This window comes from Natator depressus, chromosome 24 (genome assembly GCF_965152275.1).
Source record: "Natator depressus isolate rNatDep1 chromosome 24, rNatDep2.hap1, whole genome shotgun sequence".
Taxonomy (NCBI): domain Eukaryota; kingdom Metazoa; phylum Chordata; order Testudines; family Cheloniidae; genus Natator; species Natator depressus.
In genome coordinates this window covers 18,324,311-18,394,949 of record NC_134257.1, presented here as the reverse complement: position 1 = coordinate 18,394,949, position 70,639 = coordinate 18,324,311, and the positions used below count along the sequence as shown (strand labels likewise).

At 48.6% G+C, this 70,639-nt stretch overlaps 4 protein-coding genes and 2 pseudogenes across 5 annotated transcripts in view; all 6 read left to right on the top strand.

Annotated features, from left to right (window-relative positions):
* The window catches only part of LOC141977132 (chemerin-like receptor 1), a 4,392-nt gene extending 366 nt beyond the window's left edge, over window positions 1-4,026 (top strand). For both annotated transcript variants that reach the window (XM_074938457.1, XM_074938458.1), the window contains exon 2: window positions 2,297-4,026. In XM_074938457.1, the coding sequence (XP_074794558.1) occupies window positions 2,338-3,429 (1,092 nt within the window). In that variant the 5' untranslated portion in view covers window positions 2,297-2,337 and the 3' untranslated portion in view covers window positions 3,430-4,026. The remainder of the gene's footprint in view (window positions 1-2,296) is intronic.
* Window positions 4,027-25,461: 21,435 nt separating this feature from the next.
* On the top strand, window positions 25,462-26,565 carry LOC141977403 (chemerin-like receptor 1; annotated as a pseudogene).
* A 9,514-nt stretch (window positions 26,566-36,079) lies between these two features.
* On the top strand, window positions 36,080-42,486 carry LOC141976994 (chemerin-like receptor 1). Its single transcript, XM_074938187.1, has 2 exons — window positions 36,080-36,229; window positions 41,542-42,486. The coding sequence occupies exons 1-2, from the start codon at window positions 36,227-36,229 to the stop codon at window positions 42,484-42,486; spliced, it is 948 nt and encodes a 315-aa protein (XP_074794288.1). The 5' UTR covers window positions 36,080-36,226.
* A 5,639-nt stretch (window positions 42,487-48,125) lies between these two features.
* Window positions 48,126-49,122, top strand: LOC141977363 (N-formyl peptide receptor 3-like; annotated as a pseudogene).
* A 7,559-nt stretch (window positions 49,123-56,681) lies between these two features.
* Window positions 56,682-57,569, top strand: LOC141977559 (chemerin-like receptor 1). Its single transcript, XM_074939074.1, has one exon. It carries the CDS (start codon window positions 56,682-56,684, stop codon window positions 57,567-57,569), a length of 888 nt encoding a protein of 295 aa, XP_074795175.1.
* Window positions 57,570-68,796: 11,227 nt separating this feature from the next.
* Window positions 68,797-69,663, top strand: LOC141977413 (chemerin-like receptor 1). Its single transcript, XM_074938880.1, has one exon. The coding sequence runs from the start codon at window positions 68,797-68,799 to the stop codon at window positions 69,661-69,663; it is 867 nt and encodes a 288-aa protein (XP_074794981.1).
* Window positions 69,664-70,639: the final 976 nt, after the last annotated feature.

Here is a 70,639-nt window from a genome sequence, read left to right as displayed (position 1 = left end):
GGGGTGGAGGCTTGGAGCCAGGACTCCTGGGTCCTCTCCCCACCTGTGGGGGGGCTGGGAGCCAGGACTGCTGGGCTGTATTCTTGGTTCTGGAGGGGTAAAATCTAATAACTAAAGTAACTGGAGCTCCCATCCCGTTCAGAAGAGGAAGTGGTGCTGCGACAGGGGTGGCATGGAGTCTGCCTTTCCTCTTCCCCTCTTTAACAACCACCCCTGGGTTGGGACATCGGGGCGGGGGGGACGGATCCTGAGGCCTGCGTGTCGAGAAGCTGGTGTTTGAACAGGGTGTGCTGAAGAAATAGCTGCAGGAGTGGGCTGGCAGCCACGAGAGGCGGGCAGAGAGCCTTCCAGCTGCCCGGTTACTAGCCTTTACTGGAATCAGTTGCTACAGATTTTACAAATCTTTCCGTGCACTTCCCAGCCCTTCGTTTAACTCAAGGCCTCCAGGTCTTTGCCCCCCAAAATCTGGGGAGGCAGCCCCAACTCTCCCTGCACAGATCAGTTAACTGGGGGCAGAGTTTGGGGTAAGGGTGGTCTGACCGTGGGAAGTTTTTCCCACGTGGAGATGCTGCCTCTCAGAAGAAATGTGCCAGATTTATGGACTTGGCTAGCCGGGCTGTACCCACCACTGTAACCACTAGAGCCCAAAGCCAGGAATCCTAAAAGCCAGCCCTCCCTGCTATAAACCACTGGTCCCCACTCCCCTTCTCGTACCAGTAATAGAACCCAGGAGTCCTGACCCCAGCCACCCTGCTCTAACCCCCTGGTCCCCTCTCCCGACCCAGGGGTGGAGGTAGAACCCAGGCGTGCTGATCATCCCCAACTTTTGTCTGAAAGTTTGCAAAGCATATCCCGGGTGGGAGGGGAGCTATTAACGAACAGCCTGCTAATCACTGTGGGGCACAGAACACCTCCCTCCCCCAGGTTTCCCACAATTGGGTCATTCATCCCCTACTGCAAGGTCTGAAGGTCATGGCGGGGTAACTATGGGAGGGTCTAAGCTGAATAATAATTTAAACCCCACTGAAATAGCAATAAATAATTCACTGATCGTGCTGCAACACACAACTAACCACAAGCATTTTGTTTTTCCATCTGAATTTCTCAGTGTCCGGGGGCCCCCCAGTGGCAGCCTACAGATTTTTGAGTATCACCTGGTGAAACATTTTGATTGAATTGTTTTTTTTTTCAGTGAAAAATGCAGATTTGGTGACACTGAAACATTTAATGAATCCAGGACGGTTTCACTAAATCGCTCATTTCAGGATCCCGCCCCCCCTCGGCCTGCCAAAAAACAAAGCTCACCCCCCTCATTGAAATATTTCCACTGGGCATTTTTGGAAACCAAAAGTGTCTATTCTCAATGACTTCTCATTTTGAAATATCCTTGAATTTTATCCATGTTTAAATGATTTGAAGCCATGAAAAACACTCGAGATCCAAATGAAATGGTTCCGTTCGGGTAGAAGGAAATGCTTCCCCAAACTGATTTTTCCGAAAATTGTGAAAAAATTTCATTGTGGTTCGATCTGAAACAATTTTTCCTCCTCAATTGTTTGGAATCACCAGCAAACCAAAAAGTCCATTATTGGAGGGCCACCCAATGGCATCCAACAGAGATCATAGACCTCCCCCCAGTAATTCCTGCTTGAACTAAAGTCAAATCTTTTAGAAACACCTCCAGTCTTGATTTTGAAACTGCCAGTGATGGAGAATCCACTAGAGCTGTTAGGAAGTTATTCCGATGGTGAATTCTGTCACCGTTAAAAAGTTGCCCCTTATTTCCAGTCAAAATTTGTCTTGCTTCAACTTCCAGCCATTGGGTCTTGTTAGGCTTTTGGTTGCTAGACTGAAGAGTCCATGGTCAAATATTTGTTCTCCATGTAGGTATCTATAGACTGGGACCCCTTCAACTTCTTTTTGTTAAGCCAGATAGATGGATTTCCTGGAATTTCTCACTATAAAGCAGGAGTTCCAATATTTGAATCATTCCCATTGCTCTTCTCTGAGTCCTCTCCAATTTTTACCATCCTTGAGTTTGAAGACTTTGACCTAACACAGTGACCGGGAAATAAGTAAATTAATTTACCAGTTAGGGGCCAGGAGAGTATCTTGGTCCCCTTTCTCTATCATCTTTGTCCAAGTTTCTCACTGAGTGTAAATGTCGTGCAACAGAATACAGGAGTCCCACATTCCCTTGGTCCTTCTGAAGGGTGGTGTTCCCTCCAAGTCACTGGCTGGTTGGGAGGTTGCCAGGGGAGATAACTAATGGATGAGTTGTGTTGGTGTGTGACAGGTGGAGAAAGAAGTAAGGCAGAGAGAATTGAAGACATCCCCATGGCTGTGGAGGGCACCTCTCTTCCCACAACTCTGTTGGATGTCTCCTCCGCCTTCTATTATGATGACCCTATGTACAATGATGAAGATAGAGTCCGTAAGCAAGCGCTCTTCGATAGCATGCATGTGGTCACTATGGTAATCTATTCCATTGCCTTCGGACTGGGAGTGACGGGCAACGGGCTGGTCATCTTCATCACTGGCTTCCGGATGAAGAGGACAGTCAACACCATCTGGTTTCTCAACCTGGCCGTGGCCGACTTCATCTTCACCTTCTTCCTCCCCTTCAGTGTGGCCTACACAGCCCTGGGCTTCCACTGGCCATTTGGGAGGGCATTGTGTAAGATCAACAGCACTTTGGCCTTCCTCAATCTCTACGCCAGCGTCTACCTCCTCATGGTCATCAGCATAGACCGCTGCATCTCCGTAGTGCGCCCTGTGTGGGCCCAGAACCACCGCACACCCCGCCTGGCTTTCCTGGTAACCTTGGGTGTGTGGGTCGTGGCCTTGGCCTTGTGTTCGCCGAACCTATACTTCCGCCACACGGCACCCTCCCCATACAACAAGAATATCACCAACTGCTACAACAATTTCGACACGGCGGGGGAAGGGGCCACCGAGGAGCAGAGATACAGGAGGCAAAACACAAACCACCGGGCCATGATCATCAGCCGCTTTATCTTAGGCTTCCTTATCCCTTTCACTGTCATCGTGTGCTGCTACGGTGCCATCTTGGTCAAGCTAAGGAGGAACCAACTGGCCCGATCTGGGAAGCCCTTCAAGGTCATTGCTGCCGTGATCGTGGCTTTCTTCCTCTGCTGGCTCCCCTACCACATCTTCTCTTTCCTGGAGATGAACCGGACACCCAGCATGGACACCACTCTCATTGTCGGCCTCCCCTTGACCGCCAGCCTGGCCTTCATCAACAGCTGCCTCAATCCCATCCTCTACGTCTTCATGGGTCAGGACTTCAAGGAGAAGCTGCGCCGCTCCCTCTTCTCAGCCTTCGAAACTGCCTTCAGTGAGGAGGCTGCCAGCATCACTGCGAACACGAAGAGCAAGTCCACAGACATGGATTCCCAGGTCTTCTAGGCACCATGCATCTGCTGAGAGCTGGGAACCTCAGCTGTGTTCAGCCAGAACCTCTCCCCAACATCAACAGGGGCAAAACTGACCCAGTGAACTCCACCCTTCCACAGATATGATTACCTGCTTGGCTCTGCTTGTGTTGATATACCCCTGCCAGGGATGGTCTAGGTTCGCTTGGTCCTGTCTCACCATGGGAGAAGATGCTTGAAGGCCTCTTGAGGTTCCTTCTAACCCTACATTTCTGTGAACAGATGCTTCAGTGTAGATGGATAGAAGCCAACGAAGAACAAAATGCCATCACCTGGTGGTGGGATCCTTCACTGATTTCTCTGTAGTAAATGCATTCAGTGAGCATAACTTGAGCAGTGTTTTCTATACCCAAGAGTGATTGTGGGGGCATCCAACTGGAGAGATCTGGTGTTCAGAGGAACTTTGTTGAAATGACGTCTCCATTTGGTCTCTGAGAACAGACCCCAAAACCTTCGCTTTTCTCCTTTCCTCCTTAATAGCGGGTCGCTCGGTTTCTTAATGAGCAGAGTTCTATTGAAAGCTGAGGCTGTACGAAATGAAATGCGGGTGCCCTTGCAGATCCTGGGAGCTGGGAATTGGATCTGAACGGTGCACACAGCCAAGATAATAGAGACAATAGAGCTGCGTTGCAGAAAGATTCTGGTTTCTTCATTTAAAAAAGAAGAAAGACCCCTTCTCAATCAGGGGTGAATTGTTCACTGTAAGGGGGGATTCTCTGTAGGGGGGTTCAGTTCATTATGGGGGGGGTCACTCAAAGGGGTTGTGAGCTCATTATAAGAAGTTATCACTATGGTAAAAGATGACTTGTTTTGAACTAGAGCTCTGGGAGGGGAGTGGCGTCAAGGGTTACAGCAGGGCATGGGAGGGGGGGACGACTTGGAGGCAGGAGTCCTGTGTGTGATTACGGGGCAGGTCACTTTTTTGAGGGGGGCAGGGAGGGGGTGAAGGATCGCGAACAGCTGGGCACGGGACAGAAGGGACCCAGGGGAGGAAAAAACACCTGCGACACACGATGGTCCAAGGGCAGGGCCCTGGGGTTGGTCAGTGTCACCGTCCTGTCTGATGGCTCCAACTTGCTGCCACTTAGTGGCCAGATGCCAGGATAGGGTGAACCAGATCCCCCTCTGTCGCCTCTGGTCCACCAGATGCAGTGAGCCTTCATCATGGCGGGATTTAAAACCCGGGTGGGAGCGGGGATCTGACAAGCGCTAACTCCTGCACAAATGGAGTTAATGCTCAAGGGACACCCAGGTCTAACTCACTGGACCCCACTCCCCTCCCAGAGCTGGGGAGAGAACCCAGGAGTCCCGACTCCCAGTGATAGTCAGAAGGGCCAGTCTCTGGCTGCAAGAGAGCACAAGACCCATCCTCCTCCCGCTCGGGGCTGCACAGACTGACAGACCGCAGAGCAGCTGGATCAACGCCCCGACTCCTTCCCTGTCAATGTTCCCACCTTCCCATGGCAGCTCGACTCCCTGCCAGCTGCCTGCCCCTCCCTGTGTCAGCCTGGCCCAGACAGGGGCCAGGACACAGAACTACCATCACTGGATCCACCCTATGGGCCCATCTAGCCCGGTATCCCGACCCCTCCCTGCCTACCTAGATCAGGCCCATGGGCTCAGCCAACCTGATTTCCCGCCCCCTTATTTAATGCCCCTTTGTGCAGCCCTAGAGCTTGGTAACCAGATGCCAAAGCGGCCATCCCGGGTTCCTGAAGGCCTGGTAGGTTTCTCAGCACTGGACAGCTCCACCATCTCAGAGCACATGGCACTAAAAGTTACAGGAGGAGCAGAGAGACAGAGGGGCTGGTCCAGGTGGGGTGGGAGCAGCAGAGGGGGCTGGTTCTTGCCCCCAGGAGGATGATGAAGGCCACCTCTGTGGAGAGGAAGGAGGTGAAGATGAAGTCGGCCATGGCTGAGTTGAGGTTCCAGACAGCGGCCACCAGCTGGCGATGAAGATGACCGGGCTGTTGTCTGTCACGCTGAGTAGGAATCCAGACTGAAGAGGATGGCAAAGAGAACGCCTGTCCATTCACACTGGGCTCCATCCTCTTCTCCATGCTGGTAGGGATTCCCGAAGAAGGGGTGTAAGGTGCTGTTCACATATGGAAAGGCAGGGTGGGCCCAGGGGGGCTGGAAGGGCGTGATCTCCTCCGTCCTACGCCATCCAAACCCACATCCACCATCACCGTTAGCACCGGCGGGCCGAGGGTGCAGGGGGTTGGCAGAGCTGGGCAGAAAAGGGTTTCCCCATACCATAGGAAAAATGTTCCCATCCCAACCCGGAGCCAAACCTTGAAATTCCAACATTTTCATGAACCAAAAACCTTGTGGGGGGGGAAATCGATTCGGGACAATCAGAGATTCCAAGGCCAGAAGGGACCATTGTGACCATCTAGTCCACTGGTCCCCAAACTTTTTACCTCGTACCCCCTGCTTACCCCTGTCTGCATCCCTCCCACCACCCCCTGGCGCTAGGGGTGGGAGCAGAGCTCTAGGAGAGGGAGGGGTGTGGACAGAGGTAAGGGGGCCGAGGCTGAGGCCACAGCTGGGGGTGGACATGGAGCCTCGGGTGCGGGGATGGCAGCCAGGGCTGAGAACAGCCCCAGGGACAGGGCCAGCAGCTGGAACTGAGCCAGACGTGCCCCCCGAACCTTCCTCGCCGCCCACCTAGGGGGCGCCCCTCCCAGACTGGGGACCTCTGATCCAGTTTGACCACCTGGATAACACAACTCCTACCACTCCCATGACTTAATTCCTGTTTGAACAGGAGCAGATCTCTTAAAAAAATATCCCAACTTGCTTTAAAAAGTGCCAGTGGCAGAGACTCCACCCCCATCGAAACGCTCCGTTCCGACCGCTTCGAAATGGTGTGTTTCAATCCCACCCCTTTTTACATTTTTTTAGCTTATATTTGCCAGGAAAAAAAGGTTATTTTGGAAGAATCAGACTCTTTCATCTGGAATTTCAAAACTCCCCCCCCCAACACCCCTTTTTTGAGTCGGGAGATCTGCGGAATTCCCGTGAAAAGTTCCAACTTAGAGTAAATCGGCGTTTTTGGACAGGCCAAAAAGTCTTGCCGAAAATGTCGACTCTTCAGATAAGTAGAGAGATGGGCTGGAAACCCCACCCCCTTCCTCCCCGTGCAGAGTGGACAGAGCTTTCTCTTCCCTGGAGGCGGGGCTTCCCCACTTTTCTCTCAGAAGGGCGGGGCTTCTTCTTCCCCCTCCCCTCTCGCTCTGCCTGTTGACTGGCAGCTGCCTCCCCATGCCATGCCACGCACTGATTGGCCACAAGTCAGTGCCACTCAATAATTGGCTGCAGGATATTGAGAGATGAATGGGCAGGAGCTGGTCCAATCCAGTTCTGACTAGACCAGTGGGGGGGCAGAAGAGGGAGGAGCCAACCCAGGCCACACCCCAATAGGCCAAAGTGGGGTGCAGCTGTGTGAATAGGGATGGGGCGATGGGTTGTGTGGGAAATCTCCCTTCTAGGGCTGGGGCAGCTGGATGTGGGGTGGTGTCTTCACACTGGTGGGGACAGGATGGGGGTAGTAGTGGGGATAAGGGGCCATGAGGTTCCCTCTGCAGCTACTCCCCCATGCCCCATTGGTCCGTTCTGAATCTTCCCTGACTCAGCCCAGGTGCCACCCTGACCGTACCCTCTGCAGAGCCACAGCCCCATCAGCCACTGAGGGGATCCACCGGCTCCGTCGAGGGGCTTTAAGGGAAACATTCAAAATTTTGAGACTCAGTGAAATTGTCAGCGTTGGCCTCACACCACATGGGACATTTAGAAAAGCAGCCTAATTAGTGATCCAAAACATTGCATTTCCGTTAAAAGGCCATTACCCGATGGAAATCTCATTCATTCCAAAATGCCGATCAATCACCCAAACCCTCCATAGTGACTCCTGGGTTCTATCCCCAGCTCCGGAAGTGGAGTGGGGTATAGTGGTTAGAGTGGGTGAGGGGCTGGAAGCCAGGACTCCTGGGTTCTATCCCCAGCTCTGGGAGGGGCGTGGGGTCTAGTGGGTTAGAGCAGGAGGGGCTGGAAGCCAGGACTCCCGGTGTCTATCCCCAGCTCTGTGAGGAGAGTGTGGTCTAGTTGCCTTTCTTTGTGCCCTTCACTACTTTATGGAGCTGACCGCCCCCCGGTGGAATAAAAATAAAAATTCTACTTTCCAAATGGCTCTAGTGGAGACAAAAGACCAAAGAGAGACCAAAAAACTAAAGACAAAGATCCCTTGGTAAATCAGACATTCTGGTTTACAGTTTCCCTCCAAGTATTTGACAAGGGCAGTACAGCCAACACCAAATGTTCACAAGCCATGGGACAGGCCCCAAAAGGAATGGAATTTGCTTAAAAATCTTGAAGTTAAGAAAAATAGTAATAAATCAGAGCTCTTTTTATGTATCTTCTGTTCCTGCTCCGTTCTGGGTTACATTTTTGATCTTTTCTCCAAAAGGACTAGAAACGTCCTTATTTTCTTAATGAAAGCTGCTAAAATTCTCTTATAATATTTCTAGGAGCTGGGGCTCTAAGTCAAATACCATGAGAGTCACAAAAAAAATCATGAAAGCTTGCAACACCGCAAATGGTTAACGTAGGGGGAAAATGAACTTTTTCATTTCTGCAAAACGACCGTTTTCCTGCAGCAAATCCGGTCATACCAAAAGCGTCAAGCAACTAAACAAATTCTCCATTTCCCCCGGGAGTTCATTTGCTCCCCTATTGCACTGGTTCCAATTCTAATCCGACGTCCATTTGGTTGGGGCATCTCTGTTGTGCCCCGAATTCCTGGCCCAAGCAGAGGCCAAACAATGGATTCAGACAGGTCTTCAAAGAGACCAGGCTATAAGCAAAGACACTGCCTCTGGCTAAGGACCATTGGTTCTTTAGAGGTGATGCTTGAACAAAGAGCTGAAGGAAGTGGAAGACATGGCACAGGGTCCAGCTAAGGAAAAAAGTCAAGACCAAGGCAAGGTGGAGCTTGCTGGCATAAGCAAGCTGGCTTAATCCCCTCAATTTGGCAGCTAGAATGACATAGCCGGTGATGATGAAAGCTAATGGGACCAGGAACCCAACCAGGAATTGATAAATAACAGGGCTTGGCATCACCTTTCCCCCCACCAAGAGCCGGCTTTCATAATAGAAGTAACTAAATGAACCTGGGTTTACCACATCAGAGTAGTGCATCAGGGCATGCCAGAGATCTGGGTGTCTCAAGCTGTACCCCAAGGGAAGATGCCCAGAACAGGAAGCCAGGTGGGACGTGAGGTGATTTCTGGCCCACCTGGGGTAGGCCAGGGAGAGGCAGTGGTCGGAGTTGATGACTGTCAGGAGGAAGGTGCTGGAGAACATGTGGAGGGAGGTGACGATGTTTCTCAGCTCACATCGCCACCTGCTGAAGAGGTCGTGGGTGCCTGGCCACGTGCAGCCCAACCAGAAGGACAGGATGCAGGGGAAGATCACGTTAGTCATGGCCAGGTCGAGGAACCAGATGGCGTTGGCCTTCTTCTTCATGCGGATGCCGGCATGGAAGTTGATGTAGCCGTTCAACACCATGCCGAGGCGGATGGGCAGGCCAGTGATGAACACAATGGCGATCAGTGTCTTGAGGGCAGCTCCCAGTGCTGGGAAGACAGAGGAAAGAACTAATAGAGGCCGAAGCACAAAGGGAGAGAGAAACAGATAAAGCGCTAAATGGAGCAGGGGGAAGGGGCAGAGAGAAATCCTGCAGCTAGCTTGTGCTCCTCCGAAGCCATGAAGATGTTGATCCGTTCCACCTACATAGCTCAGACAGGATCCAGTCTTCACGGGCAAACAATGCCGCGGTTGATCCAATCCCAGGACCGGGCATTGGGCCAGTGGGTTCGCCAGCTCTTTCCTAGCAAGGTCAGGTCCACTGAGTGCAATTGTCTTATGGAGATCTCTAATCGCTTCCCCTACGGCTCGTCATAGAATCATAGAATCATAGAATATCAGGGTTGGAAGGGACCTCAGGAGGTCATCTAGTCCAACCCCCTGCTCAAAGCAGGACCAACAGCAACTAAATCATCCCAGCCAGGGCTTTGTCAAGCCTGACCTTAAAAACTTCTAAGGAAGGAGATTCCACCACCTCCCTTCGTCCCCCTGCCTTCTCTCACGTTCCCCAGAACTCAGAGGGAGTGAACAGCTGGAGCTGGTGAAACCACCCAATAAAGATCAACAAAATGCTGGAATCATTCTCCTCCCATCAGGGCTTGGTGAGGACCTGACCTTCCTTTTTGAACGGTTTCCCGATGGGTTTTCTGAAGGACGTTTTCCTCCAGTTCTGAAGTAACCCATTTGGAAAGTAGAAGGGCCTGGGAATCCAGCATCTTTTCATTGTGAAATTTGGGGACTGGAAAACTCCCACTAAGTTAAAATCACCAATGTGCTCCTCCCCCACTGAGAAGCAACCCCCTCCCGTTGTTCCCTAGGAATGGTGAGCCGACAGGCACAGAAGGAAGGAAGAAAGGGAAGAGGACACAAATACAGGAAGAGGAAGAAGAAGCAGTGCAAAAGGGAGCAACAAACCACAGGGATAACAGAGGCAAGATACAGTGACCGTCTGTTCTGTTGACAGGGACAGGGCTCTGGGAGCTGGGAGAGCTGGATTTTAATCGCCATTAGGTCACCAACCTGTTGGGTGACCTTGTGAACAGAACTTTCCTTCCATGTCCCCTTTGACTGTCTTGTCTCTTTAGGCTGACAGCTTCTTGGGGCGGCGACTGTCTCTCATGGTGCATTTGTGCAGCACCCATGACAGTGGGGCCTGATCTTGGCTGGGGTCTGTGCAGCGCCTGGCACAATGTGGGGCCCTGATCTCGGTTGGGGGTCTGTGCAGTGCTAGGCCAGATCTAGCCCAATTTTCATTGGCTTTCTGTTCTTTCTTGACTTGTGTCTCTCGGGGTTGTGGTGTCTCAGAGTCAGTCCCTGATGTGGCAGCTACAGCTCATGCAACCTGACCGTGTCTGGTGCTTGGAGGCTGCTCTTCTGTGGGTTTCGCTGTGGGGCTCAGCAGAGGGGAAGGTGCAGAGGGGGGCTGGGGCTAACAGCATCTGCAAACCTCAGAAGCATCCGGCTCTGGCTGCTACCTGCTGAATGTCACGTCGTCCCCCCTGGCACCCCAGCATTTCTCACTGCACGGAATCAGCCTCATGGTCTCAGAGGCAGATGTTCCCATCGGGGGCAGCCACAAGCTGAGAACAGGTGTGGAGACACAGCCACGTCCTGGCACGGCCCTGGGCCCGTTCGCACCACCAGAAGTGGAGGCCAGGTCATATCAGACCATCCATCTGAGAAATGACTTGTAAAGCCGGGGATGGAACCCAGAAGTCCTGAGGCCCAGCCCCACCACTCTAATCACTAGGCACCACCCCCCTCCCAGATCTGGAGATAGAACCCAGGAGTCCTGGCTCCCAGCCCCCACTGCGTGGTCCCCATTCCCCCCCCAGAGTTGGGGATAGAACCCAGGAATCCAGGTAAGGGTGAAGTAGATACTGAGGAAGTGGGGGACGCTGTGGGGAAGTGGCCCAGGGAATTGTACGTGTCCTGTTTCTGAAAGGTCAGCTACCATAGCTGATACTGTTAGGGTCCCTGGGCTGGAGCCCAGAGTAGAGGACAGGCCCGGCCTCCGCCCTTTACTCCCAGATTAATCTCTGAGACTGGGAGAGAACAGAGACTGTGCAAGGGAGGGTGGCTTCTCCTCACCTCCCTCACTGGCTGCTGATGAAAATGGCTCAGGAGGCTGCGACCCTTGTCTCTAGAGAGAGAAGGGCGACGTGGAGGGTCACAGTGAGCCTCTGAGGTGAGCGAAATCCGCCAGGAAACGCGGGACCCACGGAGACAAGGGCAGAGCTTTGTCCCATTATCTAAAACTACAATTTGTTAGCTAGCACACACGCCCATGCCGTAGGTTTGGGACATCGCAGATACAGTCACCCACAGGCTGGTTTTGAGTAATCACAAGCCGGGCTTCCAAGGGCCTGTTTCCATCCAGCTGGCGGGGAGTTTAGCTGTCAGCTCCTTGCCCCAAGAGAAGCTCCCTCGGGCTGCTCCAAGGCGTTCACTTTGACCCAATATTTTACACCTAACGCTAATGAAGCACATAACTTACAGCTCCCAGTGGGTCAGCTTAATCACCTCTACCAGGTCACCAGTTCTCCTAATATCAGCAACTACGCGTCTCAAAACATTTCTAGTATTTGCAGACATAACAACACTATGTCACGGGCACGTAAAACCCAGGCCGCTATCCACTCACTCTCCTCTCTTCCATCACTTTCTGTCCCACCCGCCCATTCTGATTCGCAAATTGCAAGCGAGCAGCTGCAATGGCTGACTGCCGTTCTGGCAAGCTCTGGGGTACATGCAGGAATGTGAAATTCCGGGGTAACAAAGGGTCCAGTCAATACCTGCCTTGTAATCTGGGGTGGTCTCAAAACTGCACAACTTTGATCCAGAGCTCAAACCCCAACCGCCTGCTTCCCCCAACTTGGGTACTCCTAGCAGGCCAACGTTAGTACCCTTCAAGCCCCGAATTTTCCCCACAAACCCTCCTTCTGCCGGGCCCAGTTCCTCTCACTGGACCGTCTCAGCAAAGGCGTTGGGTTTGCTGCCTCTCGTCAATGGACCAGAGACGCCCACGTTCCTGAGCTGACCCAGTTCTGATGCCGTACAAGTGTTTTAACCACCTGGCATATGTGGTGCCAAGGAGACCAGAGGAGATGGCAACAAGGAAATCAAAGGGAAAACACACCTGTGAGAGTCTAGAATGTCCTCTAGCGTGATCCAGGCTTTGTTCAAGACGGTTTCTCACAGCCCCAGTCTCCTCGCTGTTTTTTTTGCTGGCCGGAACCCAGCGCAGGGATCCGATTGCTTGGTTTCTTTGTGTCCTGAAGGATTAAGATGGAGCCTCTTGCTCCTTATAAACCCAAATGGATTCAGCCTAAAAGCCAGGATGGTCTCCGGAGGGTGGAGCCTCCTGGGTCCCTCTGGAGCAGTGTTAATTCTTGATCTCTCCAGTCCAGGAGCGGGGCAGCCCCTTCTGGGTTGGCTTGACGGGGCTGATATGAAAAAGCAGGCAAACCGACCTTGCTTTGCGGAGGCCAGGCTGGCTGGGCAGCCCCACCTCAGCGAGGCTGCCGGGGTTTCTCCACGGTGGAGCAGAATGGCAGTGAGGGAATTCTTCATGTCACGTCTCATGCCGACCCGAATGGCGTGTGCAGATAGGCCTGAGCCACCTGCTGCTGGTAGTTTTCAAAGGACAACTCTCAAGGTGTATTTTGACTATACATTGGTGCCGTCATGTGGAGGGGGTAAATGCTGGGGAGCCCAGGGTCACACCAATCCCGGTATCCCCCTGCCCCTCTCTCCGCCACCCCAGACAGGGCCGGAGTTTCTGGAGAAGGGCCCGGCTCTGCCTTCTTGGGAAGTGTCTCAGCACTGGACAGCACCCAGATTTCCTAGCAAGTGGCTCTGAAAATTGGAGGAGGAGCAGAGAGACGGGGGATATGGGGGGCGTTGTCTGGCTCTGATGGGGGGCTGCAGAGGGATTTGGTTCTTGCCCCTGGGGCTTTTTAGGGAGAGCAGGGAGGGCAGGACACAGGAAGACCCAGGGGTTCCTGGGTCTCACCCCAGTTCTAGGAGGGGAGTGGGGTCTAGTGGTTAGAGCGGGGGGGTTGGGAGCCAGGTCTCCTGGGTTCTATCTACAGATCCAGGAGAGGAGCGGGGTCTAGTGGTTAGAGCAGGGGGGCCTGGGAGCCAGGTCTCCTGGGTTCTATCTACAGATCCAGGAGGGGAGCGGGGTCTAGTGGTTAGAGAAGCAGGCAGGGCTGAGGGGTCAGACTCCTGGGTTCCATCCCCAGCTTTACAAGTCATTTCTCAGATGGATGGTCTGATATGAACAGGCCTGACTTCATTCTCTACCCTCAGCCACCCCTCTGTACTTCCTCTGCTCCCTCCATTCCTCTTGGTGCGAACCGGCCCCAGGCCGTGCCGGGATGTGGGTGTGTCTCCACACCTGCTCTCGACTCGTGGCTGCCCCAGATGGGAACATCTGCCTCTGAGAACTGCGAGGCTGATTCCATGCAGTGAGAGGTGCTGAGGTCCAGGGGTGAGTACGGGGTGTATGTGGGGGGGATGACGTGACATTCAGCAGGTAGCAGCCAGAGCTGGACACCTCTGAGGTCTGCAGATGCTGGCAGCCCCAGCCTCCTCTGCGCCTTCTCCTCCTCTAAGCCCCACAGAGCCTCCCCCCAGAGAAACCCACAGAAAACCAGCTTCCTGGCCCCAGACAGAGTCAACCTATGTGAGCTGCAGCCTCCACGTCAGGGATCAATGCTGAGAAACCACAGCCCCAAGACACAGGTGAGAAAGAAACAGAAACTAATGAATGTCTGGGTAAGATCTAAACTAGCGCTGCATGGACCCCAACCGAGATCAGAGCCCCTCATTGTTCAAGGTGCCAGCTGGGGCTCCCTTGTGCCAGGCATTGTATAGATCCCTTGCCCAAGACTGGGGGCCCCATCGTGCCAGGTGGTGCCCTCTGTCTCATTGGTTCTTCTTTTTCTTCTGGTGTTTTACTCATCTTAACTTTCTTGCTTCCTTTTCAGGGTATCTGGTCACTAGTTTGGTGGAGGAGGGGAGCTGATGGTTGTTAGGGGTGGGCTTCCGGGACAATTTTAATTTAGTGCCCAGTGGGATTTTCCCCCTCACCTGACAGTTTCCAAAGCAGCAAACACTGGCTTTCCAAATGGAAAAACAGCTTGGTATCAGAAATTGCTTCTTCGGAAAACAGAGGGGTGGATTCCATAACAGAAAACAGTGGGGAGTTTCCCAGAAAGGATTGATGTGTCTTCATCAAAAACAAATGGAAGGGAAACAATTTCTACATATTGATTGATCTTCATTGGGTCCTTTTTGATGAGCTCTAGATGTTGTAGAGTCAGACAGTTGTTATCAGTGGTTCACAGTTCAGCTGAAGGGCATATCGAGTGGGGTCCCGCAGGGATCTGGCCTGGGTCCGGTTCTGTTCAATATCTTCTGTGACGGGGCAAGGCCAGATGGCTATAGAAAAGTAGTGGGAGATAGATATATTAGCTCCAGGCTAAACAAATCCCTGGTACCAGGATAAGTGAAATGGCAGCTGCTCCAGGTCACTTAAGACAGCTGGGGCCAATTAAGAACTTTCCAGAAGGCAGGGAGAAGGCTAGGTTGATCGGGACACCTGAAGCCAATCAGGGGCTGGCTGAAACTAGTTAAAAGCCTCCCAGTTAGTCAGGTGGGGGTGCATGTCAGGAGCTGTGGGAGGAAGTTGTGCTGTTGGAGAGGCTGAGTAGTACACACCATATCAGGCACAAGGAAGGAGAACCTGAGGTAAGGGTGAAGTGGAGCTTGAGGAAGTGAGGGCTGCTGTGGGGGAAGTAGCCCAGGGAATTGCACATGTTATGTTTCTAAAAGGTCAGCTACCATAGCTGATACTATTAGGTCCCTGGGCTGGAGCCCGGAGTAGAGGGTGGGCCCGGGCTCCCCCCTCTACCTTTGCCCCCTGATTAATCACTGAGACTGGGAGACAACAGAGACTGTGCAAGGAAGGATAACTTCTCCTCACCTCCCTCGCTGGCTTATGATGAAAATGGCTCAGTAGACTGTGACCCTTGTCTCTAGAGAGAGAAGGGTTACGTGAAGGGTCACAGCGAGCCTCTGAGGCTAGCAAAATCCGCCAGGAAATGCGGGGCGCACGGAGGCAAGGACAGAGTTTGTCACACTTCATAAATCATTTGGTTAATGGTATAGAGAGCACACTCCTAAAATTTGCGGATGATACCAAGCTGGGAGAGGTTGCGAGTGCTTTGGAGGATAGGATTCTAATTCAAAATGAGCTTGGCAAGTTGGAGAAATGGTCTGAAATAAAGAGGGTGCAAATCAGGAAGGACAAATGCAAAGTACTCCACTTAGGAAGGAATAAACGATTGCACAAATACAAAATGGGAAATGACTGCCTAGGAAGGATTACTGAGGAAAGGGATCTGGGGGTCATAGTGGATCACAAACAAAATATGAGTTACTAAATACATTACACTGTTGCAAAATAAGCAAACATTGTTCTGGGATGTATTAGCAGGAGTGTTGTAAGCAAGACACGAGAAATGATTCTTCTGCTCTACTCCGCGCTGATTAGGCCTCAACTGGAGGATTGTATCCAGTTCCGGGTGCCACATTTTGTGAAAGATGAGGACAAATTGGAGAAGGTCCAGAGGAGAGCAACAAAAATGATTAAAGGTCTAGAAAACATGACCTGTGAGGGAAGATTGAAAAAACTGGGTTTGTTTAGTCTGGAGAAGAGATAACTGAGGGGGAACATGACAACAGGCTTCAATTAGGTAAAACATTGTTAAAAAGAGGAGGGTGATAAATTGTTCTCCTTCACCACTGAGGATAGGACAAGAAGCAATGGGTTTAAATTGCAGCAAGGGCGGTTTAGGTTGGACATTAGGAAAAATTTCCTAACTGTCAGGATGTTTAAGCACGGGAATAAATTGCCTAGGGAGGTTGTGGAATCTCCATCACTGGAGATTTTTAAGAGCAGGTTAGACAAACACTTGGCAGGGATGGTCTAGATAATACTTAGGCCTGGTCTACACTATGGGGTTGAGTCAACCTAAGTTCTGCAATTCCAGTTACGTGAATAATTCTATGAGAAACTCTCCCGTCGACTTACCTTACGCTTCTTGTTCTGGTGGAATACCAGAGTCAACGGGAGAGCGATCTGCAGGCAATTTCACTAGACCTGCTAAATCGACCCCCAGTGGATTGATCGCTGCAGCATCGATCCCCTGTAAGTGTAGACATACCCTTAGTCCTGTCTCAGTGCAGGGGACTGGACTAGATGACCTAGTGAAGTCCCTTCCAGTCCAACATGTCTATGATTCTAGGATTTGTGTCTCTCTTTGGGTGATGAAGATCCTGAGGAATGGCGCAGGGTCTGGCCATCGGCGAGACAATTTCTCTCATAGTTTATAGTGTTTGCTAAGAAGCAGCTGGGAAATCCACTGACCGGATGCACAGGCATGAGATTGGATCAATCAGTCTCACAGTTCTTGCCTGTGAAGATTAGATCTTGTCAAAAATTCCTTGGTGGATGAAATTAATTAACCTCTTCATGGGTTCTGAGGAGCTTATACGTAGAACTCATCAGGTACCAGAGTTTTCATTTAATGGGAAATGTCAGGATTTGGGGAAAAATTGTTCTGAAAAGGAACGAAAACAAAAGTTTGTAAATTTCTGGAAAATGCAAATTTGGGGAAGGAAAATCAGTGAGCAGGATCTAGTGTGTTAGATGCACAAACATTTGTGGTTAGAGCAGGGGGGAAGAGGGGGCCTGAGAGCCAGGACTCATGGTTCTATACCCAGCTTTGGGAGGGCAGAGGGGTTTAGTGGGTTAGAGCAGAGAAGGCTGGGAGTCAGGACTGCTGGGTTCTATCCCAGGCTCTGGAAGGGGAGTGGGGTCTAGTGGTGACAGAAGGAGGGAGGGGTGGGTGCTAGGATTCCTGGGTTCTATCCCTGGCTCTGGAACAGGAGTGGGGTGTCGTGGGCCCTAACAGTCAGGACTCCTGGGTGGTATTCTTGGGTCCAGGGGGGCACAACATAATAACTAAAGTAATCAGAGCTCCCAACCCATGCAGAAGAGGAAGGGACAGGGGTGGCATGGAGTCTGTCTTTCCTCTTCCCCTGTGTAACAACTTCCCCTGGGTTGGGACATCTTGGGGGATGGACCCTGAGGCCTGTGTGTAATTTACTTCAAGGCCTCCAGGTCTTTGCCCCCTAAAAGCTCCAGAGGCAGCCCCTGCTCTTCCCGCACAGATCAATTAACCGAGGCAGAGTTTGGGATAGGAAACAGTTGTCTTAAGCAGGAGAATCTTATTCACTTGAGCATGCTGCCCTTAGAAGGAACGTGCCAAATCGATGGACTTGGCTAGCCCGGCCAATGACGATCCCATAACCAGGAATCAAACCCAGGAGTCCAGACTCCCAGCCCCACCTACTTTAACCTACTAGACCTCACTCCCCTCCCAAAGCCAGAGATAGAACCCAGGTGTCCTGCTCCCAGCCCCCAAAAGTTACATGGTGGGTGCATAACCAAAACCACCCCTCTTAATTATAAGCATGGCAGTAATTAATAATCCATAGATCACTGCACTGTACACACCAAAACCCAGGTTTTCCTCATTTCGGTCATTCATCAGACATTTCGATGGGTGGTTTCTGCCACTGGGTGGGCTGAAGGTTGTGAGGAATATCAGTGGTGTGGTAACTGGATAATAATTGAAACACCAATGAAATAATAATTAACCCACCAAACATGGTGCGACGCCCCATGCCCCACTTTTTGTTCTTCCTTCAGACATCACATTGGCTGGTGAGTCCCACTAATATCCCTGAGGGTTCTTAGTAGAACTGGGTGGAATATCTCAACCAAACCTTTGTCTCTTTTCGGGGGGGGGGGGGGGGAAACCGCACAGTAGGTGACACCAAACATCTGGTAAATTTGCATCTGTTTCTCCATATGGTTGATTTAGAAAAAACAAACCAAGATTCTGAAAAAAAAATTGATATCTTTTGATTTTTCTATTTGAAATGACTTTTTGTTTCAAAATGGACTTTAATTTAAAAAAAAGTAAAAAAAATTACAAAATGCTTGATACTGAAATGAAACATTTCATGTTGGGGGAAAAAGAATGATTTGTTTGCCTTGAAATGAAAATTCTTTTGACTATTTGAGCTGCCAGAAATTCTAAAACCACCTGAAACAAATCTTTTCCCCGGATTTTTCAGTCATGCCATTTGAACTGAAAAATCCACTTTTGCCCTGCTCCAGTTGTGAGGGGCCTCAAATGGGCTGCCTGTGTTGAATCATAAAACCATCCCTAGTAGATTTTGTCACACATTTCCAAGCCAGACAGGACCACTGTGATCATCATACCTGATCTCTTGTATCACCCTGGCCAGAGAACTTCCCCACAATAATTCCTAGAGCAGATCTTTTAGAAAAAAAATCTCATTTTGATTTTAAAGTTGTCAGTGGTGGAAAATCCACCACAACCCTTGGTAACATGTTCCAAAGATTAATTTCCCCTCCCTGTTAAAAATGTACACCTTATTTCCAGTCTGAATTTGTCTAGCTTCAACTTCTAGACATTGGGCTGTGTTAGTGGCATTGGCCACTGTTGGAAGACAGGATACTGGCCTACATGGCCCATTGGCCTGACCAAGTTCTTATGTTCGTAGATCTTTGCCTGCTATATCAAAGAACCCATTATCACATATTCGTTCCCCAAGTAGGTAGTTACAGATTGGGATCAGGTGACCATTAACCATCTCTTTAAACTAAATAGATTGAGCTCTCTAACACATATTTCTCAATTGTTTAATCATTCTCATGGCTCTTCTCTGAACCCTCTCCATTTGATCAACATCCTTGACCTTAAGGAATCACAGAACCATCACACCGTAGGATGAGAAGGGACTGCAAGGGTCATCTAGTCCAACCCCCTGCCAAGATGCAGGATTTGTTTCGTCTAATCCATCCAAGACAGATGGCTATCCAGCTTTCTTTGGAAAACCTTCAGTGAAGGAGCTTCCACAACGTCCCGAGATGTCTGTTCCATTGTTCTACTGTTCCTACCGTTAGGAAGTTTCCCCTGAGATTTAATCTCAGTCTGCTCTGTGTAGTTTGAACCTGTTCCCTCTTGTCCTACCCTCTGGGGTGAGAGAGAACAACTTTCCTCCATCTTTTTTATGGCAGCCTTCCACTTATTTGAAGACTGTGATCATGTTTCCCCTTAATTTCCTCTTTTCCAAACTAAGCATACCCAGTTCCTTCAGCCTTTGCTTATGTGGCTTGTGTTCCATCCCTTTGACCATCTTTGTTGCTCACCTCTGAATCCTTTCCAGTTTCTCCACATCCTTTCTATACATTAGTGACCAAAACTGGACTTTGATTTAACCCAGTGAACAGGACACATGTAAGTTAAATGTCCTGTTTAGGGGCCAGGAGAGTAGATTTTCCCTGTTTCTCTATCCTTTTTGTCCAGCTTTCTCACGGGGTGCAAATGATCTGCTGTTTGCAATGGGCAACAAAACACCGGTGTCCCTTGTTCCCTTTGCTCTCCAGATATTTGAAGGCTGGTATCCCATCTACAGCACTGGCTGGTTGAGAGGTTGCCAGGGGAAATAATTAATGGACAAGTTGTGTTGGTGTGTTACAGGTACAGAAAAAGGTAAGACAAAGAGAGTTGAAGACATCCCCGTGGTTGTGAAGGGCACCTCTCTCCCCGCAACTCCCTTGGGTATCCCCACCATGTCCTAATATGATGCAGACTATGACTATGTCTATGACCATGACATAGTGACCCAGAAGCAATCTCTCCTCAATAGCATGCATATGGTCTCCATGGTGATCTATTGCATCTCCTTCAGACTGGGGGTGATGGGCAATGGGCTGGTCATCTTCATCACCAGCTTCTGGATGAAGAGGACAGTCAATGCCATCTGATTCCTCAAGCTGGCCATGGCCAACTTCATCTTCACCTTCTTCCTCCCCCTCAGTGTGGCCTACACAGCCCTGGGCTTCCACAATAGACTTTATAATGGCCTTGTATATCTTAGCAAAAGGGGTTTTACAATTCTCTTCCACACAGGGGCTTTGTGAATATTAATAAACGATTATGAGCAGTGCTGTGCAAGAACTGGAGTTTCCATTTTGTGGGAAATTTCCAATGATTTTAATTTTTTTCCCATTCCAAAGTGGAATGAAAACAAAAAAATGCAAAATTTCCCTCTGAAATGAAATTAAAAAAAAGTCACTTTGGGTTAATCAAAATGTTTCATTCTGATCCTGCCTTTTAAAAAATACTCATTTTATGATGTAAAAAAATTAATTGTATGGAGTCATTTAGAAAATCAAAATGTTCTGTTCCAAAAAGTTCAGAAAAATTGGAATATGTATCTCTGAATGTTCCACTCTGATTTTTTTCCCAAATGAAATTAAGTCGAAATTGGCTTGTTTCTGCAACATCTTTTGATGTCCACCAAACATGATTTTCCAACTGAAAAACAATCAATATGACATATGAGGCAAGGCTGAAAGTATTAGGCATGTTTAGTCTAGAGCAGAGAAGGGATGTAAGCGTCCTCAAATATATCAAAGGTTAATATAAAGAGGACAGTGATTAATTGTTCTCCATGTCCACTGAGGGTAAAAAAAGAAGGAATGGGCTTAATCTGCTGCAAGGGAGATTTAGGTTAGCTATTTGGAAAAACTTTCTAACTCCAAGGGCAGTTAAGCCCTGGAATGGGTTTCCAAGGGAGGTTGTGGAATCCCTGTCCTGGGAGGTTTTTAAGAAGAGGTCAGACAACCCCCTGTCAGGTACGGTCTAGATTTACTTGGTGCTGCCTCAGAGCAGGGGATGTACTACAGGACCTCTCCAAGTTCCTTCCATCCCAACATTTCTCTGATCAGATGCTTCCATGTGGATGGATAGAAGCCAAGGAAGAGTGAAATGCCATTGCCAGGTGGTAGATCCTTCATTAATTTGTCTGTGTCAAATATGTTCGGTGTGGATAACTTGGGCAAGGTGTTCTCTAGCAATAAGCAATTTTGGGGGGAACCAACTGGAGAGAGCTGGTTTTCAGCGGGACTATGTGGAAATGAAGTCTCTTTAGAGGATCTCCAGTTGGCCGCTCAAACTGGTCACTAAAACTTTGACTTTTCTTCTTTCCTCTTTAGCACCGTGTCTCTCCGTTTCTTAATTAGCAGAGGTTTGCTAAAAGTGGAGGATGTATGAAATAAAACACCGGTGCTTACAGCTCTTTGGAGATGCAAATTGTGTCTGAATGGGGGACAGAGCAGCCAAGCTAATGAAGACAATAGATCTGAGTTATAGAAGAATTCTGATTTCTTCGTAAAAAATAAAACATTCTCAATAAATTATTCACTATAAGGGGGATTCTCTGTAAGGGGAGTTTAGTTGATTAAAGCCGGGGTCTCTCAAAGGGCATGTTTAGTCAAGAGCAGAGAAGGGGAGTAAGCGTCCTCAAATATATCAAAGGTTAATATAAAGAGTGATTATAAGCAGATATCAACACTGGTTCTCCACTTGTGAGGTAACTCCCTTCTCTTCATGTGTCAGTATATTTATGTCTTCATCTGTAATTTTCGCTCCATGCATCTGAAGAAGTGGGGTTTTTACCCACTGTAGGGGGGTGAGCACCTGCTCCAGCACTGAAGGGGTTTGAAAAGCCTTGCAGAGGGCTGGGGAAGGGCGTGAAATCCTGGCTGATTGGGGGAAGTGGCGGCAGCTGAGGGCCACGCCCCAGTCAGGGCCCAGCTGGCTCTATAAAGGCTTTGAGCCAGAAGTTCCAGGAGAGTCTCTTTCTGCCTGTAGAGGGAGAAGGGCCTGGCTGCAAGGTGCTGAGTAGGACATGTAGATTGGAACAGGGCTGGGGAAGGGCCAGAGGAGCTGGGAGCTCTAGCCTGGAAAGGCCTATTAGGTACGGGGGCTGCAAGGGCAGCCACGGGTAGGCAGAGGCAGCAGGTCCAAAACCCCTCACCTGTGATGAGTGGCTTATCCTGCAGTCTGCCCCAGGGAGCGGGGGCTTGGTGGTGACTGGCAGGAGCCTACGACTGAGGCGAGGTGGGGATAGTGGATGGGGGTTCCCCTGGGAGGGGGAGACCCAGAACTGTGGGGGTACTGCCAGGGGACAGCACCCAAGACAAGGGCACCAGGGTCCGGGAGGGACACGGGGGCCAGGGGTGGCGAGGCACCAGCCTGACGGAGGCGCTCCAGAGGCTGGACGCTGATTGCCTGAGACAACCAGCAGGAGGCGCTGCTGGGTGAGTCTGTGCCCCGTGACACCTGTGAAAGCTTATGCTCAGATAAATCTGTTAGCCTTTAAGGGGCCGCCAGACTCCTTGTTGTTTTTGTGGATACAGACTAACACGGCTACCCCCCGATACTTGTCACTGTAGTAAACGGCGACTCATTTGAAAATAGAACTTTGGGAGTGGGGTGCAGTGGGTTCGAGCAGGGGGAGCTGGGAGTCGGGATGCTTGGGTTCTATCCCAGCTCTGGGTAGGGTTGCCAGGTGTCCAGTTTTTGACCAGAATGCCTGGTCAAAAAAGGACCCTGGTGACTCTGGACAGCACTGCTGTTTGGGCCATTAAAAGTCCAGTTGGTGATGCAGCAGGGCTAAGACAGGCTCCCTACATGGCTCCGCTTGGCTCATGGAAGCAGCGGCATGTCCCACCTCCAGCTCCTAGGTGTAGGGGCAGCCAGGAGGCTCCGTGCGCGGCCCCTGCCCCAAGCACCAGCTCCTTAGCTCCCATTGGTCGGGAACCCCAAACCCCTCATCCCCTGCCCCACCCAAGAGCCCGCACCCCCAGCCAGAGCCCTCACCCCTTCCTGCATCCCAACCCACTGCCTCAGCCTGGAGCCTTCTTCTACACCCTGAACTCCTCATTTCTGGTCCCACCCCGGAGGCCGCACCCCCAGCCAGAGCCCACACCCCAACCCCCTGAGCCAACCTGGTGAAAATTAGCGAGTGAGTGAATGAGGGTGGGAGAGAGAGAGAGCGACAGAGGGAGGGGGGATGGAGTGAGTGGGGGGCGGGACCTCGGAGAAGAGGTGGGGCAAGGAGTGGGGCAAGGGTGTTCAGTTTTGTTTGAGTAGAAAGTTGGCAACCCTAGATCTGGGAGGGGAATGGGGTCGAGTGGATTAGAGCAGGGGGTGCTGGGACCCAGGACTCCTGGGTTCTATTCCAGCTCTGGGAAGGGAGTGGGATCTAGTAGGTTAGAGTGCAGGGATGGTGGGCATCATTGGAACAGACCCAGAGGCCCATGTAACCTGGTGTCTCCCCCAACTCCGCTATAGCAGATCAGACCCATGGGCCTATATAGACTGGTATCCTGCTCCCTCATTTAATGCCCCTTTGCGCTGCCCTAGAGCTTGGTATCCCAGCCTCCACCATGAGCCTAAGCCAGAGAACTGAGTTTCTGAAGGACTGGTAGGTAGAGGAAGAGCAGAGAGACAATGGGGATGGTCCAAGTGGGGTGGGAGAAGCAGAGGGGGTTGCTTCTTGCTAAGGGAGCAGGGATAGAACGAGAAAGAGTCAGGACTCCTGGGGTCTCTCCCATGGAGTAGGAGGGGAATGCGGTCTAATGAGTTAGAACAGAGGTGAGGGTGGGAGCCGGGACTTCTGGGTTCTCTCCCCCATTCTGGGAGGGGTGTGAAGTCTACATGGGATAAGGAGGGGGAGCATGATAAAAAGCAAACAGGGAGCTGAGAATAATACCAGAGGTTGGGAGTGCAGGGCAGTCCTGAGAAGCTGTCTGATTCCTTTGCTAGCAACAAATCACCAGAGGAAATGAAAGTACTGAGGCAGCCCCAGGCCCAACCCCCTTCTCCTCCTTCCCCTTCCCATGACTCCTCCAAGCTTCCCAGCCTGGCCAGAGTGCAACCTGCCGGGGCCACGGGAGGAGACCAGCTCTGGAGATCCGCAGAGAGACGTCCCTCTGAGACCGGGGTAAGGAAAGGCTCGGATCCCTCCAGCTCAGCCCCGGGTCCCTCCCACCTCCCCTCCCCACGCAGGGTCCCTCTTGTGAGGAGTCCCCCAATACCCCAGCCTGCCCCCGACGGAGCCGGTGGATCCCCCAGGAAGCTGATGGGGCTGCACCTCCGCAGAGGGTGCGGTCGGGACGACAGCTGGGCTGAATCCTGGAAGATTTGGGAACGGACCAGCAGACCCTGGGGGGTGGCTGTGGATGGAGCCTGCTGGCTCCTAATACCCACCAATGTGGAGGTGCCACCCCCACATCCAGCTGCTCCAGCCCTGGATGGGAGATGTCCTATTCCCACCCCACATAACCACCCCAACCCTATTCCCACATCAGCACGGCTGCACCCCACTTCAGTCTGTGGGGGTGTGGCCTGGGTTGGCTCCTCCCTCTCCTACCCCCCCTCACTGATTGGTCTGGTCAGAACTGGATTGGACCAGCCCCTGCCCCAGAAACTCCCCCCACTTTTATCTCTCAGTATCCTGCAGCCAGTTATTGAGTGTCATTGACATGTGGCCAATCAGCGGAGGGTGTGGGGAAGTGGTTGCCAATTAGCAGGCAGTGTGGGTGAGAGGAGAGGGGGAGGAAGCAGCTCCACCCCTCCAGGAGACAAAAGGGGAAATCCTGCCCCCCAGGAAAGGGAATGCCCCATTCCCTCTGCAAGGGGAAGAAAGGGGAGGGTTTTTCACCTTGTCTCACTCTACTTATCTCCAGAGCTGGTCAGGAAACTTTTGACAAGATGGTTTCATGTCTAAAACAGCTGATTCATTGACATCAAAGTTTTTCTGGGAATTTCACCAATTTCCTGACCCCCAAAAAGTTTTTTGGGAAAAAAGTTGTGACAGGGCAGATGAAAAAATCCAATTATTCCAAAACCGCTTTTTTGTTTGGGAAAAATTAAGCTAATTATTATTTGTAAAAACAATTTAAAAGAAATAAAAAGCGGGTGGAATTGAAAATGCCACATTTAGAAATAGTTGGAACAGAGGGTTTTGATGAGGGTGGATTCTCCACCGTGGGCAATTTAGGTAGCAGGGTGGGATTGTTTTTAAGATATCTGCTCTAGTTCAAACAGGAATTAATTTGGGGACGTTCTCTGGCCTGTGTCGTAAAGGTCAGACTAGATTATCACAATGGTGCCTTCTGGCCTTGGAATCTATGATTGTCCTGAACCGATTTTTGGTTTTTGGTCCATGAAAATATTGAGATTTCAAGATTTGGCTCCAATTCAGGATCGAACAATTTTTCAAAAGTTGAAAAAAGTGGCATTGGGAAAAACATTTTCTGCCCAGCTCTGTTAACTCCCTGCTCTCTCACCCCACCGGCGCGAAAGGTGAGAGTGGATCTGGGTTTGGTTGTTGTAGGATGGGGGAGACCACGCCCTTCCAGCCCCGCTGGGCCCACCCCGCCTTTCCATATGTGAACAGCACCTTACACCCCTTCTTCGGGAATCCCTACCAGCATGGAGAAGAGGGTGGAGCCCAGCGTGAGTGGACAGGAGTTCTCTTTGCCATCCTCTTCAGTCTGGGATTCCTACTCGGAGTAGTGGGCAATGGCCTGGTTATCTGCATCGCTAGCTTCTGGATGACAAAGACGGTGGTCTCTATCTGGTATCTCAACCTGGCCGTGGCCGACTTCATCTTCACCTCCTTCCTCTCCATGGAGGTGGCCTATGCAGCGCTGAACTTCCACTGGCCCTTTGGCCAGACACTGTGTAAGATCCACAGCGCAGTGTCCTTCCTCAACCTCTTCGCCAGTGTCTTCCTCCTCACCGTCACCAGCGCCGACCGCTGCATCTCCGTGGCCTGGCCGGTCTGGGCCCACAACCACCGCTCGCCCCGGCTGGCTTTCTGGGTGGCTGCGGCTCTTTGGCTTGCCGCTCTGGCTCTCAGCACACCGTAGATAGCTTTCCGGGACATTAGGAGCTTCCCGCTTGAGGGCGACATCACCATCTGCTACAACAACTGCATCCCAGTGGGGAACTTCACTAGGGAGGAGGTGGCCACATTGTGGGAGCATCGACACCGGGCCATGGTGCTCACCTGCTTTGTGACTGGGTTCCTGGTGCCATTTGCCATCATCCTGACCTGCTACGGAGTCATCACTGCCAAACTGATGAGGAACCATGTAGTCCGCTCTGCCAGGCCCTACGAGATCATGGTGGCCATCGTGACGGCCTTCTTCCTCTGCTGGTTCCCCTACCACCTCTCCACCCTATTGGCCATGTTGGCAAAGGGGGTGACTCCAGCAATACAGATTCTCCATGATGTCGCACTTCCCTTGGCCTACCTGAATAGCTGCCTCAACCCTGCCCTGTACGCCTTCATGGGCTGGGGCTGCAAGGACACGCTGTGGCTCTCCATGGTCTTGGCCTTCCAGAGGGCCTTCAGTGAGGCTGAGGTCCAGGCCACCCTCCCCAGCAAGAACCAGGACAGCAGTAGGTCAGAGGTGGAATTGCCCCCATTATGATCAGGCTACTCACCTCTCCCTTCCCCAAGCTGAGGATAGAACCCAGGAGTCCTGGCTCCCAGACCCCCCTGCTCCATTCACCAGACCCCACTCCCCTCCTGGAGCTATCACCTAGCTTGGATGGAATCCTGCTTGAGGCAAACAATAAAGGCCTCAGTTTTAACATTGATTCTGGCTCTGTTTTTCCTAAAAGAGGAAACAGCAGGGAAAGAGAAGCAGAACCTGCCACTTCTCCCAATTTACATTTGTCCACAGGATTAAGGAGAGTCAGCCCGCTAGGGTCAGGAGTTCAGTTCCCAGCCTGTAAGCCAGGACTTCAGATCAGGAGTTTCCGATGCTGTAAAAAAATCATGCATTTGCCTGTTTAGATGATAAAATCTTTGGGACTGATGCCCAGTGCCCCTGCTTTGACCCACTAGCCCCCCTCTTTTCCAGATCCAGGAAAGAACCCAGGAGTCCAAGGCCAGAAAGGATCATTGTGCTCATATAGTCTGACCTCCTGGATAACACAGGCGATAGAATTTTCTAAAAAATTATGTCTAGTGTTTATCTTTCAGAAAAGCATCCAATCTTGATCTATAATTTGCCAGAGATGGAGAATCCATTGCAATTCTTGGTAGATTGCTCCAGTGATTAATTACCCTCATTGTTAAGCATTGCCTGCCACAGTCTGTCTATTAAGCCCTGAGAAGGAGGTGCATGGCCAAGCTGAGGAACCAGAAGATGTTGACCATCCTCTCCATGACGAAGCCAGGGAGGAAGATGTAGTCATTCAAAAACATCCCGGCGAGGAAGGTCAGGCCAAAGAGCATCAGAAAGATGTACATTATCATGTTACCTATCAGCTCTGTGTTCTTGGGGAGCCAGGGTGCAGTACCCAGCCTCTCTGGCTCATGAAAGACCCCCCCCAACCTCTGCTTGAACCAAAACCGATCAGAAGAAAGACTTACAAAAAGCAATGAAAAGGCTGTGGGAGACACACCTAAACCCCTGGGACAAGGGTGACAGGATTAAGGAAACTCCCCTAGCCTCATTTGCGTTGAAGAGGGGACAAGGAGGCATCTCCATTAGCAGACAGAATGGAGAACAGAGATTCCAAGGCAAGAACCGCAGGGAACTCTGGGACCAGAACAGCAGGGAAGCACTGCATGATGGGGGATCTCTGCTCCAGATGTTAACGAACCCATGCCTGCACACCCCCAGCTCATTAGTTATCAGACCAATTCTAGTAATAAATCCTTCATTGGTATCCAAAATAGTGAAGCTGCCTGACTGCATTGTGAGCTCCCTCCAAGGAACACCGCCCATAGCCAGGAATGATCAGCTCCCATGGTCTAGCCTGATCAAAACAGCTTTGGTATTCTCCCTTGTTTACACATCAACATATCTCGAGTTCTCCCTTGAACCATTGTTGTTTCTCTGCAAAAACCCCGACCCACACTCAAGTAAGTGTTCTGATGCCTGGATCCAACATCTGCATCAGTTCCATTGGGACTTCATCTTCTCCTAACTGATCGTGCTGGGGGCTCTGCCTGTCTCCAGCACTCCGGACCTTCAGCTACCACACACCCAGGTCCCCCGATCGATTCCAGCTTCACAGAGTGGTAAGAACCCAGCTCTCGCTCTCTCTCTCTTTTAGGTATAGCCTTCTGACCCTGACTTGTGTGATCAGTTATAGTTTTCTAAACCTGACTTTTGCAATCAAATTTAAGTTAGATTTAATAGTATCTAGTTTTGTTTGTTTTGGCTCCCCTATGATTATTACCTGGCAATAAATAACTTTCATGATTAAGTTGGTTGCCCCTCTCTCTCTCTCTCTCTCTCTCTCTCTCTCTCGCTCCCCCTCGTGGGTGGTTTTTGGTTTCTTCATTCACTCTGCAGCAACACTCCTCGTACCTAAGCTTAAGATCCCTGCAGCGCCCAAAAATCCTGTGGGGTCTGCTCATCAAGTGGGTTACAACCAGAACAATTGTACATGAAAGTGGGGATAGAGATGTGCTGAGTCCAGGGGCATATGAGGCTGACAGTTTGGAAATGCTGCTCAACCCGGCCTGCTGAGGCCAGGGACATCTAAGGGGTCAGCTTGGGAGTGCTGATTAACCCGGTCCTCTCAGATGGGCTCTGTTAATGTGTATGTGCGCCTCTGATTCTGGGGCTGCAAGAACCCACCCCTGGGGAACCGAGGTCCGGCAGGATAGCGCCATTGGGAGGGCCGAGCAGCAGGGAGAAGCAGAGCTCCGTATGAGAACACAAGTGACACAAGCAGTACGTGGATAGCATTACAGACCCCCCCCCTCAGGTTTCAGAGTAGCAGCCACATTAGTCTGTATCCACAAAAAGAAAAGGAGGACTTGTGGCACCTTAGAGACTAACAAATTGATTTGAGCATAAGCGAAAGCGAAAGCTTATGCTCAAATCAATTTGTTAGTCTCTAAGGTGCCACAAGTACTCTAATAAATGAGCGTACCCCAAAGTAATGGGCAAATCTGGTAACAAATTGATGGAGGAACGTGGGCAGCATGTGACCCTAATCACATGGTATTTGTTGAGTGGTTGCTGTGGAATGGGGAAACTGAGGCACTGAGCTGAGCAAACTGTCTCTTCCTTTTTCAGACTAAGCTCCTTTAGTGAGGTCTCTCTCTCTCTCTCTCTTCGGATATTTGGTAACGTCCTGTAACTTTTAAGTTAAGAATCGTGCCTAGAATAACTGTAGGACCGTGCAGTAAGGAGTTAAAGAGCAGGGCCGGCTCTAGGCACCAGCAAACCAAGCACGTGCTTGGGACACCACTTTTCAAGGGGTGGCATTCTGGCACTTCGGGCGGCAAAAAGCCTAGAGCCAGCCCTGTTAAAGAGTTGTACCATAAAAGTAAAGATTTTAGAGCAATACTGTGACTGCATGAAAGAGCTTTTGGTCAGGATCATTACTGAGATAAGGGAAGTAGAGATGGCTTGGAGAAAAACCCTTGGCTGCTCACTTGAGACAGGAGAAAACCAACAGGTTAGAGAGACGGGTAATGAAGAAGAGGAAATGCCCCTGGGAAAGGGGGTGCTTTAAGGATGAGAATCCCCTGATTGGAGCGAGTCTGAGCTTTGAACAACATTGCACAACCTTTAAGCCATGGGGTAGCGCAAAGGATGCGGCTGCTGCATGGGCATTGTTTTATGCATGTCTGGACAGGGTTGAAATGGTAAAGAGAAGGCAGGAACTGGAGCTGGAGAACAAGCAGTTACAACAGTGTTTGAAGAAATGTGAGGCCGACGGGTGTGAACTGATAGCAGAAAAGCTCAGACTGGTGGCTGTGCTTATGGATGTACAAGAGGAGAGAGACCAGGCCGGCAGGGATGTAGAACAGTACAGGAAAGAGTTAACACACACACACACAAATGTTGTTAGAAGAAGCGAAAGCAGGAAATCGCTTCCTGGCGATGAGAATAAGGAAGCAGCAGGCCATCAGGAGTGTGAGGCAGAGATTAGTAAATTGTGTGCCGAATTCAGTGCCCATAAGAGGGGGGGGGGGGTAGCGGCTGTAAGGTTGAGAGAGAATTGCGATTTTGAGCCCTCTGGGGGGAAAAAAGAGAGACCCCCCGATGCTGACCCCAAAAACCCATTGAACCCCGACTGGCCACACATGCATAATGTTGCCCCTGTTTCCACAAGGGAGCTGGTCAAGGACGTAGTAAGGTGGTCTCCTAGTCAGGCCAAGGCTATTGCCGAGAGACTGGGGCCACGGAACTGTGACACAGCCGTGGCATGGCTGCCCCGTGTTTGGCAAATGCACCCCTCTGCTGATGGCATGGACTTAACCCAATTGGCTCAGTCATGCGCCTCTCCTTGTGACGCAGATGCTCTGGACATAGGCTTAGGTTCTTGGGGGCGGACTGCCCCTGGACCTCGGAAATGGATGGTAAGTGCTCTTAAAATATTCCTGCCTGCGTCTTCCCTTAAGAAACTGTATATAATGGAAGAGCAAAAACCAGAAGAGGCCCCCGAAGCTTACCTAATTCGAAGAAAGAGGCTGGCAGCTCTCTCTGATTCATTACCCCAGACAGAAGAGAATGGGATTATCACTGCCCGTTTTCAGGGACCCGGATTAGTGCAGAGCACTTAGGCAGGACTAAGTTCTCAGACAAAACGGACCCTGGGGTCTGTGGATATAGAACACCTCACCTGGAATGACCTAGAGGCAAAACTCAAACGGGCAGGGGATTTGCTGCGAGAGACGGGTGTCTTAAAAAGGCAAATCAGCAAAAAGACTAGCTCAGAGCCAGTGCAGGCTATCGCATTTGTGAATAATGGTCCTCACCCTGCCAGTCGCCCTTCCAACAATGACCCCCTACCTCCCACAACTCTGGCCTGCGCCGCTCCAAGGAGACCCGTAGGAATATGATTTAGATGGAGCTGGTGAAGTTAGGGGAGGATATGGGAAAATACGATCGTCAGCTCCTCAGCATCCTGATTCAGGCTTTGTCTCAGGTGATGCAGAGAACAGACTGAATGCAGGGAGCCCCCCCCTCCTCCCGCTGTCCCAGTACGGAGTGCGTTCCCCACGCTCACTCCCTGTCAAAACCAGATCCCTGCCCCCTCCTCTGAGTGGAGGCTCTCGAGGGAGTCGGCCAAGCAGTAGGGATGCCCAGGTCCCCGCGGACCTCCCCAGCTGATCGCAAGACTTCAGTGTGACGTATGGGGGAGACCCACTGGGAGGGCTACAGTGGGGAACCCAGGGATATTCGCCCAATTGCCAGTGGACACCGGAGCATCAGTAAACATTCTAAGTCCCCAGTGGATCTCCGGAGGGAGACCCACTGATAAACAGGTTATCAAGGAAAGAACTAGAGACACCCGGGTGACTCACACAAAGGGACATCAGAAAAATCACTCCAAAGAGGCACATTGGAACAACCGAGCTGGTGCCTTAGCCAAAGCTGCTGCTGCTAGTGACCACGCTAGAGACACAGACCAGGTAGAACAAACAGAGGCAGTAACTACCCGGGGAAAAACTTCAGGCAAAGGAATAGATACCTTGGGCTTAAGTCCCCGTCAAGATGGGGATGCAGAAATCCGGTCCTTAGTCAGGATAGGGAAAGATCCCACAGAAAAATACAGGGTTGAGCAGGTTGTAAATGTCTGGTGGGCAGTGGACACAGGTGGTCAAAGGCACTGGATAGTCACCAGCCAGGTACGGGGGGGACCTGATTCCGTTTGTGCATGAGCAAGGGCATAGAGGAAAAGGGGGTACTTTAAACAGGGTTAAAGATACAGGGTGGTGGCCAGGCATGGGAGCGGATATCGATCTGCGGTGTGATAATTGTCTGCGGTGCGCCATGGTTAATGCTGATGGCCAGGTTCAGAAACATGGATTGGGGCATAGAGGGTAGATTCAGATGGATTACATAGGCCCTTTACCCACCACCAGCAGGGGGAATAAATACTGCCGGGTAATAGCAGATCCCTTCTCCAAATGGGTGGACGCCATCCCTACTAAAACCAACCCTGCCTCGGTCACGGCTAAGCAGCTCTTTAACATGGTTTTCTCAAGAACAGGAATTCCCAGAGTAATTGATTCAGACTTGGGATCCCATTTTGTGGGGGATGTTCTGCAAGAGCTATGTAAGGCTTTCAGCATTAAGCACCGTTTCCACATAGCTGGACACCCCGAGTCCTCTGCACAAGTTGAATGAACCTATCGCACGCTAAAGGAAGCTTTGAAAAAACAAGTAAAGTGCTCAGGGAGGGATGGGGATGAAAACTACCAATCGTCTGAATGGCTCAAAGAGGCTCCACAGCGATCCATGGGTACACTCCCTTTGAAGTTATGACTGGAAGGCAAATGCGCATGCCTGAAAGTTGGTCGTTGGGAGTGGAGCTGCCTAGTGCCTGGGAAGGGAAGGTGGGAACAGATTAACGGGTACGACACTGAGCAGAGACGATCGCTGCGTTGCACAAGCGAGTGGCAGCACAGACAGTCATCGTACAGCAAAACCTGGACAAAACACTAGACTGGGGAAAACCTCCTTTGATATGGGAATTAGGCCAACCAGTGATGGACAGAAGGTTTTCAGCAAAGGAGCACTCCGTGACACACACCTGGGATGGCCCCTGCTTTACTGTGAATCGGGCCAGCCCCAGCATTTATCAGGTAGAAATCCTGAATGGAAAAAATGGGAAATGCTGGCGGAAATGGTTTCATTCCTCACAGCTCAAAGAGTCGAAGGGTAAACCAGCTGACCCCCAAGGAATAGTAGAAATGTCTTCTCCATCCTGCCGGCAAGAAGGAACGGCTCGGGGCCATTGGAAAATACGTGTCGGGTGGGCTTGTCAGTGCCTACCCCGATGTTGAGTCAGGAAAAGGCCAGAGAAGTCATCGACTTATTATGGCCACCCTCACGTAGGTGACTGCTTCATGGTCACTCTGCACTATTGATCCCAGACTCCCCCAGTATATATGGGGGGAGTGTGGAAATTTGTTCTCTCTTCTCTGTTCTCACAGGTCCCGAACAAGAGCCATGACATCCCAATGGTGCACCAGCACCCTGCTGTTCATAAGTGTCTGGGGTCTGATGCTGTCCAGGCTCTATGCTGAACCTGTGATCCTCTGAGCCTCTGGAGGTGCTGGCCAGCTGGAGCCCAGGAAGTAAAATTGCTCTGCCACATGCCTGGATTCTATGGGAATGGGAGCAGCCCCCTGGCCCTGCAGCATCGCTACCAGTTCTACACTGTCGGCAACTCCTCGGGTTGCCCCATGGAAAGCATTGCCAACTGCACGCAGAGTGCCACCGGGGAGTCACTCAAGTTTTGTTACCACGCCAGGCTCTGTCCCATTCTTCTGTAAGCCGTTGAGGTCTCGAAAGGGACGTACACCATCAAACACACCCAGTGACAGCCTCCCGGGTAGCGGAAGGTGCAGGACAGTCCTGGTTTCCTCTGCTGTTTGGGGATCAACTATGCCCCTATGTGTCATCATTGTCGTCGGAACACAGACACCTCCGTTACCCGGAGATGAACTGCAGCTGTCTGATCACGCCAGCAGGAAAAATATCACACGGTTCCTTGTAAACTGGGAACCGCTGAATTGGACTTTAGCTGGAATGACCAGACTCAGCAAGACTGGGTAGTTCCATTAAAGGGCACACATTGTGACAAGCTCATGCCAACAATTTGGTTTAAATTCTATGGACACGCTGCCATTTCAGAGGGATCCCATGACCCTGGATTGTACAGAATGGAATTGGGCCAAAAACAAAAACCAGTTTTAAATGTTGACCCTCTGATCACAAACCTCGCTCCCCTCCGATGTTTAAGAGCCCCAGTTTCAGGACCCCACATGTTAAAATTGGATCAACAACAACAAGAACATTTGGTCCTTCAACCTCAGACTTCTCTGAAGGAAGTTCGCATCCACTTAGAAGGCCTGAATATCTCTCACATTGCACCTGCATGCGCTCCCTTGACTGGAATTAGCCATAAGGGCTGGGATGAATGGGTAAGAATGTGGCAAGGGGCCGACCATGTAAATAGAGTTAAAAGGGAATTAAGTGTTTGGATTTCACCTGTAGGAACAGGAATCTCTTTAGTTGATGCCACAAACATAGAAGTTCTGGCTAATAAACTATCATATGCCACCGAAAACATAGAAAAGATGGGAACCCCGTTAACAGCATCTTTGAAACAGTTAAGTGCGGAACAGCAGTTGATAAGTAAGGTATTACCTGGGTGGGAAAGACTCATAGAAAAAGATGAATAGTTAATGATGTCTGGTGCACAGTCCTTCCAGAATAATGTCTCACTGACTTCAGTGTGTGAGCAAGCTCAGGCTCTCACCCAGAACGTAATCATGGGAATGATTCAGCAAGCCATAGCAGGACAAATTCCCATGGAAGCAATCAACTTGATTCGGCCCCATGTAATAAGACGGAATTAGTCCTCTGGCCCTGGTGGAGACTTAGTTAACGTTCGTACAATCACAACCAGCAAAGCTTGCAGTTATTCCTGATAACTGTGGCAGGCAAAGAAATCAGAGTAATCCACCCACTAGTCCCACTGGGATTACATGTTAGTGGTAACTCAGTAATGTACTCCAGAGATCCTAACACGTGGGCCTGGCAGAAAGATAATGTGTGAAACACAGTAAATGTAAAGGTGTCGGAGAAAAGAAGGTTTGGGCTAAACCTGTGAAGACCAAGCATTGGAGGAACACGATGAATGCTTCTTCCCACAACCTGGGAATAAGTCTTACTGTTGCTTCGATGTTATCCGTGTGTTATTGTCTATGTTGGTAACGCGCGTGTGTGTGTGTAAGAATGAGATGTTATATTGTATTGATTAATGGACATTGGATTCCACCCATGGTGCCGTACGTTAATCGCTGTGTCGGTAATGTAACCACCATTGTTAGTTGTGATGTTAAGTTTACTGTGCCTATATGGGGTGTACAACAATTGAAAGCCAATCCTGAGCTCTACAAGGAGGTTTTCCCCCATTTCACTGAGAATGGGTCTCACTGCCATTAAAGGGACTATTAACTCATCCCTCCTTACAAACTGAGCTGCTGAAGCTCCGAACTTTGGGGGAGAATGGCAAACTCGAGATTCAACACCACAACCAGGAGATCTCTAGGCTAGCAGCTACAACACAGGCCATCACTCCTGGTGGGAGACTTTGCTTGGGTGGAGCCTCAGTGCAACAGGTCTTTTGAATGTCCTGCTTCACCCCATTGTGGTGATCATCGGTTTCCAAATTATACTAGCAATTGGTCTGGTTCTACTGGTTTGCTGGATCCAGCAAATGATGGGGCAGCTGCAATGGATGGAAGATCAGACCTGGTACCACGGAGTAAAGATGTGATGGGGATACTCACTCAGCGCAAGCACCCCAGCAACGGGTGGACTTGTTACCTAACAGCTCTGTCTTCTTGGGGAACCAGGGGGCAGTACCCAGCCTGTCTGACTCACAAAAGACCTCTCCCCCCTCAGCCTCTGCTTGAACCAAAATTGATCAGAAGAAAGACTTACAAAGAGCAGTCAAAAGGCGGTGGGAGACCCACCTAAACCCCTCCAGAGAAGGTTGACAGAATTAAGGAAACTCCCCTAGCCTCATTTGCATTGAAGAGGGGACAAGGAGGCATCTCCATTAGCAGACAGAATGGAGAACAGAGATTCCAAGGCAAGAACCGCAGGGAACTCTGGGACCAGAACAGCAGGGAAGCACTGCATGATGGGGGATCTCTGCTCCAGATGTTAATGAACCCACGCCTGCACAGCCCCAGCTCATTAGTTATCAGACCAATTCTAGTAATAAATCCTTCATTGGTATCCAAAATACTGCAGCTCCCTAATTGCAATGTGAGCTCCCTCCAAGGAACACCACCCATAGCCAGGAATGATCAGCTCCCATGGTCTAGCCTGAACAAAACAACTTTGGTGTCCTCCCTTGTTTATACATCAACAAATCTCGAGTTCTCCCTTGAACCATTGTTGTTTCTCTACAAAAACCCCGACCCACACTCAAATAAGTGTTCTGATGCCTGGATCCAACATCTGCATCACTTCCATTGGGACTTCATCTTCTCCTGACTGATCGTGCTGGGGGCTCTGCCTGTCTCCAGCACTCCGGACCCTCAGCTACCACACACCTGGGTCCCCCGATCAATTCCAGCTTCGCAGAATGGTAAGAACCCTGCGCTCGCGCTCTCTCTCTCTCTCTTTTATGTATAGCCTTCTGACCCTGACCTGTGTGATCAGTTATAGTTTTCTAAACCTGACTTTTGCAATCAAATTTAAGTTAGATTTAATATTATCCCTGTTTTGTTTGTTTGGCTCCCCTATGGTTATTACCTGGCAGATAACTTTCATGGTTAAGCTGGTTGCCTCTCTCTCTCTCTCTCTCTCTCATGTTCTGGTGAGGATGAGTTACTAGAAAAAAAATGGAGAATTTGACCACATGCTAATATATTTTTGATGAATGTGTTTTCCAAAGGAAATCTGCCTTTTCTGAGAAATTCACAATTTTGTGAAACAGAGTAATTCATCCCAAATAAGCCATTCACAGTGTTGGTACCTTTCATGATTTTTTCACGATTCGCACCATATTTCATATAACCTCCAGCTCCTGGAAACAGCCTCAGCTTTCATTTGAAAAAAATTGTTTCTAGCCATTGTAGTTGCAGAAAATAAAGGGGAGTGGGGTCTAGTGGGTTTGAGCAGTGTAAAACCTGTCCATTTCTGTGCCTATGTTCTCACCTCTTCATGGAGACAGGGATAGAACCCCAGAGTTCTGACTCCCAGTCTTCCTGCTCTAACCCACTAGACCCCACTCCCCTCCCAGAACCAGGCATGGAACCCAGGAGTCCTGACTGCCAGCCCTGGCTCCTTCACAGTCTGCTCTCAGCAATCCCCAGAAAGCTAGTCATCCTCAGTGGAGTTTTTCCAGGGGCCACAGCACAATACTTAATCAAGATGACCTCCATCTCTGTTTCTCTTGGTGAGAAGGGGCCGGGGCCATGCCAGAACGTGGCTGTGTCCCAGCAGGGCTCCTCAAAACAGCCCTGGATGTCAGTCTTCGTCTCTTAGAACCATGGTGCTGATTCTGCACAGCAAGAGCCGGGGGTGGAGGGGACCACATGACTTTCAGATCACAGCAAGAAATGCCCGAAGCCTCTGAGGCTTTGCAGAGGCTGTTGGACCCAACCCCCATCTGCACCTTCCCCCCCACCCAGCAAAACCCACATCAGAACAGCTTCCTGCCCCCAGACAGAGACCATCTCTGTGAGCCACGTCGAGCATGTAGGATTGACTCTACGATGCCACGGCTGCCTGAGGCACAGGTAAGAAAATGACCCTCTTGCCATCTTTCTCTTCCCCACCCCGTTTTGAAGGAGAAGCCCCCTTCCATCATCTGGATCACACTTCCCCTTCTTCAATCCTTGGTTGTCTTTGGGAACCTCTCAGTCTTTGCAACATGGTTGATTAATTTCTTCCCGGCCACTCCTGGCCCCGTCTCCCTCTGGCTTTCTGCATCCAGTGGGGGCATTTCCCTCTCTTTATCACTCCCTGCCTCAGAGACTTGAATTGACATCCCTTGACCAAACAGATACCAATTTTGATGTGTGAGGTTAGTTAATTTCATCCCAGACTGTGCAGAGTTAGTGATCTCCAAAGACCCTTCCTATTCCACTTTCCACTGTCTTGCTGCTGTGGTTATGATCTCTTCCTCTCTCATCACTTGCTTTGGATGCTTTGTCAATGGTCCTTTGCGAAGCAGAAGCCAATTTTAAGTCGAGGCAGGTCAGTTAATTTCTTTTTAGGATTGGTGGAGTTTGTAGTCTCTGCAGACACTCCGTGCTCCGTCTCCCTCTGTCTGTCAGCATGGATCAGCAACCGATGGTGTGGAGTGGTATGGGTGAGGAGGGACAGGTATGTTCAACCTGGCACAGGAGACGTTCTCTTGTATCCCTTTGTTAAACAAAGGCAGATTTGGTGCTGAGCTAGGTTGGTTTCCCAGGAGGATGCAGCACCAGTGATGCAAAATCTGGACCGTTCCTTAGTGCAGTTTGTTGATTTACAGCATGAACATACATGTCCTTAATTCACAAATGCAATGCTTTTCTAGAGAGGCATCAGCCAAAGTTACCACTGCCCCATGCCCGCGGAGCGGCTCTGTCAGGTCTAGATCTCTCTCTCTGTCGCTGCTGGAATCTAGCTCCTAAAAGAAAAGGAGTACTTGTGGCACCTTAGAGACTAACCAATTTATTTGAGCGTAAGATCCTAAAAGACACTGTTCTTTGTTTCTGACTCATCTCCTGGACTCTTCATCTGCCCTGGATTCCTCTTGTAAGACCTGATGTGGAAAGACAGCAGGAGTATTCATTAACAGAGCTTATTGGGAAATGGGGGATTTCTCCAGGGAAGATTTCAATGAAAAGGGGGAGGGGGGAATTGCTTTCATCTACCATTTTCTGCAGAAAAAAATGATGGTTGGTTGGAAAAACAGAGAGAGAGAGAGAGAGAGAGTAGAAACCGAAAGCTGAACTCTGTGTGTGTGTGTGTGTGTGTGTGTGTGTGTGTGTATGGAGGGAGGGGGAGATGGAAAACTGAACATTTCTGGCTAAAATATTTAGGCCAAGAACTACAGAAAACAAACTAAAGAGAAAATCTGGCTGAAAACCGCAAAAAGCCAAACTATTTTTGGATGAAATATGTTGATTTTCAGCTTCCCCACTAAAAATAATCGTTTTTTTTCACACTTTCTGACACCTCCCATGAAAATTTTCCTTTCCTCGAAACCCAGTTTCCCACTGAAAAAATGTTTTGTCCAGCTCTATTAAGCCTCCTTTTATGCAACTGCTCTGCAATAGGCAAGAGCCTTACAAAGCTTGTGTGATAAATAAAGGAGGGGGAGCTCCCTTTGATAGACACCCAGCCAGCCAGTTAGCTGTAAAAGCCCTCTTGGTAGCTGTTCTCTAATTGCTTTAACTGTAATGGGTTAAAAAGTCCCCCAGGTTTAAAAAAGAAAAAAGAAAAGTGGGCACCTGATCAAAAGAGCCGGTGGGAAGGTAGAACTCTTTAACCCTTTACAGGTAAAGCAAGTAAAGAACAGCTACCAAGAGCTAACTGGCTGGCTGGGTGTCCATCAAAGAGAGCTAATCCCCACCTTTATTTATCACAGCTTGCCTGCCCATTGAGACAAAAGAGACCACTTCTCTGTTTAAAACCTCATAACTGAGTCATTGATTCTAAGCCCCAAAGGGACCACTGGGATAATCTAATCCAGGGGTTCATGTACCCCTGGGGGTACGCAGAGGTCTTCCAGGGGGTACATCAGTGTATCGAGGATTTGCCGAGTTTTACAACCGGCTACACAAAAAGCACTAGCTAAGTCAGTACAAACTGAAATTTCACACAGAAGAAATGAGAAAGTCAGCAATTGTTCAGTAGTCGTGTGCTGTGATGATTTTGTATTTTTATGCCTGATTTTGTAAGCAAGTCGTTTTTAAGTGAGGTGAAACCTGGGGCTACGCAAGACAAATCAGACTTCATAGAATATCAGGGTTGGAAGGGACCTCAGGAGGTCATCTAGTCCAACCCCCTGCTCAAAGCAGGACCAACACCAACTAAATCATCCCAGCCAGGGCTTTGTCAAGCCTGACCTTAAAAATTTCTAAGGAAGGAGATTCCACCACCTCTCTAGGTAACGCATTCCAGTGCTTCACCACCGTCCTAGTGAAAAAGTTTTTCCTAATATCCAACCTAAACCTCCCCCACTGCAACTTGAGACCATTACTCCTTGTTCTGTCATCTGCTACCACTGAGAACAGTCTAAGTCCATCCTTTTTGGAACCCCCTTTCAGGTAGTTTGAAAGCAGCTATCAAATCCCCCCTCACTCTTCTCTTCCTCAGACTAAACAATCCCAGTTCCCTCAACCTCTCCTCATAAGTCATGTGCTCCAGTCCCCTAATCATTTTTGTTGCCCTCCGCTGGACTCTTTCCAATTTTCCCACATCCTTGTTGTAGTGTGGGGCCCAAAACTGGACACAGGACTCCAGATGAGGTCTCACCAATGTCGAATAGAGGGGAACGATCACGTCCCTCAATCTGCTGGCAATGCCCCTACATATACATCCCAAAATGCCATTGGCCTTCTTGGCAACAAGGGCACACTGTTGACTCATATCCAGCTTCTCATCCACTGTAACCCCTAGGTCCTTTTCTGCAGAACTGCTGCCGAGCCATTTGGTCCCTATTCTGTAGCAGTGCATGGGATTCTTCCATCCTAAGTGCAGGACTCTGCACTTGTCCTCATCAGATTTCTTTTGGCCCAATCCTCTAATTTGTCTAGGGCCCTCTGTATCCTATCCCTATCCTCCAGCGTATCTACCAGTTTAGTATCCTCCCAGTTTAGTGACTTCTGTAAGGGGTGCAGTAATCTGGAAAGATTGCGAACCACTGATCTAGTGTGACCTCCTGTTTAACACAGGCCAGAGAACTTCCCCAGAATAGTTCCTGTTTGAACTAGAGTAGATCCTCTAGAAAAATATCCTGCCTTGATTTAAAAATAGCCATTGATGTAGAACCCACGACAGCCCTCGGTACATTGTCCCAATGGTTAATTCTCTTTGCTATTAAATTGCACCTAGTCTGAATTTCTCTAGCTTTAAACTTCCAGCCATTGGATCGTGTTCTAGTCGCCATTGGATCTTGTTCCTCTAGGTAGGTGGGTACTTACAGACTGGAGTAAGCTCACCCCCTAACAATCTCTTTGAAATTATAACATTATCTTTTGCCATAACGTTGTATTTGCACTCTGGGTTTGTGTTTTCTTGTTCAGTAGAGAGTGGCCTTAGCACCAGAACTGACTGACAGGTTGTGACCGAATTTTTTTTCCGTTGGAAAATACAATCTCGTTGAACTCAGTGTTTCCCAAAAGCATTCAAGTCTGGCGACATTTTTCAAGGATGAAATTCAAAGGGGGAAATGATTTTTTTTCATTTTGTCTCAAATTGCAGTTTTCGTTTCAAGTTAGTTTCTTGAAAGTGGAACGAATCTTGCTTTCCAGGTTGGGGATTTCGCAAAAAAATGTTCCATTTCAACAGCATTATTTTTTTAACTGAAAATGTTGATTGAAAATTTTTAGCCACAATGAAACATTTCCTCTTCCTTTCAAACGGCTACTTTCATCTTGTTTGTGTTTTAAAACACAAACAACTTTGGCTTTTGACTTCCAGCTGCAGGATTCTTGGTGGCCATTGGAAAAGAAGAAAAGTAGAAAAGAGATAGTGGAGAAAAAAATCATTTTGGTTTTTTCCCCTCCTCCTTAACCCTCCCCGCTTTCTCTTGCTTTTCGACCAGCCTCATTTGCTTTCTTTTTCCTTCTGCACCACCAGAGCTGCTGTGCTTAGACTGCCTCTGATCCACTTCTGTCCTGTCTCTCTCTCCGTTATTAAGACTTCACATTTGTCCCTTCTTTGTTTGCTTTGTCCCAGAACTGCACGGCCTCTGCTTATCCCCAGACGATGGCCTACGAAGCAGCTGCCCATCTTCACAAAGCTCCTTTGGAGACGACGCACCTAGTTTTCATGGTGCTCTGCACCCTGACCTTTATCCTCGGTGTGACGGGGAATGGATTCATCATCTTCATCACCAGGTGCCAGAAGAAGAAAACAGTCAACGCCATGTGGCACCTGAACGTGGCCATTGCTGGATTTATCTTCACTGTCTTCCTGCCTCTCATGATGGCCCAGGTGGCCCTGGGCTTCAACTGGTATTTGAGAAGCGTCCTGTGCAAGATAACCAACATCATCACCTCCCTCAGCATGTTCTCTAGCAGCTTCCACCTCACGGCCATCAGTGCCGACCACTGTGTCACCACAGTTTGCCCCGTGTGGGCCCAGAACCACTGCACAGTCCATCTGGCCTCCCTGGTCACACTGAGCATCTGGATTCTGGCTGTCATGGTCAGCTGGCGCTACCATGGCCTCTGCTCCAATCAGAGCCTCTTGTTGAGAGAGAGTGGAGAAGCAGCCAACATCACTATCCGGTTCCTGGTTGGGTTTCTGGTCCCACTAGCCTTGATCAGCATCTGCTTGGTCACCCTGGCTGTCAGACGGGGCCAGAAACGGGCGGCTTGGTCCAAGAAGCCCCTCCGGACCCTCCTTATCTTGCACATCATTTTCTTCCTCTGCTGGTCCCCGTATCACATCATTGCCTTCCTGCAGACCTCACCCAAGGCATCATCTCCAGAGACAACAGAGTCCCTGGAGACTGGGACCATCTTTGCTCATGGCCTGCTCTGTTTCAACAGCTGCTTCTACCCCTTCTTCTACCTCATCACACGACAGCATTTTGTTGGCTGCCGGAGACGAAGGCGGATCTGTCCAACCCCAGTCAATGTGGGATCAGAGCTGGTCGAGTTGGGGGCAAATAGATAGAGGGCCACTTTCCTAGAGGAGAACAGTGATTTTGACTCCTTGGGGTCGTATTATTGGTTACTTGTGACAATCAATTTTTGTACAGGCCCAATTCTTTTTTGTCAGAACACCCTATTTTCAGAACTTGATTTTCTTTTTTGGGTGAAATTAATTTAGAGTTTGTTTCAGCAGCATTTTTTAAGATGTTCAAAAGAAATTATGGTTAAAAAATTGCTTCTCTCGGTGTCTGCATTTTTGGCGTTTTTTCTTCCATGGTGGGTCTTCCTCTTCTTTTGGTAGCATCTTCATTGTCATTTTCAGCCAGCACTCAACTCTCCCCTGTCTTCCATGTTGTGCTGAAAACTGTGTCAAACTGACAAGCTGTCACTTTAAATCCTGAGCGGTTTCCTGGTTCTGCGGGCAAGCTCAGTAGGGGAGCACGCACAATCAAAGTCAGTCTGCAGAAAGTCAGCTGTGGTGAGGTGACTGGTGTCTCGCTGCCTAAGGGAGCAGCCTGTTTTGTCTCTCTGTTATTTGGTGGTCTTGTGTGGGTTCTGGATTATCAGAAATAAAGTCATGTTATACTGCAACTTTCCAGCATTCGTCTTTGATATTTTTCTCTAAGATCTCTTGAATACAATATTTAGACATCAGTCAAAACCAAAAGATGAAAACCAGCCCCATTGATGCCAACAGCCCATTGACTTCAGTGAGTCAGTATTTCCTTCCAGGATCTTTTTCATGTTCACATATTCATAGCTTCTCAGGCTAGAAGGGACCATTGTGATCCTGTAGTCTGACCTGTATAGCCCAGCCCAGAGAACGTCTCTGAATTAGTTCCTCTTTGAATGACAGCAGATCTTTCAGGAAAAAAATCCCACCCTAATTTTTAAATTGCCAATCTATCACGACTCTTGAGAAGTTGTTCCAGTGATTGATTCCCCTCACTGTTAAAAATTGATGACTTATTCAGAGAAGAGCCATGAGCATGATTAAAGCACTAGAAAATATGGCTTATCGTGAGTCACTCAATCTATTTAATTTCACAAAGAGAAGTTTAATCACAGTCAATAAGTATCTACACGGGGAACAAATATTCAAGAACAGTTTCTTTAATCCAGCAGAGGAAGGTCTAATGTGTCCAATGGCTGGAAGTTGAAGCTAGACAAATTCAGACTGGAAATAAGGTGTCAATTTTTAATGGTGAGCATAATTAACTATCAGAACAATTTACCAATGGGTGCAGTGGATTCTCCATCATTGACTATTTTAAAGCAAGACTGGATGTTTTCCTAAAAGATCTGCTCTAGGAATTAGCTTGGGGAAGCTGTAGGGACCATACTGCAGAGAAGGTCAGAGGAGATGATCACTGTGACAACTTAGCACCCCAATAGTCACCACTGAATGTAATTAGGATATGTTTTGTACAAAGTATGTCAGGTGTGGTATTGTTCTCAAAGTCTTGATCTGTTAGACAGTAATATCTCATTGGATTGTGTGTGCTATCGTTGTACGTGAAGTTATGAAGTTTGGCTCTGTGTGTGTTACTGAAACATGTTGTGAGGTTGAAAACCCCCAAAAGCAGCCTTTCAGGTACAACAGTAAAAAGGCCAAACAATGTGAATGGCTTACTGAGGAAATGCACACAAGGACAAGGATTATCCCAGGAACTGTGTACAATAGAAACCTCCCAGAGATAGCACTACACAATGGGAACTGTTTGACCCCGGTCACAGGAAAAGAGCTTTCCAGCAAGTGGGAAGAAGATATAAAAGGGGGACAATGACATCATGATGGTACCTCATTCTCCGTACAACAACACACCTGGAAACACCTGAGGAACAAGGACTGAACTGTGGGAAGTGATGGTCCAGGCTAGAGGGATTTTTAGCCTGTGTATAAAAACCTGGGAAAACCAAGGCGGCTTGTGCCTTAAGAATCTGCCAGTCTGTTTATCACTCAGGGTGAGAATTTGCTAATTCATATCCTGCCTATCTAGTGTGTTAAGCTCAGTTTGTGGTTTTTGTTTATTTGAGTAATCTGCTTTGATCTGTTTGCTATCACTTATCACTTATAACCTTTTGTAGTCAATAAACTCATTTTGTTTTGTCTAAAAAAAGTGTGTGGAAATTATAACTTGGGGCAGAAAGCTGTGTATATCTCTCTCTCCACATTGAGGGAGGGGGCGCATTTCATGAGCTTACACTGTACAGTTCTCTGTGCAGCAGAAGATGGTACAATTTTGGGTTTACCCTCTAAAGGGAGGTGGGCACTTGAGTACTGGGCAATTCCTTAGCTGAGCCTTCCCATGAATAGCTGATCTCAGCATCTGTGTGTATAGTTGCAGCTGGGTGTGTCCCTACCTGCAAGTGCAGTCTGAAGCCTGGGGAAGGATTTGAAAGGCTGCACAGCAGTACAGTGTAAAAGGAACCCAGGCTGGTGGGTCACACGGGCTCCATGGTACCCCAGTTCCAAGTGGCACCCCAGGGGGAGCTTGTCACAATCACAATGGCACCTTCTGGGCTTGTCAACTGTGAATCTGTGTCTTTGTCTAGCTTCAACAGATCCACTGTCTTTGTCAGCCAGTGGATCTGTTAGACCTTTGTGTGTGTCAGGGTTCCTTCCCCACTCTGAACTCTAGGGTACAGATGTGGGAACCCACATGAAAGACCCCCTAAGCTTATTCTTACCAGCTTAGGTTAAAAACTTCCCCAAGGTACAAACTTTGCCTTGGCCTTGAACCGTATTCTGCCACCACCAAGCATTTTAAACAAAGAACAGGGAAAGAGCCCACTTGGAGATGTCTTCCCCCAAAATATCCCCCCAAGCCCTAACCCCCCTTTCCTGGGGAAGGCTTGATAAGAATCCTCACCAATTTGTACAGGAGAACACAGACCCAAACTCTTGGATCTTAAAAACAATGAAAAATCAATCAGGCTCTTAAAAGAAGAATTTTAATTAAAGAAAAGGTAAAAGAATCACCTCTGTAAAATCAGGATGGAAAATACTTTACAGGGTATTCAGATTTGACACACAGAGGATCCCCCTCTGGGCAAAACCTTAAAGTTACAGAAAACAGGAATAAACCTCCCTCTGAACACAGGGAAAATTCACATAAAACAAAAGATAAACTAATCCGCCTTGCCTGGTTTACCTATACTGGTTGCAATGTTGGAGACTTGGATTAGGATGGGTTGGAGAAGATGGATTTCTGTCTGGCCTCTCTCAGTCCCAAGAGAGAACTACCACATAAACAAAGAGCACAAACAAAAGCCTCCCCTACCCCCCCCAGATTTGAAAGTATCTTGTCCCCTTATTGGTCCTTTGGGTCAGGTGCCAGCCAGGTTAGCTGAGCTTCTTAACCCTTTACAGGTAACAGGATGTTGCCTCTGGCCAGGAGGGATTTTATAGCACTGTATACAGCAAGGTGGTTACCCTTCCCTTTATATTTATGACAGTGTGCTAGATCAAAGAGCCCATTATCAAATCTTGGTTCCCCCTGTAGGTATTTACTGCTGGTAATCAAGTCACTCCGTCACCTTCCCTTTCGCTTGGTCTACACTAGGCAACTGTAATGGTACAACTACTTTGCTTGGGGATGTGGAAAACCCACCCCCCTGGGTGACACTGTTATACCGATCTAACGCCCAGTATAGACAATGCTTCTCCCACCAACACAGCATTGCCTCTTGGGGAGGTGGATTAACTACGCTGATGGGAGAAGCTCTCCTGTCCCTGCATCGGTGCAGCCTTCCCAGTGTAGACGTGCCCTTTGATAAACTGAACTGACTGAGCTCCTGGAGTCTCTCTCTGTCAAACCTGGGGTCCAGTCCATTAATCCTTCTCGTGGCTCTTCTCTGACCCCTCTCCCGTTGCTCAACATCCTTCTTGAAGGGTGGGCACCAGAACCAGACACAGGATCCCAGTGGCAGTCGCACCAGGGCCGGATCCAGAGGGAAAATCACCTCCCTGCTCCAAATTGAGACACCCTTGTTGGTGCATCCCAGGGTGGCTGGAGCCCTGTTGGCTCTGGGAGCTCACATTGAGCTGAAAAGTGTCCCCACGCCTGAGGCCTCCAGGCAAATGACAAGAGAGTAAGGCAGGTTGGAGGCTGTGCTGTGGTTTGTGTGGTCTCTAGCACAGAGCGAGGGTTTCCGTAGCGTTGGCTGGCCTGTAACGTGGCCTGGGGCCAAGGGGTGGGTTCCTTGCAGCAAAGGCAGGGCTGAGAATGTCACGTGTCTGACTCCCAGGGGGGCTCTGTTCGCTTTCCCCAGCCAGGAGGGGCTGGAGGACAAAGTCCCAGCTGGTGTCTCTGCTCCTGGCACATCACCCCGGGGAGTTGACTGGATGTGACTGTCTCAGCCCCTGCTCTCTGTGGGTGCCCCGCCTGCCTGCCCCTGGAGGTCGGCAGCGAAATGCAGACACCTTGCTGAGGCCCAGTGGCAGGGTGGGGGGAGCTTGTATTTGGTGTGATGTTTGCATGTAGCAGTGGTTGACGAAGACCTTCCAGGCTTTGCAGACGTGATCGGACCCAGCCACGTCCTGTGATCTCCCCACGTTGTTCCCTCCCCGCCCCCCCAGATATACCCCCACATGAACAGCTTCCTTCTCTGGGCTAAGCCAGGCTGGGAGAGCTGCAGGTATCGCACTGGGGACCGGGGACGGGGGTTGACTCTGAGACGCTGCATCCCCCCAAGACACGGGTAAGGATATGAGGTAAACCCCAAAAGGTGCCTCACTGGATCTCATTCTGCCCCCACCCTCCGATCACTGCTCCCTGGATCTTCCCCCTTCCAGCTACTCCCATCCCCTCCCCTCATCTGCTCTGGATGGAGCCGGATGAAATTATTTGTGGGTCCTCTTGTCAGAGGTCAGGGGCCCCAGTCACACTGGGTGCTGCACAGACCATGACTGAGTTCAGGGGCCCCGTTGTGCCAGGTGCTGCACAGACCCACCGGGAGAAACAGGCCTGGCCACAGTGAGCTCACACTCCAAACAGACAAATGTTTGAGGGGAAACAGAGGCACGGGAGCATGATGTGACTTGTCCAGGCTCCCCAAACAGTTCAGTGACAGAGTCTGGGATGGAACTCAGGAGTCCGGACTCTCTGTCTAAAATAGACTAAAATAGACTCTTGCAATTAAAAAAAAAATCTTTTGACTTATTACTGATCTTTTCTTCCCCTGGTGTTTTGCCATCTTACCTTTCTCCACTTGGTGAGTTGCTATCTGTCACTGGAGGTTTCCATGCGGGGGTGGGGGGGTGTTCAGTGGGGATTTTAACTGCCCGGCTCCAATAACTCATGCCCCCCCCCACTCCACAAATGGCCTAAACCACACAAAAACTCCACTTCAAAATGAAGGTGGGCAGGAGAAGAATCACTTTCAAAAATTCCATTACTTAAAAAATAAATGCGGGTGGGGGGAAATGATCTTTTTTTTTTTTTTTTTAAACCAAGACGGGAATAACCAGCTCCTTTGGGAAACTAACAGCAAGAATATTATTAGGCAATTTTAGTGAGTATTCGTCAGGGGTCTCTCATGTCTCTGTCTCTGAATCCTGGTCACCCCCATTGTCCACCTCCCCTTGCCTAGAAATCCAACTTTTCAGCAAGAAGCAAAGAGGTGTGTTTTTTAAACATTTGGTTGAGTAGAAACCAAACTCTGTCCGTGTCCCCTCCTGGTGCCCATTTCATTGCTTTTCCTTCCTTTGCTCAGTACAACATCTGTGCGGCTCCCGCCAAGCCCTGAGGAGGAGGAGGGGAAGATTGTGACTGCAACTCTTCCAAGAATGGTGTTATTCCCAACCCACTTCCTGGTGCTGTGTGGCGTGGCCTTCCTCGCCAGGGTGCCGTTGAATGGCTACGTCCTCTTCATCGCCAGCTGCCGTGTGAAGAGGACGGCCAGCGCCGTGTGGTTATGGAGCCAGGCTCTGGCCGATTTCATCTTCATCATCTTCCTGCCCCTCAGATTCACCTCCATCTTCATCCTGAACTTAGACTGGATGAAGGGGCTGAGCAGCACCCTCACCTCCTTCCACATGTTCTTCAGTGCCTTCCTTCTCACGGCCCTCAGTGTCGATCGCTGCATCCTCGTGGCATGCTCTGCATGGGCCCGGAACCACTGCACACCCCCACTGGCTTTCAGGATGTTTATGGGCTTGTGGGCCCTGTCTGTTGGTTTCAGCTTGAGGTATGGTGATCTCTGGGAATCCCTGCTCTCACCTGCCAACACCAGCATGTATTTCCGACTGGAGAAAGAGAGGGTGAAGGCCGCTATTGCAATCCAGTTCCTGGTTGGGTTTCTGATCCCATTCGCCTTGATCCTGATCCCAAAATTCTACATTGTTCTAGCTGCCAAGCTGAGAAGGAACAGGCTGATCCAGTCCACCACGCCACTCAGGATCCTTCTTGGCTTGATCCTGACCTTTTTCCTCTGCTGGCTGCCATATCACGTCTTCTCCTTCCTGCAGATCTCAGCTAAGTACCCCCTGCCTCTTCTGAACATAGGAAGCACTTTTGCTTGTGTCCTGACATATTTCAGCAGCTGCCTCAACCCCATCTTCTACCTCACCATGGAGGAAGAGTTTCTGAGGTAGTGGCAATGTGCACGCAACCCCCAAACCACTGACAATTCGGGGCTAGAGCTGGCTGAATAGGGGAATGGATGGAATTTTTGATATTTGCATGGAGAAAGAATTCTGTCAGCTGGGACCCTGAACTTCCTCTTGATCCCCAAACTGTCTTTTTTTAGCAAGTGAATTTTTTTTTTACCTTATTCAAAGAAGAGCCACGAGAATGATTATGGGATTAGAAAACCTGCCTCAGAGTGAGAGTCACAAGGAGTCCAATATATTTACCTTAACAAAGAGAAGCTGAAGGGGTGACTTGATCATAGTCTGTAAGTACCTACATGGGGAACAAATATTTAATAAAGGGCTCTTCAATCTATCAGAGGAAGGTCTAACATGATCCAGCTAACAGAAGTTGAACCTAGACAAATTCAGACTGAAAATGGGGTCTAAATTTGTAATGGTCAGAGTAACTGACCATTGGAGCAATTTCCCAAGGGTCATGGTGGGTCCTCCATCACTGGCAATTTTTAATCAAGCTGGGATGTTTTTCTAAAAGCTCTGCTCTAGGAATTATTTTGTGGCAGTTCTCTGGCCCATGTGATTGGTGCGGTCTGAAGAAATGATCACAATGGTCCCTTCCAGCCTTGGAATCTGTGAATCTACCATTTTAACGAAATATATAATTGTTTGGTTTTGTTCATTTTTAGATCATTTTGGAACGGTTGGTGCTTTATGGTCTGTCCTTTTCTGTGTCTTTGTGTCATTATTCTTCTCATCATGTCATCCTTTTCTTAATGATTCCCAAGAGATTGTTAGCTTTTTTGACGGCCGCTGCACATCAAGTGGATGTTCTCAGAGAACTATCCACAATCACTCCAAGGTCTCTTTCTTGAGTGGTAACAGCTAATTTAGACCCCATCATTGTATAGGTATAGCTGGGATTATGGTTTCCAATGTGCATTACTTTGCATTTGTCAACACTGAATTTCATCTGCCATTTTGTTGCCCAGTCACACAGTTTTGTGAGATCCCTTTGTAGCTCCTCGCAGTCCTCTTTGGACTTAACTATCTTGGGTAGTTTTGTACCATCTGAAAATTTTGCCACCTCACCGTTCACCCCTTTTTCCAGATCGTTTATGTTGAGCAGTACTGGTCCCAGTACAGACTCCAAGGCGACACCACTATTTACCTGTCTCCATTCTGAAAAGTGACCATTTATTCCTACCTTTGTTTCCTATCTTTTAACCGGTTACTGAGCCATTGGAGGACTTTCCCCCTTATCTCACAAGTTTACTTTGCTTAAGAGCCTTTGGTGAGGGACCTTGTCAAAGGCCTTCTGAAACTCCAAGTACGCTGTATCCACTGGATCACCCTTGTCCATATGCTTTTTGATGCCCTCCAAGAATTCTAGTCAATTGGTGAGGCATGATTTCGCTCTACAAAAACCATGTTGATTATCCCCAACAAATCATGTTCATCATTACATCTGACAATTTTGTTCTTTACTGTCGATTCAACCAGTTTGCCCGGTACTGAAGTCAGGGTTACGAGCCCTGTTATTGTCGGGGTCACCTCTGGAGCCGTTTTTAAAAATTGGTGTCACATTAGCTACCCTCCAGTCATCTGGTACAGAAGCTGATTTAAGTGATAGGTTACATACCACAGTTAGTAGTTCTGAATTTCACATTTGAGTTCCTTCAGAACTCTTGGGTGAATCCCATCTGGTCCTGGTCATTTATAACAATTGAGTTTATCAGTTTGTTCCAAAACCTTCTCTAATGACACCTCAATCTGGGACAGTTCCTTGGATTTCTCACCTAAAAAGAATGGCTCTAGTTTGGGAATCTCCCTCACATCCTCAGCCATGAAGACTGATGCAAAGAATTCATGTTCTTTCTCCTTGAGTGCTCCTTTCGCCCCACGGGTTGTTTAGCAGCTTCCTGCTTCTGAAGTGCTTACACATTTTTTTGCTATTACTTTTAGAGTCTTTGGCTAGCTGGTCTTCAAATTTTTTTTTGGCCTTCCTAATTGTAGTTTTATACTTCATTTGCCAGAGTTTGTGCTCATTTCTATTTTCCTCAATAGGGTTTAAGTTCCACTTTTTAAAGGATGCCTTTTTGTCTCTCAAACCTTCTTTACTTAGTTGCTTACCCACGGTGGCACTTTTTTGGTTCTCTTATTATGTTTTTAAATTTGGGGGATACATTTAAGTTGAGCCTCTATTATGGTGTCTTTTAAAAGTTTCTTTGCAGCTTGCAGGGATTTCACTTTTGGCGCTGTACCTTTTAATTTCTATTTTACTAACTTCCTCATTTTTGTGTAGTTCTCTTTTCTGAAATTAAATGCTACCATGGTGGGCTGCTGTCATGTTTCCCCCAACACAGGGATGTTAAATTTAATTATATTATGGTCACTATTACCAAGTGGTTCAGTTATATTCCCCCTTTGGACCAGATCCTGTGCTCTACTTAGGACTAAATCAAGAATTGGCTCTCCTCTGGTGGATTCCAGGACTAGCTGTTCCAAGAAGTAGTCATTTAAGGTGTCAAGAAACTTTATCTCTGCTTCCCATCCTGAAGTGACCTGTACCCAGTCAATATGGGTACAATTGAAATCCCCCATTATTACTGAGTTGTTTTTATTTTAATAGCCTCTCTAATCTCCCAGAACATTTCACAGTCGCTATCACTGTCCTGCTCAGGTGATCGGTCACATATCCCTACTGCTTTATTCTTATTATTTGGGCATGGAATTACTATCCATCGAGATTCTATGGTACAGTTTGGGTCATTTCAGATTTTTACTTCATTTGACTCTCTGCTTTCTTTCACACAGAGTGCCACTCCCCCAGCAGCATGACCTGTTCTGTCCTTCCGATATATTTTGTCCCCTGGTGTTACTGTGTCCCATTGATTATCCTCATTCCACCAAGCTTTTGTGAAGCCTCTTACACCGATATCCTCATTTAATACAAGGCACTCTAGTTCACTTATCTTATTATTTAGATTCCTAGTATTTGTATATAAGAACTTAAATGCCACTTTTTAGTGTCTGCCATTACATGATGTAATTGAATTGACTTAGGCTTCTATGGAGGTTTTCAAAAGGTGCTTAACTCCTAACTTCAATGGGAATTTGGCACCTAACTCCCTTAGCCACTTTTAAAAATCTAGTCCTGGCTCTTCATTGCCAAGCCCAAACCTTCAAACCTCATAAGCCAGCCCCTAACACATCTTGAGATTGGTTGAAAAGAAAGACATTTGGATTCTTCTTTTTTGGCTTATGATTTTTTGGGGGGGCCATTTCAAGCTTTTCTCTGGAACAATGAAGGCTGCAAACGTACCTTAAAAAAGAAAAGAAAAGAAAACTGAAATTTCCACCTAATCATCTGATTCCAGGATCTGAGGCTTGGAGGAAAAGGAGAAGCATGGTGAATGCTACAACCAAATTGTAAGAGTTGGCAACGCTACAAGACTCCACCGAAAGTTTTGGAAAACCAGAAATATTCAGCTCTGTTTGGAAACCAAGGGAGTTCAGGATGTGTTTAAAATATTGGGGATTTTAAATAAAATGTGTGGCTGTGGCACGCTGTACCTCAAAACAGCACCCTGGAACCCCCATATTCACCACTGTCATATCAATATGAACAAAGTCTGCCTTGTGAGGTATCATTAAAAAAGTCTTGATCTGTTTATTATTAATATCCCATTCAATTATATGTGCTGTCATTGTATGCAGAGTTAGGATGTTTTGCTATGTGTGTGTTATTTAAATAAATTGTGATGTTGGGAACACCCACAGCCGGCCTTTCAGGTACGGCAATGAAGGAGCCAGGCAGCATTCATGGCTCATCAGCACACATTATCTCAGGAGCCGTATAAAATGGACATTTCTCAGAGAGAACACATAGACAATGGAGATTGTTTGACTGAAGTCATAACAAAATATATTTCCAGCAAGATGGAAGAAACAACAAAAGAGGGGAAGTGACGTCACCATTTGGCCTCACTTAACACCTGGAAACACATCTGGAGGACAAAGACTTTGAACTTTGTTATCGGGCTGGAATGCAACCCCAGCCTGTGTATTGAGGAACTGTCACCATTTGTACCATCTGCCAGGGTGAGACACGGCTTGATTCAAATCCGGTTTAGTTTGTAGAACTCAGATTGCGAATTTCCTTTTATTTCTGGGTAACCAAATGTGATCTCTAAGCTCGCTGCATATAAACACTTAAAATCAGTCTGTAGATAATAAACCTGTTTTATATTCTACCTAAAACTGTGTGTGTGGTTGAAGTGCTTGGGAAATCTCAGCTCAGTTTACAAAGGCTGGTGTTTGTGCTCTCCACGTCGGGAAGGTGCTGATTGGGTAATGATCTTTCACTTGCCAGGCTTCTGACCAATGCAGGATGGTTCATTTCTGGGCTGCAAGGCCAGGGAGCCGGGGTGAATTCACTGGAGCCTCCCTATTGATGGTTCATGAGTGGCTGGGAGGTCATTCATGGAACTCAGCTGGGTGTGTCCCTGCCGGGGGATGGCTGTGTAAGTGCAGGGCCTGCCAGAGTATCACAGTGTGAGAGGGATACGGCAGTTGGTGGGACAGAGGACTCAGAAGTCCCACAGTCCAGGTTGCATGCCGGGAACCCTGTCACAGTGGCTTTTTAAACCAGTGTCTCAATGAAGCCTGATATTCCTGGCCAAAATTCACGCAGGTTTCACCTTTTGCTACGTAACTGGCCTTTCTCCAGCATCCAACCAATTCACAAGCCAGTCGTGGAGCAGACACAATGTCATGTGGCTCACATCCATCAAGCGAGAGATTCACCATCCACCTGCCACCTGGCAAGGTCTCTCCAGGATGTTCGAGGAGGACCGGGAGTGAAGGGCAGCAGGGCCCACCCACGAATCCCACCTGATCCAGCAGCATTTCAGGGGCCCAAGCTGGGTCTGGTGTGTCTCCAGGTGTGAATGGGCTGAATTTTTGCAACGATGCGCCCGCAGCTCAGCTCCTGCTCTGGGGCTGTGGCTTCCCCGGATGTGGGCGACCATCTCTGCAGACGGGATCTCAAACCCTTCGTCACAAGAGACCGCAGAGCTGAGCCGAACTGTTTGAAACTTGCTTGGCAGACTCAGCTTTCTGAGCATCTCCCATCCCCACTGAGCTGTCCTTTCAGTGCTCTCCCGCCCCCCCGCCCGGCAAGGACAGCTTCCTGTCCCCAGAGTCCGTGGGGGTGGGGGGAGCTGCAGGTGGCATGTGTGTGTGTGTTGGGGGAATCAATTCTGAGATTCCCCCAGGACATAGGTAAGAAAGTGAGATTAAACCTTCCAGCTTCAATGCTAAGTTAAAATCCACAATGCCCACCACTCCCAGATCTGTCTCTGCCCCCGCACCACTCTACCCCGGTTCCTCCCTTCCCCCACCCCACTGCCTACAGCAGCCCCCCCGATCCCGACCCGCTCCCCCTAGCAGCCTCCCCAGATCCTTCCCTGCACCCCCCCACCCCACTCCCCAAAGCAGCCTCCCCAGATCTCTCCCTGCCCCCTGCATAGGTGCTGGACCCCTTGGATTGAAGTGGTTCCCATCATATACAGGGTTTAGAATTTGATTCAGTGGCTCTCAGCCCCCTCACTGTACACATTTTTCCAGCAACCCTGACCCCATCCAACAGCAGCCCCTCCCCTATTCCTCCCTGTCACTTGTATAAATAGCCCCCATGCCCCACCCCAGAGGTGGCCACATCTCAGTGGGAAAAAACCCTATAGCCCAGTGGCTCTCAACCTTTCCAGCCTACTGTACCCCTTTCAGGATTCTCATGTCTTGTGTACCCCCAAGTTTAACCTCACTTAAAACCTATTTGATTACAAAATCAGACACAAATATACAAGTGTGACAGCACACTAGTACTGACAAATGGCTAACTATTTAATTTTACCATATAATTATAAAATAAGTCAATTGGAATATAGATATTGTACTTACATTTTAGTTTGTACTGACTTCGGCAGAGTCCCAGCTGGGGTCCCTGATCCTGGGACCTCGCCCAGTGGAGTCATCTGGACATGGCTTTCTCAGCCCCTGTGCTCCACTGGGGACCCTGCCCACCTGCCCCCAGATGTGGGCAGCTGAATGCAGACACCTTGCTAGGCCCCTGCGCGGAGGTGGTGGGAGCTTGTGGTTTGTGTGACATCTGCATGTAGCAGATGACCTTCCAGGCTTTGCAGACGTGATCAGACCCAGCCACATCCTGTGATCTCCTCACATTGTCCCCCCCACCTCAGATATACCCCCACATGAATGGCTCCCTGCTCTGGGATAAGCCAGTCTGGGCGAGCTGCAGTCATCACGTTGGGGACCTGGGACGGGGATTGACTCTGCAACGCTGCGTCCCCCAAGACACAGGTAAGGAAATGAGGTAAACCCTCCAGCTGCCCCACTGGATCTCATTCTCACCCCCTCACTGCTGCCCCCTGGATCTCCCCCCTTCCTATTGCCCCCATCCCCTCCCCTCATCTGCTCTGGATAGAGCTGGTTGAAATTATATGTGGATCCTGTTGTCAGAAGTCAGGGGCCCTGTCACACTGAGTGCTACACAGACCCCAACCAAGCTCGGGGGTCCCATCACACCAGGTAGTGCACAGCCCCACTGGGAGAAACAGGACTGGCCACAGCCAGCTCACACTGTAAAGTTAAACAAAGAAATGTTTGGAGGGGAAACTGAGTCACGGGGTGATGACATGACTTGTCAAATCTATCCAAGCAGTTCAGTGGCAGAGTTTGGGATGCAACTCAGGAGTCCTGACTCCACGTCTGTCCACTACAATAGACTCTGGCAATATCCTTCCTTTAAACTTTTTTGTTGTCGTCCTCGTTTCCATAGGTGGGTTCTTTCGGTGGGGATTTTGTCTGTTCCACTAACTCATCCCCCCCAAAATGGCCTAAACCACACAAAAACTGCACTTCAAAATGACGGGCGCAGGGGGAGAAGAATCACTTTCCAAAATTCCATTATTTGAAAAAAAAGAAAAGAAAAGGGGAAACAATGATTGATTAACTTTTTCGTTTTTTAACAAAAACGGGAATAACGAGCTCCTTCAGGAAACTAACAGGAAGAAGATTATTTGGGAATTTTAGTGAGGCTTTGGGGGACGGCGGTGTCTGTCATATCTCTGTCTCTGCATCTGGGACACCCCACAGTCCACATCCCCTTGCCAGGAAATCTAACTTTTCAGCAAGAAGCAAACATGGGTTTCTTTAAATATTTGGTTTGGTAAAAAAAACGATATTATGTAAAAACAAAAAATGTTCGGCCAGAGAATAGACAGAACAAATCCTGCATATTGGCAGGGGGTTAGACTGGATGACCCTTGCGGTCCCTTCTAACCCTCTGGCTCTATGCTTCTAAGGTCTTTGAACCATTGGTGCCACTGGCCTTCAAGGATTTGATCCTATTTGACTTCAGCTCAGGATCTGGGGAGTTTATAAACTCTAAGGAGATTATAAACTCTGCTGCTGTCTCTTTCTGTCCATGTCCTCTCTGGGAGCCCGTTTCATTGCTCTTCCTTCCTTTGCTCAGTACAGCGTCTGCCTCTGCTGAGCCCAGAGGAAAAGAAGGGGATATTGTGACTGCAACTCTTCCGAGAATGGAGTTCCTAATTGTCTGTCTGGTACCTAGTGGCATGGCCTTCCTCGCCGGGGTGTCGTTGAACAGCTACATCCTCTTCATCGCTGGCTGCCGTGTGGAGAGGACGGCCAGCACCGTGTGGTTCCTGAACCAGGCCGTGGCCGATTTAATCTTCATCATCTTCCTGCCCCTCAGATTCATCTCCATCTTCATCCTGGACTTAAACTGGGCCAAGAGTATGAGCAGCACCGTCACCTCCCTACACATGTTCTCCAGCACCTTCTTCCTCACAGCCCTCAGTGTCGATCGCTGCATCCTCGTGGCACGCCCTGACTGGGCCTGGAACCACCGCACGCCCCAACTGGCTTTTGGGGTGGTTCTGGGCACATGGGCCCTGTCTCTTGGATTCAGTTTGCGGTACGGTGATCTCTGGGAATTCCTGCTCTCACCTGCCAGCACCAGCATGAATTTCCGACGGGAGGAAGAGAGGGTGAAGGCTACCGTTGTGATCCAGTTCCTGGTCGGGTTTCTGATCCCATTAGCCTTGATATTGATCCCAAACTTCTACATCGTTCTAGCTGCCAAGCTGAGAAGGAACAAACTGATCCAATCCACCAAGCCACTCAAGATCCTTCTTGGCTTGATCCCGACCTTTTTCCTCTGCTGGTTGCCGTATCACATCTTCTCCTTCCTGCTGATCTCAGCTAAGTACCCTCTGCCTCTTCTGGACATGGGAAGTGCTTTTGCTTGGGTCCTGACATATTTCAGCAGCTGTCTCAACCCCATCTTCTACCTCACTGTGGAGGAAGAGTTTCTGAGGTACCGGCAATGTGCACGAAACACCCACACCACCGACAACTCAGGGCCAGAGCCAGATGACCAGGGGAATGGATGGAATTGTGGTTAATTGCATGGAAAAATAATTCTATTCACTAGACCTGTAACTTCCTCTTGACCCCTAAATTGTCTTTTTTGGAAAGTTAATTTTTGGTCTGATTCAAAGAAGAGCCACAAGAATGATTACAGGATTAGAAATTAGCATGGGGAAATAGTTTTTAGTTTGTGTAATGACCCATCCACTCCCAGACTTTATTCAAGCCTAATTTAATGTTGTCCAGTTTGCAAATTAATTCCAGTTCTGCAGTTTCTCACTGAAGTCTGTTTTTGAAGTTTTTTTGTTGAAGAATTGCGACTTTTAGGTCTGCAATTGAGTGTCCAGGGAGATGGAAGTGTTCTCCAACTGGTTTTTGAAAGTTATAATTCTTTACATCTGATTTGTGTCCATTTATTCTTTTGCATAGAGACTGACTGGTTTGGCCAATGTACATGGCAGAGGGGCATTGCTGGCACATGATGGCATATATCACATTGGTAGATGTGCAGGTGAATGAGCCCCTGATGATGTGGCTGATGTGATTAAGTCCTATGATGGTGTCCCTTGAATAGATATGTGGACAGAGTTGGCAATGGGCTTTGTTGCAAGGATAGGTTCCTGGGTTAGTATTTTTGTTGTGTGGTGTGTGGTTGCTGGTGAGTATTTGCTTCAGGTTGGGGGGCTTTGTTTGTTTGTTTGTTGGTGAGTATTCGCTTCAGGTTGGGAGTGGATGGGTCATTACACAAACAAAAAACTATTTCTCCATGTTAATTTTTCCCCTACTGTTACTCTCACCTTCTTGTCAGCTGTTTGAAATGGGCCATCCTGATTACCATTACAAACTTTTTTTTCTCCTACTGATAATAGCCCACCTTAATTGATTAGTCTTGTTAGATTTGGTATGGCAACCCCCTTTTTTCATGTTCTTTGTATATATATATATATCTTCCTACTGTATTTTCCACTGCATGCATCTGAAGAAGTGGGTTTTAGCCCATGAAAACTTATGCCCAAATCAATTTGTTAGTCTCTAAGGTGCCACAAGTACGCCTTGTTCTTTTTGCTGATACAGACTAACACGGCTATCACTCTGAAACCTGCCTTAGAGTGAGAGTCTCAAGGAGCTCAATCTATTTAGAATCATAGAATCATAGAATATCAGGGTTGGAAGGGACCTCAGGAGGTCATCTAGTCCAACCCCCTGCTCAAAGCAGGACCAATCCCCAACTAAATCATCCCAGCCAGGGGATGTCAAGCCTGACCTTAAAAACCTCTAGGGAAGGAGATTCCACCACCTCCCTAGGTAACGCATTCCAGTGTTTCACCACCCTCCTAGTGAAAAAGTTTTTCCTGATATCCAACCTAAATCTCCCCCACTGCAACTTGAGACCATTACTCCTTGTTCTGTCATCTGCTACCACTGAGAACAGTCTAGATCCATCCTCTTTGGAACCCCCTTTCAGGTAGTTGAAAGCAGCTATCAAATCCCCCCTCATTCTTCTCTTCCGCAGACTAAACAATCCCAGTTCCCTCAGCCTCTCCTCATAAGCTTAACAAAGAGAAGCTGAAGGGGTGACTTGATCACAGTCTGTAAGTACCTACATGGGGAATACATATTTCATAATGGGCTGTTCAATCTAGCATAGGAAGGTCTAACATGATTCAGTGAACAGAAGTTGCACCTAGACAAATTCAGACTGGAAAGGAGGTGTAAATTTGTAACAATCAGAGTAACTGACCATTGGAGCAATTTCCCAAGGGTCGTGGTGGATCCTCCATCACTGGCAATTTTTAATTAAGCTGAGATGTTTTTCTAAAAGCTCTGCTCTAGGAATTATTTTGGGGCAGTTCTCTGGTCCGTGTGATTGAGGAGGTCAGACGCGATGATCACAATGGTCCCTTCCAGCCTCGGAATCTGTGAATCTGTCATTTTAACAAAATATATTAGAGTCTTGGTTTTGTTAATTTTTAAATCATTTTGGGATGTTTGGTTCTTTATGATATGTCCTTTTCTGCTTCTTTGTGTCCTTATTCTTCTCATCATGTCATCTTTGCTCCCAGTGGAGCTTTCTCTCCTGTGTTTCTTGAAGATCAAGGGGTCTATGCAACAAATAATAAAATTTTCAAAAGTGTCTAAGTCCTATTTTTAAAAGAGTTTAGGCCCATAGGAACCTCGCTAAGAGTCAAACAGAATATAACATAACATAACCCTGTTATAGTCTTGGCCTTCACAACATCCTTTGGCAAGGAGTTCCACAGGTAGACTGTGTGTTGTGGGAAGAAATACTTCCTTTCGTTTGTGTTAAACCTGCTGACTATTAATTTTATTTGGTGACCCCTAGTTCTTGTGTTATGGGAAGGATTAAATAACACTTCCTTATTTACTTTCTCCACACCAGTTAGGATTTTATAGAGCTCTATCAAAACCCTCCTTAGTCATCTCTTTTCAAAGCTGAAAAGTCCCAGTCTCATTAATCTCTCCTCATACGGAAGCTGTCCCATACCCCTAATAATTTTTGTAGCCCTTTTCTGTATCTTTTCCAATTCCAGTTTATGTTTTTTGAGATGGGGTGACCACATCTGCACGCAGTGTTCAAGATGTGGGCGTACCACGGATTTATATAGAGGCAATATGATATTTTCTGTCTTATTATCTATCCCTTTTTAATGATTTCCAACATTCCGTTCGCTTTTTTGACTGCCGCAGCACACTGAGTGGATGTTTTCAGAGAACTCTCCACAATGACTCCAAGATCTTTCTTGAGTGGTAACAGCTAATTTAGACCCCATCATTTTATATGTATAGTTGGGATTATGGTTTCCAATGTGCATTACTTTGCATTTATCAACAATAAATTTCATCTGCCATTTTGTTGTTGTTTTGTGAGACCCTTTTGTAGCTCCTCGCAGTCTGCTTTGGACTTAACTATCTTGAGTAGTTTTGTATCATCTGCAAATTTTGCCACAGCACTCTTAATCCCTTTCCCCAGATCGTTTATGAATATGTTGAACAGTACTGGTCCCAGTACAGACTTCACTATTTATCTGTCTCCTTCCTGAAAACTGACATTTTATCCCTACCCTTTGTTAGTTAGTAGTCCTGCAATTTCACATTTGAACTCCTTCAGAACACTTGGGTGAATGCCATCTGGTCCCGGTGACTTATTATTGTTTAGTTTATCAATTTGTTCCAAAACCTCCCCTAATGACACCTCAATCTAGGACATTTCCTCAGATTTGTTACCTAAAAAGAATGACTCAGGTTTGGGAATTGCCGTCACATGCTCAGCCATGAAGACCGATGAAAATAATTCATTTTGTTTCTCCGCAATGGTCTTATCGTCCTTGAGTACTCCTTTAACATCTCAATCATGCAGTGGCCACTCTGGTTGTTTTGCAGGCTTCCTACTTCTGATGTACCTCAAAATATTTTTGCTATTACTTTTTGAGTCTTTGGCTTTCCTAATTACATTTTTACACTTTATTTGCTGGCGTTTATGCTACTTTCTATTTTCCTCAATAGGATTTAACTTCCACTTTTAAAGGATGCCTTTTTGCCTCTCAAAGCTTCCTTACGCAGTTGTTTACCCACTGTTCCGTGCTAGGCCGCAGGCCTATCGGGGGTGCTCCGAAAGAACGAGGCCTACACGCAGCAAAGCGGCGAGTTATTGGCTTTATTGAAGGTAAGTGACACACCCGCAACGGGGACTCCAAGCGTTGCTGTCACGGAGGCGGGGAACCCAGAGCACCGGAGCTCTGCCTGGGACGGAGTCCGACGAAGGGGTTCACAGCGAGCCTTAATAAGCGGTACGCTTAAACAGCTCATGAATATATAATTAGGTACTTTCCAAAGGGGCTTTCCGCTACCTGACACAGGGCCATGCAGGGCAGACAGAACCCATCTAAAGCTGGTTATGGCCGGATTTTCATGTCCTACAGTGACCTATCGGCTCCGAGAAAGCGGAAGTTCCCTAGCTAGGCCGTAACAAAGTCTTCCGCAGTCCCTTACACCCACGGTGGCTCTTTTTTGGTTCTCTTATTGCAGCTTTCAGGGATTTCACTTTTGGCGCTAGACCTTTTCATTTCTTTTTTACTAACTTCCTCATCTTTGTGTAGTTCTCTTTTCTGAAATTAAATGCTACAGTTTTGGGCTGCTGTGTTGTTTCCCTCGCCACAGGGATGTTAACTTTAATTATATTATGGTCACTATTACCAAGCGGTTCCCCTTGGATGAGATCCTGTGCTTTACTTAGGACTAAATCAAGAATTGCCTCTCCCCTTGTGGGTTTCAGGACTAGCTGCTCCAAGAAGCTGTTAGAATATCGATATTCAGGCCTTCCTGTAAACCCTATACTTTAAGAACTTAGGTGTCTTTTTATCACTTAGCTAGTTACATGGCTATAAAACAAAGAATCAAAATCACAATCTGCCTCTGTCTGGGCCTTCTCTCACTAGGATAGTCTGAGGCCTTGTTCTTAGGCGAAGGCCTTTGACTAAGCAGAAGGGGCAGCCATAAGCTGGGAAGTGAACGGTCACGTCCTCGCATCCCAAGCCAGTCACATTGAAATAAGGTGCTATTGGGCTGTTAGGAATACAATCCTATCCTGATAGTGCCCATCACCATCGGATAAAGATGGTTAAAGAAAACTTAGTTTGATAGCATCCTGTCTGGCAAGAAATTACTTATTAATAGTTGGGGTTGTGAAACCCTCATTTCTGTATGTTTTATCTTTATGGCCCCCACTTTTCTATTGTTAATCTGTCTGGTTCTCTAATTGTTTCTGTCTGATGTATAATTAATTTCGCTAGCTGTAAGTAAATTAGGTTAGTGAAATATTATTGGTTAGAGAATTATGTTACAATATGTTAGGATTGGTTAGTTAAATTTCAGTAAAATGATTGGTTAAGGTATAGCTGAGAATATTACTATATAAACTGGGGTCAAACAGGAAGTGGAAAAAAGGGAAATTGGAATCATTTTTGTTAAGGGAGGGAAACGGGAATAGGGAAGGGGGAACAGGGACACAGGCAAGGCTCTGCGGTGTCAGACCTGGGAAGGGGGACAAGGGGTAAATGCTCCGAGGTGTCAAAGCTGGGAAGGGAGACACTCGGGAACAGACTCTATTGGTGTATAGAGATAAGCCCAACCGGTGTGAAGGGCTTCGAAATATGCTTGCTTGGAAATTAACCCCAAGAAACATTGCATTGTCTGCACTTCGGACTTCTGGTCGTTTCCTGCTTGCTGTCTGCATGACAAGAACCAGGGGAGAGGGTGAAGGGAAAGCCCTCTAACAGAGGCAGTCATCACCATGTGCCAAGAAACTTTATCTTTGCGTCCAGTTCTGAGGTAATATGTACCCAGTCAATATGGGGACCATTTAAATCCCCCATTATTATTGAGTTTTTTATTTTAATAGCCTCTCTAATCTCCCTGAGCATTTCACAGTCGCTATCACCATCCTGGTCAGGTGGTTGGTAATATATCCCTGCCGCTACATTTTTATTATTCAGGCATGTAATTACTATCCATCGAAATTCTGTGGTACAGTTTGGTTCATTTAAGAATTTTACTTCATTTGACGCTACACTTTCTTTCACATATAGTGCCGCTCCCCGAGCAGCATGACTTGTTCTGTGATATATTTTGTAACCTGGTATTACTGTCTCCCGTAGATTATCCTCATTCCACCAAGCTTCTGTGATGCCTGTTGTATCAATATCCTCATTTAATACGAGGCACTCAAGTTCACCCATCTTATTATTTAGACTTCTAGCATTTGTATATAAGAACTTACATGTCACTTTTTAGCTGTCTGCCATTATGTGTTGTAATTGAATTGACTTAGGCGTCTAGTGGTGAGATTTTCAAAAGCACCTATGTGAGTTAGGTGCTTAACTCCTAACTTCAATGGGAATTTGGCACCTAACTCTCTTAGCCGTGTGACAGGGTCAGGCCAGATGGCTACAGGAGAGTGATAGAAGGCAGATATATTAGCCCCAGGTTAAGTAGGTCCCTTTTCCCTGGGTAAGGTAACAGGGAACGTTCCAGAACAATCAGGAACCTTCTGGAGACAATTAAGACAGACAGGCTGATTAGAATACCTGCAGCCAATCAAGAAGCTGCTAGAATCAATTAAGGCAGGCTAATCAGGGCACCTGGGTTTAAAAAGGAGCTCACTTCAGTTTGTGGTGTGCATGTGAGGAGCTGGGAGCAAGAGGCACTAGGAGCTGAGAGTGAGAACGCGGACTGTTGGAGGACTGAGGAGTACAAGCGTTATCAGTCACCAGGAGAAAGGTCCTATGGCGAGGATAAAGAAGGTGTTGGGAGGAGGCCATGGGGAAGTAGTCCAAGGAGTTGTAGCTGTCGCACAGCTGTTCCAGGAGGCACTCTAGACAGCTGCATTCCACAGGGCCCTGGGCTGGAACCCGGAGTAGAGGGTGGGCCCGAGTTCCCCCCAAACCTTCCAACTCCTGGTCAGACACAGGAGGAGTTGACCTGGACTGTGGGTTCATGAAAACGGCTAAGTTGAGGGCTGCCATGAAGCTCCAAGGTGAGCCAATCCGCCAATGAGCGCAAGACCCACCAAGGTAGAGCAGGAACTTTGTCACAGCCATTTTTAAAACTCTAGTCCTGCCTCTTCATTGCTGAGCCCAAGCCTTCAAACCTCATGAGACACCCCGTAAAACCTCATGAGATTGGTTTGAAATGAAAGACATCTGGGTTCTTCTTTTTTGCCTCCTGATTTTTTCCAGGGGGCCATTTCAAGCTTTTCTCTGTAACAATGAAGGCTGGAAGCTTACCTAAAAAAAAGAGAAGAAACAAAAGCTGAAATTCCCACCTAATCATCTGATTCCAGGGTCTGGGGCTTGGAGGAAAAGGACAAGCATGGCGAATGCTGCAACTAAATTGTAAGAGTCGGCAAGGCTACAAAACTCCACCGAAAGTTTCAGAAAATCAGAAATATCCAGCTCTATTTTGGAAGGCAATGAAGTGAGGAGGTGTTTAAAATATTGGAGACTTTAATTAAAATGTGGGTGGCTGTGACATTCTATACCTCAAAACAGCACTGTGGAATCCCCATATTCACCACTGTCATATATATATGAACAAAGTCTGCCTTGTTGGGGTATCATTAAAAAAGTCTTGATCTGTTTATTATTAATATCCTCTTGAATTGTATGTGCTGTCACTGTATGGGGAGTTATAAAGTTTTGCTATGTGTGTGTTACTGAAATAAGTTCCGATGTTGGGAACACCCACAACCAGCCTTTCAGGTATGACAGTGGAAGAGCCAGACAGCATTAATGTCTCATCAGCACACATCCAAGAATCCACTATCTCAGGAACTGTATAAAATGGAGATTTCTCAGAGAGAGGACATAGACAATGGAGACTGTTTGACCCACATCGTAGCAAAATATATTTCCATCAAGCTGGAAGAAACTACAAATGAGGTGAAATGACATCACCACTTGGCCTCACTCCCCCCACAACTCAACACATGGAAAAACATCTCCAGGACAAAGACTTTGAACTGCAGAAGTTCAGTATCGGTCCGAAAGACAAGCCCAGCCTGTGTATTGAAGAGCTGTCACCTGCTTTTACCATCTGCCAGGTTGAGACATGGTTTGATTCAAATCCGGTCTAGTTTATTTAACTCGGATTGGGAATTTAATTTTACTTATTTTGTAACCAACTGTGATCTCTACACTAGCTGCTTATAATCACTTAAAATCCATCTGTCTGTAGTTAATAAACCTGTTTTATATTCTACCTAAAACTGTGTGTTTTGATGGAAGTCCTTGGGAAATCTCAGCTCAGTTTACAAAGGCTGGTGTTTGTGCTCTCCACATGGGGGGAGGCGCAGAATAGGTAATGAAATTACACTTGCTTGGATTCTGATCAATGCAGGACGATACATTTCTTGGCTGCAAGGCCAGGGAGCCGGGGGGAATTCACTGGAGCCTCCCTATTGATGGTTCATGAGTGGCTGGGAGGCCATTTATGGAACTCAGCTGGTTGTGTCCCTGCCTGGGGATGGCTGTGGAAGTGCAGGACCTGCCAGAAGTTTGCAGCTTGACAGAGTATCACAGTCTGAGAGGGATACCACAGGTTGGTGTTACAAAAGGCTCAGACGTCCCACAGTCCAGGTTGCACACCGGGAATCCCATCACAGTGGCTTTTTAAACCAGTATCTCAATAAATCCTGATATTCCTGGCCAAAATTCACGAAGCTTTCGCCCTTCGCTCTGTTGCTGGCCATTCTCCAACATCCAACCCATCCATCAGCCAGTCAAGGAGCAGACACAATGTTGTCTCCCTCACAGGCAAAGAAGCGAGAGATTAACAATCCACTCGCCACCTGGCAGGGTCTCTCCCGGACGTTCGTGGGGTGACCTGGGGGTAAAGGGCGGCAGGGCCCACCCATGAATTACTCCCTACCCAGCGGCACTTCAGGGGCCCAAGCTGGGTCTGGTGTGTTTCCAGGTGTGAACGGGCTGAATTTTTGCAACGATGCATTCGCAGCTTAGCTCCTGCTCTGGGGCTGTGGCTGCCCCGGATGTGGGCGACCGTCTCTGCAGATGGGATCTCAGACCCTTTATCACGAGAGGCCCCAGAGCTGAGCTAAGCTGTTTGAGGCTTGCACGGAGCTGGCCACCTTGGAGGCTTTGCAGACTCAGCTTTGTGAGCATCTCCCACCCCTGCTAAGCCACCCCCCCGTGCTCTCTCCCCCCCAAGAGGACAGCTTCCTGCCCCCAGACAGAGTCCATGGGGTCGGGGGGAGCTGCATGTAGTGTGTGTGTGTTGGGGGAATCAATTCTGAGATGCCGTGTCTGATTCCCCGAAGACAAAGGTAAGAAAGTGAGATTAAACCTTCCAGCTTCAATGCTAGGGTGAAATCCACAACGCCCCACCCAGATCTGTCTCTGCCCCCGAACCCCTACCCCGGTTCCTCCCTTCCCCCACCCCTCTAGCAACTGATTTTGGTGTAACTATGTCACTCATGGGTGTGGAAACCCACCACCCCCGGGTGACTCTGTTATACTGACCTAACGCCCGGTGTAGACAACGCTTCTCCCATCAGGACAGCTACCGCCTCTCAGGGGGGTGGATTAACGACGCCGATGGGAGAAGCTCTCGAGTCAGCACAGACAGCGTCTTCACCGAGCCGCGACCGCCGCAGCTGCATCGGTGCAGCCTTCCCCGTGTAGACGTGTCCTCTGATCAACTGAACTGACTGAGCTCCTGGAGTCTTTGTCTGTCAAGCCTGGAGTCCAGTCCATTAATCCTTCTCATGGCTCTTCTCTGACCCCTCTCCAGTTGCTCAACATCCTTCTCGAAGGGTGGGCACCAGAACCGGACACAGGATCCCAGCGGCGGTCGCACCAGGGCCGGATCCAGATGGAAAATCACCTCCCTGCTCCTAACTGAGAAAAGTGTTCCCACGCCTGAGGCCTCCAGGCAAATGACAAGAGAGGAAGGCAGGTTGCAGGCCGGGGTGTGGTTTCTGTGGTCTCTAGCACAGAGCGAGGGTTTCCTTCACGTTGGCTGGCCTGTTACATGGCCCGGGGCCAACGGGTGGGTTCCCTGCAGCAAAGGCAGGGCTGAGAATCTCACACGTCCCACTCCCAGCGGGGCTCTTTTCCCTTTCCCCAGCCACGAGGGACTCGAGGGCAGAGACCCAGCTGGTGTCTCCGCTCCTGGGACCTTACCCACTGGAGTCGGCTGGACATGGCTGTCTCAGCCCCTGTTGTCTGCGGGGGGCCCCACCCACCTGCCCCAGGATGTGGGCAGCCAAATGCAGACACCTTGCTAGGCCCCAGCACGGGGAGGGGGAGCTTGTGGTTCGTGTGACATCTGCATGTAGCTATGGGTGACGAAGACCTTCCAGGCTTTGCAGACATGATCGGACCCAACCACGTCCTCTGATCTGCCTCTATTGTCCCCCCCCGATATACCCCCACATGAACGGCTCCATGTTCCCTGAATGAGCCAGATCTGGGCAAGCTGCATGCATTGTGTTGGGGACCTGGGACGGGGGTCGACTCTGAGACGCTGCATCCCCCAAAGACACAGGTAAGGAAATGAGGTAAACCCTCCAGCTGCTCCACTTGATCTCATTCTCACCCCCCCACCTCTGCCCCCTTGATCTCCCCCTCCGAGCTGCCTCCATCCCCTCCCCTCATCTGCTCTGGATAGAGCTGGTTTAAATTATTTGTGGGTCTTCTTGTCAGAGGTCAGGGACCCCTGTCACACAGGGTATTGCACAGACCCTGACCGAGTTCGGGCATCCCATTGTGCCAGGTGCTGCACAGACCCACAGGGAGAAACAGGCCTGGCCACAGCGAGCTCACTCTCTAAACAGACAAATGTTTGGAGGGGAAACTGAGGCACAGGGTCATGACGTGACTTGTCCAGGCTCCCCAGACAGTTCAGTGACAGAGTGTGGGATGGAACCCAGGAGTCTGGACTCCCTTTCTGCTCACTAAAATAGACTCTTGCAATTAAAAAAAAATCTTTTGACTTGTTACAGGTCTTTTCTTCCTCTGGTGTTTTGCCAGATGGCTTTTTTGTCATTGTTATCTTTTCAATCTTATTTTCTCCTCTTGGGGAGTTGCTGTCCGTCACTGGAGATTTCTATAGCTGGGTTCTTTTGGTGGGTATTTTGCCCGCCGGGCTCCACTATCTCACCCCCCACCCCCCAAAATGGCCCAAACCATACAAAAACTCCACTTCAAAATGAAGGGGGTGGAGAAGTTTTAGAGTAGCAGCCATGTTAGTCTGTATCCATAAAAAGAACAGGAGTACTTGTGGCACCTTAGAGACAAACAATTTATTAGAGCATAAGCTTTCGTGAGCTACAGCTCACTTCATCGGATGCATACAGTGGAGAAGACCATTATTTTTTTTAAAAAAAGAAGGGAAACCAAGACAGGAATAACCAGCTCCTCTGGGAAACTAAGAGCAAGAAAATTATTTGGGAATTTTAGTGAGTATTCGTCAGGGGTTTCTCATATCTCTGTCTCTGCATCCTGGACACCACTGTCAACCTCCCCTTGGCTAGAAATCCAACTTTTCAGCAAGAAGCAAAGGGGTGTGTTTTTTAAACATTTGGTTTAGTAGAAAGCAAACTCTGTCTGTGTCCCCTCCTGGTGCCCGTTTCATTGCTCTGCTTTCCTTTGCTCAGTGCAACGTCTGCGCTGCCCTCGCTGAGCCCTGACGCCAAGGAGGCGATATTGTGACTGCAATTCTTCCAGAATGGAGTTCCTCCAAATTCTCTTCCTGGTCCTGAGTGGCGTGGCCTTCCTTGCCGGGGTGCCATTGAATGGCTACATCCTCTTCTTCACCGCCTGCTGTGTGGAGAGGACAGCCAGCGCCGTGTGGTTCTGGAGCCGGGCCATGACAGATTTCATCTTCATCATCTTCCTGCCCCTCAGATTCACCTCCATCTTTATCCTGGACTTAAACTGGGCCAAGATGCTGAGCAGCACCATCACTTCCTTCCATATGTTCTCCAATGCCTTTCTCCTCACGGCCCTCAGCATCGATCGCTACATCCTCGTGACATGCCCTGAGTGGACCCAGAACCACCGCACACCCATCCTGGTTTTCAGATTGATTATGGGCATGTGGGTCCTGTCTGCTGGTTTCAGCTTGCGGTACGGTGATCTCTGGGAGTCCGTGCTCTCACCTGCCAACATTCGCATGAATTTCCAACTGGATGAAGGGAGGGTGAAGGCTGCCATTGCGATCCAGTTCCTGGTCGGGTTTCTGATCCCATTCGCCTTGATCCTGATCCCAACCATCTACATCATTCTAGCTGCCAAGCTGAGAAGGAACAGGCTGATCCAGTCCACCAAGCCACTAAAGATCCTTCTTGGCTTGATCCCGACCTTTTTCCTCTGCTGGCTGCCATATCACATCTTCTCCTTTCTGCAGATCTCAGCAACTTACCCTCTACATCTTCTGGACATAGGAAGCACTTTTGCTTGTGTCCTGACATATTTCAGCAGCTGCCTCAACCCCATCTTCTACCTCACCATGGAGGAAGAGTTTCTGAGGTACCAGCAACATACATTAAGCCCCAAAACCACTGACAACTCAGAGCTGGAGCTGGCTGAATAGGGGAATGGATGGAATTTTCAATATTTGCATGGAGAAAGAATTATTTTCGCTGGGACCTGTAACATCCTCTTGATCCCCAAATTGTGAATTTTTCGGCCTTATTCAGAGAAGAGCCACAAGAATGATTACAGGATTCGAAAACCTGCCTTGGAGTGAGAGACACAAGGATCTCAATCTATTTCGCTTAACAAAGAGACGGTGAAGGGGTGACCTGATCATAGTCTGTAAGTACCTACGTGGGGAACAAATATTTAATGAAGGGTTCTTCAATCTAGCAGAGGAAGGTGTAACATGAGCCAGTGAACAGAATTTGAACCTAGACAAATTCAGACTGGAAAGGAGGTGTAAATTTGTAATGATCAGAGTAACTGACCATTGAAGCAATTTCCCAAGGGTTGTGGTGGATCGTCCATCACTTGGTAATTTTAAATCAAGCTGGGATATTTTTGGAAAAGTTCTGCTCTAGGAATTATTTTGGGGCAGTTCTCTGGCCCGTGTGACCTGGGAGGTCAGACGAGATGATCACAGCTTTGGAATCTATGAATCTATCATTTTAATGAAGTATAATAGAGTCTTGATTTTGTTCATTTTTAGATCATTTTGGAGCATTTGGTTCTTTATGGTCTGTCCTTTTCTACATCTTCGTGTCATTATTCTTCTCATCATGTCATGTTTGGCTCCCAATGCGTCTCCAGCTCTTCTTCTTTCCTGTGTTTGTTGAAGATCAAGGGGTCTATTAAACAAAGGGTAACATTTTCAAAAGGGTCTAAGTTCTATTTTTACAAGTGTTTAGGCCATAGGAACCTATCTGAGAGTCAATGAGACAAAACAGAAGATCATAAGAATGGCCATACTGAGTCACACCAAAGGTCCATCTAGCCCAGAATCCTGTCTTCTGACAGGTTTCAGAGTAGCAGCCGTGTTAGTCTGTATTCGCAAAAAGAAAAGGAGGACTTGTGGCACCTTAGAGACTAAC

What these genes read in the sequence shown, in the direction of transcription:
- LOC141977559 (XM_074939074.1), top strand. Translation starts at nt 56,682, where the DNA reads ATGGAGTTCCTAATTGTCTGTCTGGTACCTAGTGGCATGGCCTTCCTC.
- LOC141977413 (XM_074938880.1), top strand. Translation starts at nt 68,797, where the DNA reads ATGGAGTTCCTCCAAATTCTCTTCCTGGTCCTGAGTGGCGTGGCCTTC.